This window comes from Nicotiana tomentosiformis, chromosome 1 (assembly GCF_000390325.3).
Source record: "Nicotiana tomentosiformis chromosome 1, ASM39032v3, whole genome shotgun sequence".
Taxonomy (NCBI): Eukaryota; Viridiplantae; Streptophyta; class Magnoliopsida; order Solanales; family Solanaceae; genus Nicotiana; species Nicotiana tomentosiformis.
The window spans coordinates 2607969-2680057 of NC_090812.1; the positions used below are offsets into that span (position 1 = coordinate 2607969).

The following is a 72089-nucleotide window of genomic DNA, read 5'->3' on the forward strand; positions in this document are numbered from 1 at the left end:
TCTAATAGTTAGATTATGAACTTTTGAATATGTATTGATTAATTTATATAATATTTAACTTTGGCACCGAGTTGAGAATTTTAAGCATATTGGTGGATCGGAAGCGAGCTTTGAGACAAGGTAAATCTCTTGTCTAACCTCGTAAGAGGGAATTTACCACATAAGTGATTTAAATTGCTATTTGCTTTTAATTGTGGGGGCTACGTACGCACGAGGTGACGAGAGTCCGTGCGTAGCTACTAATTATGCTTATGTCCGGTTAGTTTAGGACCCAAATCATGAAATAGTTGTAATGTTTTGCACCCTATTTGTTAATTAAAAATGCCTAAATTATATTAAAACTTGATATAGGAATTGTAAAAGACCGACTTCCACTTACTTGAGTTTTGGCGAGATACTTGACCGTTAATAGAAATTGTGCTTCTTTGTGTATTAGCCTTGTAATAGCTTTTAAACTGAATGTTTATAAAGTATCCTCTCTTCTTGTGGAGCGGGACGAACGTCTCGACAGTAGAAAAGATGCATCTATGGTTCGTGCCGCTTGACCTTCGGCAGTGTACACATTATTCTGGATCTGGCCGTACGACCTCGGCATAATCGTGCGTGATAATACTCGGAGCTTGATTATATTTGATATTATTTTATGGCTTGAGAGGTTAAAATTATATATGACAAAAACTGACTTGAAATTTACCATTAGTGAAAGAATTAATTATTTCCTGCTTGTTATTGAGTTATTATTATTTTTTACATAACCCATGCTTATTTAGAATTTTCGTATTTTTATTGTTAGCCCATAGTAAGTGTCGATGTCGACCCCTCGCCACTACTTCTTCGAGGTTAGACTAGATACTTACTGGGTACATGTTGTTTATGTACTCACGCTACACTTCTGAACTAACTGTGCATGATCTGAGGCAGGTGCATCTGGAAGTCATACCGACGTGCACCCCTATTATCTTGAGGCCTAGTGGTGAGCTGCTTCCTGAGTCATTCTGCAGCATCTAGAGTCTCTCTTTTGCACTTATTTTCTGTCTACTTTTATTTCAAACAGTAGTTAGAGTTTTGTATATTTTACTAGTTTTTCATACACTTGTAACACTAGATCTTGGCACACATACTAGTAGACTTTATGGTTTTGGAGTATTTATATCACTGTAATTGCCACTCAGTTGTCTTCGTTTTATTTATTAAATTTTTTACTCCTTAATTTCTTAATAAATGATATTTAATTACTTGGAAGCTTATTAAAAAGAGCAATCACATGGTTAGTTCACCGTTGGCTTGCCTAGCGGCGACGTTGGGTGCCATCACGACCTATGGGAGAAATTGGGTCGTGAAAACGTGGTATCAGAGCACTAGGTTCACGTAGATCTCACAAGTTATGAGCAGGCCTAAAATAGTATTGTGCATCGGTGCGAAAACGTTCGTACTTATCTTCGAGAGGCTATGTATAGGGTGTTAGGAAACTACTATTTCTTCATCTTCTATCGTGCAATTGATGTTGTGCTAAGTATCTTTCTCTTATTTTCTCACGGATGGTGAGAACGCGAGCGACAGATGTACCCGATCATGGAGGAGCTACTCCCCTTGTTGCTAAAGGCCGATGCAGAGGCCGAGGAAGGGCTCCAGCTCGTGGTAGAGGACGGGGGCGTCCTAGAGTTATTCCAGTCATGCCACCCGTGGATCCAGTAGAGGATCCAATCATCGAGGAGCAGGGTGAGGTGCCCGCATGAGAGCCGACCCTAGTGGATTTCATGTCTGCACCGGGATTCCAGGAGGTCATGGGTCGTATGCTGCGGTTCATGGATTCTATGACTCAGGCTAGTTTATTTCCAGCAGACCCAGCCACATCTCAAGCGGGAGGGGGAGCGCAGACCCCTACCACTCAGGCTCCTGGGTATACAGCTACCGTATATCAGACCCCGGGCGCACTACCCGTGGGCGGAGCCCAGACAGTTTTAGTAGCTATACCTGAGCCCAAACCAGCTGCGACCGTCGAGCCACAGAAGCTATTGGATAGATGGACCAGACTATACCCTCATGTCTTTGGGGGTGAGCGACATGAGGCCCCCCATGACTTTATTGATCGGTGCAGGTACAGACTGCACAACATAAGGATATTGGAGTCCCACGGGGTGGACTTTACCACCTTTCAGCTAGAGGACATGGCCCGTAGATGGTGGCAGTCCTATCTTCTCGGCAGACCAATAGGTTCTCCTTCCATGACTTGGGATCAGTTCACACACCTCTTCTTGGACAGATATATTCCACCCTCTCAGAGGGAAGAGTTGCGGTTTCAGTTCGAGCAGCTCCAGTAGGGTCAGATGTCAGTGACCGACTGCGAGGCGAGATTCTCTGAGTTGTCTCGCCATGCACTTATGATACTTCCTACCGATGCATAGAGAGTGTAGAGGTTTGTTGCAGGCTTGCACTCTGGTATTCAGATCACTATGGCCCGAGAGGTTGAGATGAGGACTTCTTACGAGCTAGTTGTGGAGATAGCTCGGAGGATCGAGGGTGTACGTCAGTGTAGCCGAGAGCAGGCGATGAAGGATAAGCGGTTTCGATATTCTGGAGAGTTCAGAAGTGCCTCGGCTGGGGGCAGAGGTCAGTTTGTGAGGGGTCAGTCTAGCAAGCCCACATATCCAGCACTGCCGCCTCCTCGGGGGTGCTCCAGTGCGACCTTATTTCAGCTTCATGCTAGAGAGTTCCTACAACCCACCAGCTATTCAGGGTTCCTCCAGTAGGTATTCAGGCCATCAGGGTCAGACTTCAGGTCAGCATTCTACCGTACCGAGAGGTTATTTCGAGTGCGGGGATCTTAGTTATGTGTAGACATTCTACCCCAGGCTTTGGGGCAAGGCAATGAAACATGGTCAACAACCTATGATTACAGCACCAGTTGCCATACCAGCCGTCCGGCCGCCTAGAGGCGGAGGACAGGTGGGTAGGGGACGTCCTAGAGGTGGAGGCCACTAAGATGGAGTCCAGTCAGGTGGCGCTCCAACTAGGTTCTATGCTTTTCCGGCTAGACCAGATGCAGTGGCCTCAGATGCCGTGATGCCGTGATCACAGGTATTATTTCTGTCTGCGGTAGGGATGCTTCAGTACTATTTGATCCAGGTTCTACATATTCATATGTTTCATCTCTGTTTTCTCATTTCTTCGGTGTTCCCCGTGAGTCCCTGGGTACTCCTTTTTATGTGTCCACACCAATGAGTGATTTTGTTGTTGTGTATCGGGTCTACCGGTCCTGTATCGTAACATTTTGTGGTTATGAGACTAGAGCGGATCTTCTGTTGCTTGATATGACCGACTTTGAGGTCATCCTGGGCATAGACCGGTTGTCTCCATATCACGTCATCCTTGATTTCCATGCCAAGACTATTACCTTGGCGATGCCAGAGTTGCCTAGATTGGAGTGAAAGGGTTCGTCTGTCAGTGCATCTAGTCGGGTTATCTCTTTTCTAAAGGCTCGACACATGGTCTAGAAGGTTTTTTTAGCTTATATAGCTTATGTTCGAGATACTACTATAGAGACTCCGGCGATTAATTCAGTGCTCGTAGTCCGGAAGTTCTCCGATGTGTTTCCCTCTGATCTTCCAAGCATGCCACCAGATCATGATATCGATTTCTACATTGATTTGGCTCCAGGTACCCAGCCTATCTCTATTCCACCATACCGCATGGATCCGAAAGAGTTGAAGGAATTAAAGGAACAACTTGAGGAGTTGCTAGCAAAAGGGTTCGTCAAACCGAGTGTGTCGCCTTGGGGTGCACCGGTGTTATTTATAAAGAAGAAAGATGGGAATATGCGGATGTGTATTGATTACCGCCAGTTGAACAAAGTTACCATAAAGAACAAGTACCCGTTGCCGCGTATTGATGATTTGTTTGACCAGTTGTAGGGTGCCAGGGTTTTCTCTAAGATCGACTTGAGATCGGGGTACCACCAGTTGAAGATTCGGGATTCAGATGTTCCGAAGACGGCTTTTCGGGCTCGATATGGCCATTATGAGTTTTTAGTGATGTCTTTCGGTTTGACTAATGCCCCGACGACGTTTATGGATTTGATGAACCATGTGTTCAGGCCATATATTGATTTGTTTTTCATTGTCTTCATTAATGACATTTTGATCTACTCGCGTAGTAGGGAGGAGCACGAGCAGTATTTGAGAGTGGTGCTTCAGACCTTGCGGGAACAAAAGCTATATGCTAAGTTCTCCGAGTGTGAGTTCTGGTTAGATTAGATTCTGTGGCATTCTTGGGGCATGTTGTATCAGGCGGGGGTATTAAGGTAGATCCCAAGAAGATCGAGGCAGTTCAGAGTTGGCCTCGTCCTACCACGACGACTGAGATCAGGAGCTTCTTGGGGTTATCATGTTATTATTGTCAGTTTGTGGAGGGCTTCTCATCTATTGCAGCACCTTTGACTAGATTGACCTAGAAAGGTGCTCCATTCCGATGGTCTGATGATTGTGAGGTGAGCTTTCAGAAGCTCAAGACCGCATTGACTTCAGCACCGGTGTTAGTGTTTCCTTCCGATTCAAGGATGTATACTGTGTATTGCGACGCTTCACGCATTAGTTTGGGTTGTGTATTGATGTAGGAGGGGCGAGTTATTGCATATGCTTCACAACAGCTGAAGCCCCACGAGAAGAATTACCCTGTCCACGATTTGGAGTTGGCCACGATTGTTCATGCTCTTAAGATTCGGAGACATTATCTTTATGGGGTGTCATGTGAGATTTACACCAATCATCGCAGCTTGCAGCATTTTTTCAACTGAGGGATCTCAATTTGAGGCAGTGCAGGTGGCTTGAGTTACTAAAGGATTATGATATTACCATCCTTTATCATCCGGGCAAGGTGAATGTAATTGCGGATACCTTGAGCAGAAAGGCAGAGAGTATGGGTAGTTTGGCATTCATTTCAGCAGAGGAGAGGCCACTAGCTTTGGACATTCAGTCCTTGGCTAACAGACTTGTGAGGTTGGATATTTCAGAGCCCATCCGAGTTCTTACATGCGTCGTCGCTCAATCTTCATTATTCGAGCAGATCAAGGCTCGTCAGTTTGATGATCCGCACTTGTTGTCTCTTAGGGAGACAATACTACAGGGTGGTGCCAAAGAGGTCACTATCGGTAAGGATGGTGTTCTACGACTCCAGGGTCGCCTATGTGTTCCTAATGTTGATGGCTTAAGGGAGAAGATCCTAGAGGAGGCACACAGTTCTCAGTATTCTATTCATTCAGGTACTACAAAGATGTATCGCGACCTGAGGCAGTATTATTTGTGGCGGCGGATGAAGAAGGACATAGTCGAGTATGTGGCGAGATGTGTAAATTGCCAGCAGGTTAAGTATGAGCACCAGAGACCAGGTGGCCTACTCTAGCAGATGACTACACCTGAGTGGAAATGGGAGCGCATTGCTATGGACTTCGTAGTTGGGTTGCTGCGGACCTTGTGGAAGTTTGATGCAGTTTGGGTCATTGTCGGCAGGTTGACCAAGTCGGCACACTTCATTCCGATTGTTACCACGTATTCTTCAGATAGATTGGCTTAGATTTACATTCAGGAGATTGTTCGGTTGCATGGTGTGCCTGTTTTCATCATATCAGATAGAGGCCTCCAATTTGCTTCGTATTTCTTGAGGGTCGTACAGAGTGAGTTGGGTACCTGGGTAGAGCTCAGGCCAGCCTTTCATCCGCAGACCAACGGGCAGTCGGAGCGGACAGTTCAGATCTTGGAGGATATGCTCAGAGCATGTGTGATTGATTTTGGAGGGCAGTGGGATCGATTCTTGCCTTTGGCCAAGTTTGCTTACAACAACAATTATCAGTCCATCATCGATATGGCTTTATTTGAGGCTTTATATGGTCGGCGATGTCGTTCGCCCATCGGATGTTTTGTGCTCGACGAGACTAAGTTATATGGTATTGATTTAGTGAAGGATGCCTTGGGAAAGGTAAGGTTGATTCAGGAGCGACATTGCACAACATAGTCCAGACAAAAGAGTTACGCGGATCAGAAGGCGCGTGATTTATCATTTATGGTGGGCGAGAAGGTTATCTTGAAAGTCTCGCCGATGAAGGGAATCATGAGGTTCGGAAAGAAGGGCAAGTTGAGCCCAAGGTTCATAGGTCCATTTGAGGTGTTGAGACGAGTTAGGGAGGTTGCTTATGAGCTTGCTTTGCCTCCCAATCTATCTAGAGTTCATCCGGTTTTTCACGTGTCTATGCTCCGGAGGTATCATGCCGACATGTCGCATGTGTTAGACTTCAGCACAGTCCAGCTAGATGAGAGGCTGGGTTATGAGGAGGAGCCAGTTGCCATTGTTGACAGGCATGTTTGCAAGCTGAGGTCCAAGAATATTTCTACTGTAAAAGTTTAGTGGAGGGGACAACCAGTCGAGGAGGCGACTTGGGAGGCCGAAGAGGACATGTGGAGCAGATATCCACACTTATTCGGCACTCCAGGTATGATCATAGACCCGTTCGAGGACAAGTATTTGTTTAAGAAGTGGAGAATGTAATGACCCGACCGGTTGTTTTACTTTCTAGATCCTTGTTCCCCTAAATAAGACTCCTAGTATGTGATTTTACTATTTTATGACTTGCGGAGATGGTTAGTTCGGGTTTGGAGGAGTCCGGGTTGAAATCGGAACATTTAGTTCCTTGTTATTGGCTTTAAAGAGTTTAGTTTGACTTAGGTCAACAATTCTAGTAATCAATCTCGGAACCGGGATTTGACAGTCCCAATAGGTTTGTATGATAATTTTGGACTTGGGCGTATATTCTGATCGGGTTTTGGATGACCCCGGGAGCATTTCGATGCCTAAAGTTGAAAGTTGGCTTATTGAAGGTTTAAAAGTTCTTTAAATTTGGTTTGGAGTAGGTTCTGGTGTTATCGAGGTTCGTTTCTGATTTCGAGCCTCGGAATAGCTCCGTAAGGTGATTTAAGACTTGCATGTAAAATTTGGTGTCATTCTCAGTAGTTTAAGTATAGTTCAGCGCGTTCGGAGCAAATTGGAAGAACTTGAAGTTCATAAGCTGATTTGATTTGGCTTGGAGTGTGATTCTTAGTTTTGGTGTTTTTTCATGTTTCGTGAGGTCGAGCAGGTCTGTTTTATGATTTCAAACTTGTTGGTATGTTTAGGCGGGTTCACGGGCCCCCCGGATGCCATTCGGACGAGGAACGAAACTCATTTGGACTAGGAAAGAATAGCTGAAGCATCAGAGTTTCTGGTGCAATCGCACCTGTGGAGGACCAGCCGTAGGTGCGAGCTCGCAGAAGCGAGCCAACGGCCGCAGAAGCGGCTTAGCGTGGGCTGCCCAGTGATCGCAGAAGCGAGGAGAGGAGCCGCATCTGTGAAGGCGCAGATGTGAGGAAGAGATCGCAGAAGCGGGCTGGTGCGCAGGTGCGACGCTCGTGCCGCAGAAGCGAGCTCACAGATACGAGACTTTGCCCGCATAAGCGAGAAGGGCAGGCCTGGGCATGGACCGCATCTGCGAGGCTATGTCCGCAGATGCGGCCATTGCTCCGCAAAATCGGAAGTCGCTGGGCAGTGAGGTCCATTTATTGCGGGACTTAGGCCATTTTTGGTTCATTTATTTCACCTCTTTGGGCGATTTTGGAGCTTCTTAGAGAGATATTTCCACCTAACTATTGAAGGTAAGTAATTCCTACCCAATATAAGTTACATACATAGATTATGGATAGATTTTAGCATGTAAAATTGTAAGAATTTTGGGTTTAGATGAAAAACCTAGGTTTTTATAAAAATAGAATTTAACTACGAAAATGATTATGGAACGGGATAAAAATTATATATTTGAGTTCGTAAGGTTATGGGTCACAATTATCTTCGAAAATTTTCGAAATCCGGGCACGTGGGCCCAGGAATGAATTTTAGGAATCTTTCAATTGAGGTTGGAAAATTACTCTAATAGTTAGATTATGAACTTTTGAATATGTATTGATTAATTTATACAGTATTTGACTAGTTCCGGGTTGTTTGGCACCGAGTTAAGTATTTAAAGCATATTGTTGGATCGGAAGCGAGCTTTGAGACATGGTAAGTCTCTTGCCTAATCTTGTAAGAGGGAATTTACCCCATAAGTGATTTAAATAACTTTTTGTTTCTAATTGTGGGGGCTACGTACGCGCGAGGTGACGAGAGTCCGTACGTAGCTACTAATTATGCTTATGTCCGGGTAGTTTAGGACCCAAATCATAAAATACTTGTAATGTTTGCACCCTATTTGTTAATTAAAAGTGCCTAAATTATATTGTAACTTGATATAGGAATTGTAAAAGACCGACTTCCACTTACTTGAGTTTTGGCGAGATACTTGACCGTTAATAAAAATTGTGCTTCTTTGTGTATTAGCCATGTAATAGCTTTTAAACCGAATGTTTATAAAGTATCCTCTCTTCTTGTGGAGCGGGCCGAACGCCTCGTCAGTAGAATAGATGCATCTATGGTTCGTACCGCTTAACCCTCAGTAGTGTACACATTATTCTGGATCGGGCCGTATGACCTCGGCATAATCGTGTGTGATAATACTCGGAGCTTGATTATATTTGATATTATTTTATGGCTTGAGAGGTTAAAATTATATATGACAAAAACTGACTTGGAATTTACCATTAGTGAAAGAATTATTTATTTTCTGCTTAATATTGAGTTATTATTATTTACATAACCCATGCTTATTTAGAATTTCTGTATTTTTATTGTTAGCCCATAGTAAGTGTCGATGTCGACCCATCGTCACTACTTCTTCGAGGTTAGACTAGATACTTAAATGTTGTTTATGTACTCACGCTACACTTCTGCACTAACCGTGCATGATCTGAGGCAGGTGCATCTGGCAGTCATACCGGCGCGCACCCCCGTTACCTTGAGGCCTAGTGGTGAGTTGCTTCCTGAGCCGTTCTGTAGCACCTAGAGTCTCTCTTTTGCACTTATTTTCTATCTATTTTTATTTCATATAATAGTTAGAGTTTTGTATATTCTACTAGTTGTTCATACACTTGTGACACTAGGTCTTGGCACATATACTAGTAGACTTTATGGTTTTGGAGTATTTATATCACTGTGATTGTCACTCAGTTGTCTTCGTTTTATTTATTAAATTTTCTACTCCTTAATTTCTTAATAAATGAAATTTAATTACTTGAAAACTTATTAAAAAGAGCAATCACATGGTTAGTTCACCGTTGGCTTGCCTAGCGGCGACGTTGGGCGCCATCACGGCCTATATGAAAAATTGGGTCGTGACAACTCTCATATACTCCCTCCGGTCCACTTTAATTGATCTTTTGGTATTTTTTTATGGTCCATAATATTTGATTTTTTTCAGATATCAAGAAAGAAGTAACTTTTTTTTTTTTCAAAGTTGCCCATGGAGTAAAGAGCCTATGAGTATTTGTTATATTTCCAATGAACAAATTAAGGTTAATAGGGTCAATTTTACTATTAATTAATACTAAAAAGTGAATTGCTTAATATGTATCAAAACAACCAAAAAATTAATTAAAATGAACCGGAGAAAATAGTATACGTGTCGTAATTACCAGCCGAATGTGTTGAATGAATCAAAATAATCGGAAAGTCAACAGATAATGAGACAGAATAAGAGTTCAAAGTGGAATTTTGATTAGTAGGGAATAGGAATGGTTGGAACTTGGAACAATTAAAATGCCAAACTAGGCAGGTTGACCAATTTGATAGTTGGAGGTAAGTTGGTCGCATGGTGATAATGCTAGTTCTTAAACTCAAGTCAATGTACTAAACATCCCGGTTAATCACGGGATCATTATTATTAGCTGTAAATAACGTCTAATTCTTTTTACTGTTTTTTATCTGAGAGAATTTTCAGAAGTTAAGGCTTCCAAATAATGCAGTCAAATCCAAACCACCAATGCCAACATTGCCGCCACCCATAAATGATTGCAGAAGTTCCATTCCTCCACTGCCGCCACCAATTCCACCACCACCTGATAATGCTTGTAAGACATTTACAGCTCCTCCGTTATTGAATCCACCCATCATATTTTGGTATAAATTTGGCATAGGATTAACTCCACCAGCAGAGGCATTATTCATAAGTGCTTGCGTCAGTTGCTGGTTTATTTCTTGATTCTGTCGAGCACTAGCAGCCATGATTTGTTGGTATATGTCTTGATTCTGCGGAGAAGTAGCAGCCATGATTTGCTGGTTTATGTCTTGATTCTGCCGAGAAGTAGCAGCCATGTGCTGCTGTATTAGTTGATTCTGCCGAGCAGTGGCTGCCGTGAACATTTCTTGTATCAATTTCTGTTGATCTTCACCTTGCTTTCTAAGTATTTCTTGGAGTGACATTTCATTGTTCTGCCTAGACCCGAATAATTGAGGTACAGCAGGTCCATGGTTAATCCCTTGATTCATATGATTTATCCCTGCAAGCACACACGGAAAATTCAACCTATTTGTTAGTAAAAAAAAAAGGGCTAAGTATGGTGCATAAAATATCTTGTATTTATTCGGGGTCCGGGTAAGGCCACACCCAACCTATTTGTTAGTAATTCGTCCATGTAAGTTTAAATGGATTCGGTTATGATCGGTCAGTTTGACTTTATTCAATGGGTTGAACCCGAAATGACATACCAAACTATTGGTTTAAAATGGATTAAAGAGTGTAACTCATCGGATTAAAGTGCAACACAAACCAATACAAAATCATATTTAGATATCAAAATTAGTATATATGTAAATTTGGAATTGAAGGACTTGAGGTTTGACATTGACATCAGATGCAGACAAGTTTTTACCTATAAAATGTTGCTGCTGAGGAGCAGACCTACTTGTAGTTGGGTTCTGATGGATATAACTTTGATGTGGTGGAGCTTGTAACTTTGTACAATTCAAATGAGCATCAAAACCACAAGTTTGGCATCTATAAAGCCAGTGATTGGTTCCAACATTCTTGCAAATATCACAACAGAAAGATTTATCAGGATAAGGAGGTGAAAACTTGAGCTCAAGCTGGTGATGATGAGACCAGTGAGTGACACATAGTGGGAAAATAGCACATAGTATGTGAAGGTCAGTGCCACAAGTTTTGCAGTGGTAAGAGAAGCCATCTCCTATTTCCCCACATGCATCACAGTTGAAATTCCCTTCAGGGTAAATGGGTTTTGGGAGGAGAGTGAAATGATGTTCTTTGTCAAATGGATGAGTGGTTTGCTGAGGCATTTGGGCACATTCAGTATGGAGGAAAAAATTGCAAGATTTGCATGTGTAGATTGATCCATTGGCTTGAATCTTGCAACCTGAACATAGTTGTGAAGAAGGTGAAGCAAAGTTTTGATTAGTGATTAGTTCTAAAGGGTGAGGGTGACTGAAATGATTTTTTGTGTTCTTGGATTGTTGAGATTCCAACTTCACCTTTCCCATCTCCAGCTATCTCTCTCTCAAATTTTGGAGGTGTAGCTTTAGGTATTTGATATTTAATAGAACTGACCAATTTTGGCAAGTAAAATAATGAATATATATAACTTAAATCCTTCGTGAATCTAAAAACAAAATGATTAGTTTATTTTCAGTTTAGTGCACAACTTGTTCACTAAATAAGGAAAAGGCAAGGGGCAGAATTTGGGGTGGTGGAGGAGATTAAGAATATTAAATGAAATTGTTTGCTGGTATGGTACCCAAGTCAAGGTCCATATAACGCGTTTTAGGAGGAAAATTGTCAAAATATTCACTAGGTGAATTCATGAGGGGATGTGCTATGTAGATATTAGAAATTTAAACTAGGATTGACGGAATTACTGATAAATTAGTTCTTTTTTTCTAATTTTTTTTTCATTTTAGAATGGGTATTCAATTTCCATGAGACCTAAAGATTTCAATCAGCTATCTCAGAAATTCGCACAGCAATCTCTACCAAAGGTTAAGAGGATATATAACATGTTTCTGCAAAAATCAGCTTATTTTATTTCTCAAAAGTATTTTTTTTAAAAGTACTTTTGGTGAAAAACAGTTTGTGTTTGACTAATTATTTTGAAAGGCACTTCTGAGCAGTAATTAGTATTTGGCAAAGCTTTTAAAAACTGCTTCTAAAAGCTATTTCAAATTATTTCTGCTTCTCCTCAAAACACTTTTTTTTCTTCCAGAAGCTTGGCCAAACACTTCAACTTAAAAAAAAAAGTATTTTTTTGAAGAAGAAAAAATGTGTTTCTAGGATTAGAGAAGCTTGGCCAAACAAGCAATCTCAAATTTTCGTAAATACTAAGCACTTGGTGTATAAAAGAGAAAGGAAATTTGATCACATAAAGCACCGAGCAGAAATGGACAAAATGCAAAGAATTTCATCTTGAAGCATCGAAAGCTGCATCTACACAGGTTTTTGCATAATAAACTTGATTGCTATGCTTCAAAGTCCTCAAATTCGGCCTGTGATATAGACCTTTCATTTTCAAGACTTGCAAAAAAGGCTAGTCCTTTTTAAGGTGCCCGTTATTTAAAAGATAATGGGTTAATACTGTCAAATAAGTATATATATGGCTCTCTCTGTTAGATCTAATTGAGATGCTTAACTGATAATAGTAGAAAATCATGCATTTGTCTAAAAGATCCATTTTTATTTGTTAACTTATTATGGAAATGTTAAACCAGCCTTAACGACATCATCCATGGGTTATAAAAATTAAGGAGAGTCTAGTTTTTTTTTTTGGTTCCTCATTTAATATTCGATACTTGCATTGGGGTCCGAATAAATTCGAATTCGTGCCGAAAAGTCTCGCATTTGAGGTAAAATATTCCCTAACAAAGGCGATTCCATATCAAAGACTCGAACTTGAGATCTCTGATTAAAGATGAATGAGTATTTATCACTCCAACACAACCCTTGTTGGTTAAATACTCAGGTGTTACTCTAGACGCAAGATACATTTGTAGCAATTTACCTCCGTGGGAAACTCTAACTTCTAAAAAATCAGTATGTCAAACTCTTTGGAAGTAACCAAATGTATGCCAATCGTGCTGTTAAGTCTTCACGACGATACATTGACAATTTGGAAGCTACCTATTGTGCATAAATGGTCCGCAATTTCTGCTCCCACTATATCCTTTTGAACGTTGACATTGTTGCTTATTGAAACTTAAGCTAAAGTTTGGACAGAGCTAAGAAGTCGTTTGGTTGGAGGAATGACTGAAAAATTCTTGCAGTGCAAAATTTAGTGTTTAGGTATTCGGCTTGGTTGTTATTTTCATTTTCGATATAACTAATTGGTATATTAATTTATACTTCAATTTAGATACTTCATGCAAAATGGGACAGCTATACCAATATTAGTTAAACAGGAGTTTTTAATTTCTGTATGACATTTCTTGCATTATAATTTATGTATTATATGAACAAAATATCCCTTGTGAGATTCTAAACCTCTTACTTATTATTTTATTTTATAATGTAATTTGAGAATTTCTTGGGGATATATATGTTCTCCGGAGAAGTTTGACGTCTAGCTTCTTACCGTCGAATTCGTATAGAGCTAGTCCAGAAATGTACATTCAAGGGGTTGACTTTCCATAATTGAAACAATCAATTAATCTTAACCAACTAATCTTCTATTTTATTTTTTTAGCTGGAAAAGAAAATCTTTAGGAGCTCCAATGTAGTCCTTAACAAGTAGTTGACCACATCTGCGTCTACAATCGATAATTTTCAGGATTTTATGGCGCGGCCTTGTTTTTATTTATTTCTTCATAATTTTTTATTGTGCAAATTCGTTACAAGTACCAAGCTATCGGATCTACAGAATCTTTTTCTTTTAATCGATTACTAAATATAATTCTTTTGTTTTTAGAGGCTTAAACAACACTCTTGCATCCATGACCTGTCATGTTGAATATTCAAAGTCAAGGCTAAGTGCGAATTTGCTACGGTCAACCCTCTATATAGCAACATCGTTTGTTCCAAGATCTTTTGATTTTTATAATGAATGACTGTTAAACACCAATAACAACATTTGACGTTTAAATTTTTTTGGCTGTTATAGATAAAAATTATCCAAAAATCGATTATTTTTCCCTTTTAATGTTACATATAAAAGATAAAAAGATTATTCAAATTTAAAATCTCAAAAGATATGCATATTTTACTAGTTAAATATTGAAGAAAGCTAATACAGTATTAATAAATTCATAACTAAATAAAGATTTAACTCTAAGGCAAATATTTTAAAGCTACCTAGAAAAATATATTCTTTCAAGATTGATGGAAAACTTTGTAATTGTAGCTTGTTTAGTATATTTCATCCTCTTATTAGTGATATAACGCTTGAATAGGTGAAAGTTCGTGTCCAAATTTTCAGCAAAAAGGCATCCAATAGTTTTTCCTTGAAGACAATCTAAGAGCTTAACAATTAAATTTTCTATATAAATATCTTTTGAAATTTGTCCAATGGAAAAGATATCATTTGCAAATTTTCAAATCTTATATCTTATGCAAGATAAAAACTTTATTTAATGAAAATGATTGTATGCACATTTTTAGAATTATTATTAGTAATCTTAAAGATTCTATATGGCTGTTATAAATAGGAAATTTTACAAAGAACATTCTGTTATAAATATGACTGTTGTTGTTATAGGTAAAAAGATGTTATAGAGAGGTAAACTACAACTTAAAAAATCGGTTAGGAGAAAAACTTGACTTTTATAGTGAATGAGTCAATGACGGTTATATATAGATGTTGTTATAGAGAAGTTTAACTGTATAACCAAGAAATATGTTGTTATTTAATTTATTTCTGCCTATCACAAAGAGTTTTCACCTCTCTAAACGTTTTTGAGTAGCATGTTTTGCTAACAATAATTCCAAGGACTACTTTTCTCTTGCTTTCGATCCCTATAAATACTTTGCCAGAAAAAGTAATTACTAGAACTTTTGCTATTTGCTAAAAGTAGTTTTGAGAGGATAGAAGTTGTCAATAGGTTCATTGACATATAATGAAGAATATGTTCGATTTAAATGACCTCTTTCCCGTGAGATAATATAATGAAGAACTTTACCGCTTTGAATGCAAAAATATACAGGGAAGTCGGAATCAATAAATGCTACTGCACCATTAAACTCTCATAAACATGACACATCCAGTCTAGTTGAAAAGAAAAAAGAAATAATATAATAGTTGGTCAGCTCCAACCAAACTAGTTGAATCACATTCCATTTTTGCTTCAATAGGATTACATCTAACCACTATCTTTTTTTCTTTCCTTTTTTTTTTTTATAAAAATAACTTGATTCATTATTTTATTAGGTTGTGATTGAGGTTCTCGCGGTCATATTCTGTTATTCTTCTTCCACTAACTCTTTTTCTGTAAAAACTTACTTGCTCCGAGTATTTGCATTATTTTCTCAATAAATTAGATATATAAACAACTATGTGAATGACTTACAAGTCGTTGGTCCGATAAATGACAGACAAATTTTTTTTTGAAATATTACTTAAAGATCATCTTGTAGATCTTGAGAAGCAAAACTGAATCAAAATTGGAAGAGTAATATATCAATTTTTATTTTTATTTTTTTGGAAAAAACTTAGCTTTCAATTTCCGTAGCCAAAAGAAGACAAATTGAATCGACATACAAACTTAATTTAAATATTTTTCGAGCATAAGCAATAAGGAATTTAATAAGGTTAACGTCTCAAACTTGAAGAATGTTTCGCTATGACGTAAAGGCATAAGGTTGACTTAATCAACAAAATTGTTAGTGTCACATTAGTGCACAAGGAGTTGGGTCCCATCTATGCCTGATCGTTGTGAAAAGGGAACAGATGAAAAAGAATTTAACTTAATTGGGGTTAAAAAAAAAGTATTTAACTAATGGCTAATAAAATAAAATATTATAATTTTGTTCCCTAAATTATTGGCATATTCTAGTTTGATCCTTGTACTATCTCACTAAATATATTTAATCTTCAATTAATAGAGTAAATGAAACTATATAGCATTACTTCCTTTTAACATTAAAGACGAACATTCACATGATTTTACATTTAAAAAATAAATTAAATTTACATACATTTGTTACTGAAAAGACCAAAAGCGCAGTCCAACAGTTGGGTGGCAAGTTGGCCGATCCGGGTCCTAAACGGGTCTCGTGGGCCGCAGTCTCGGGTCTTAAATAAAAAGGCTTAGCGGTCTCGAGTTAAACGGTCTTTTTGTAGGAATCGATCCGTGATCGGGCTCACGAACTCATAGTCACGAGCTAAACAGGCCGACCCCGCTGGCTGAGTGGACTAAGTGGCTAAGTTGTGATTTTTTTTTAAAAATTAAATATAAATTAGAGACAAAAAGATATTAAAAAAATATCTAAGGCAATGCCTTGTAAATTTATTATAGAATCGTGATCTAATTTTTAATTCAAATTTAAAGACAAAAATATTGTAAAAAAATATTTAAAGCAATTACTTGTAATTTTATTATAGAAATAAAACACATGACAATATCTTTCTCAGTCTTCCTCCTCCTCCAACTATAATACTATATTAATCTAAGGTTATACGTAGTATTTACTCCAATCACAAGGACCAAACTTGGAACTCTTTAACAATCAAGGGACAAAAAGTGTAATTCTCCCTTAATATAAATACACAACACGGTTTGACTTTGCAAATCAGATCACACAACAAGAAAGCTAAGATAGGTTACAACTTACAACAATGGAGATGACACCAATGGAACAATACTATAGCCATTTCAGCCATCGCCACCCATTAAAGATCTCCGATGTAGAAGAAGAAGATCAAGTCATCTGCTCCGGCTGCGAGCACGATCTCTCCGGCGGCTCCGCCTACGCGTGCACCAAAATGAACTGCAACTTCATCCTCCACGATTCTTGTTTCGAGTTGCCTAGGCAAATTAAGCACAAATCTCACCCAAAACACACTTTAACCCTCCTCTTCTTTCCTCCTTATGACGACGGAGAATTCACGTGCGATGCTTGTGGGAATTCGGGCCATGCTTTTACGTTTCATTGTGAGAAATGTAAGTTTGATCTTCATGTTGAATGTGCTTCGTTGCCGGAGATTGAAGAGAGGAAAGATCATCAACATCCTCTTACGTTGTGTTATAGTAATGTTTTTTTTGGGAAGGATAAGGACGTGGATTTGATGTGTTATGTTTGTCAAAGAGGTGTTGGGAAGCGTTGTTGGTTTTATTATTGTTTGGCTTGTAAATTTGCTACCCATATGGATTGTGTGTCTACTCAAGAAATTCAAGTTTCAGAAATTTGAGAAACTTTTTGAAGTTTCTTTTCCCGAAGTGCAAATTTAAGAGAAAATGTATGCCTTTGAAGAAATCCAATATTAATCGAGAGCTGCCTTTTGATGTCATTTGTTTGATTGACACATTTGTGATTAATTTTGTCTTTAATTCATTGAACCTTGTTGAGTGTTTTTTCATTTTTCTCGTGGTTGGTGTTAAAGCAGATTAGAGCTCGGAAATGGATAAATATGTACTGGTAAGTTAGCTGGATTAAGATATTTATTGCTAATAAGATGGATTTGAGATGATGTATATATTAATATTCTCATTTTAATATATCGCACGAACAGCAATTCTCCTACCAAAGTAATTATGCTTAATCAGTCTTATTGTTTACCCAAAAAAATGGATAACAATTAAATTTGTAAGTAGTTTTAATCATACGTGAATTAATTCAATACAAACGAAAAATTACGTTAGATTAAACATATAAAGGGCATAATAGATTGTCAAACCACTTAAGGGGGTGATTTAGGATTCAATAACACCCTTAATGAGATGTTTGCCATTGATCCCGGACTCACAATAACGAAGCACTGATGAACAAGAGTAAGAACTTTGAATAACATAGAAAATAATAGTATATTGCCTTGATATGTGTGTTACAGTATCCTTAATGAATAACCAGCCCCCCTTTATATAGTAGAGGAGTTTTTCCCTAAGTACAATTCAATAAAAGGTAAAAATCTTTCATTTAACAAATCACCGGTTCTCTGCCGAGATCTACGCCGTGATATCCGGTCGGTCGCGGATATCATGGCCTTTTGTTAGTTGTGCTCGATTGTCTGGTAATGCTCTCCGAGGCTTTTGGGATTTGAACTGGACCTGGGGGTCATGGCCCCAATACTTCCAAGGGCAGGTGTTCTGCCCTGACCTCGGACCAAGGGGCTTCTTGCCTCGATTTCGGTCCCTTGCCTTTACGTTCCTTGCTCCATTCACTTCATTGGAAACCGAAGCGTCCCACGGACTCGGTTTCACCCGTATACAGATAGTCCTTTCATTTCTCGGAGAGTGGGTTTACGGAAACGATGAGAAATGACATGAGAACCTCGATTCCTACTTCAATACGCCGTGACAGAAATGACAGAACCCGAAATGTCCCGTCAGTCGCGTCATAATGACCTCAAACGTGTGTCGACCCTCGACAGACCGTCCCTGAACACGAAACGACGCAAAGCCTCTATAAATACTCCCCTCCTTTGTTCATTTTTTACTTTTTACCAAGCTTCTACCTTTGTACCTTCAAGATATTATTGCCTTTCTTCATACCCCAACTTTTTTTACCTTCGTTCTTCAAGAGTTTTCAGCAAATCACTGGTTTTCATTAATCTTTTACCCAAACCAACGCATTTGATTTTCTCGGAAAGCTTTTACCCTTCATCTCCTAATCTTCCTTCTCACTTCTCCTAACTCTTTTTTAGATAACAATGGCAAAGACTTCTAAGACTGTTCCCCAAAAATTTGCTACTTCAAGGCCGACCACCGAAGTCGAGGAGACCGCTCCCGATATGATTGACCTTGAGAGGTCCACTCCGGGCATGGCTACCGATGAACCGGAAGCCGAGCCTCCCTTTAAAATATTCATCCCCGGTGGAGTGTTCGGTCGCGGACGACTTTAAGGTCGAAAAACCCTCATCGGTGCAAGGCCGATACGAGGTGGTGTCTAGGTACATTTTCTCCATCATCGAGGCCGTTCTTCCTGCGGTTCGTAAGGACTGTGGCTGGGCGGATAAGGACATAGTAATCCACGGGCCCGATGATGACATTACTACCCATGTGGAGAGGTATATGATTGTTTACACTTACCCTTTCATACTGGGCCCGGTGGGCTCGGTTATTCTGGACTTCTGTAGGAGGTATGAAGTGTGCCTCGGTCAGATCCACCCATCGCTGTGAAGGATCGTAATCCGCCTCCGATCCTTTGTGAATAAAATCGACTCTTGCTTGTTCACCATCGATCATCTACTCCGCATGTACAATCCCCGAATCTTCTAAGTGGGACTGATAAAGCTCGTACACCGGGCCAGCAAATCCCCATTTTCAAGTATGGACGAGGACCAGGATTGGGGCTGGCGGGGACGCTTTGTCTGGGTGAGAACCGCAGACTTGATACCTGCCGAGTTGGCCATTCCCCGAGAATTGGAATGTATCACGCAAGTATATCTTTCTTTTAAATGTCAATTTTATGTTTTATTTTTTATTTTCTCATTAGTATTTATTGCGGTGCAGCCCTTGCTCGGGTCCCAAACGCCATTCCTCGGCTCAAGGAATGGATCGAGGGCAATTGCTCGCAGATACCTTATTCTGAGCGCTCATGGTGCGAGCTCTCGAAGGGCCGTTAGGAGGCTCGTTCTCATGGTAAGATCTTTTTCCCGGATAAGTTACATTAGGCTCCCCTTTTAGCATCACATTCTCATTTTCTTTCTGTTCTTTTCGCATGCTTGCCTAAGACCATTGAGCTTAGGCCTTCAGTAGGGGATGAGGACTTATGCATTGATCTCTCTGCCTCGTGACAGCCCGGGGCTGCTGCATGAGAGAAGAAAAAAAGAAAGGCTCCGAGTTCCCCGAGCTCGAAGAAAAAGAAACCAAGATTGGCCCGCAAGCCAAATGAGAGTTCTGGCTCTCGAGCATCCGACTCGGGCTTAATTTATCGGCTCAGGGATGAGCCCGAAGTGGATGATATTCTTGTGTCCCGTAGAGCGGGTGGTTATTGAACGAGGGATTCATGAGGCCGACCTCCCTCAGATTAAGGAAGTCGATGAGGAGATCGGAGCCGAGACTTCCCAGGATGTCGGCCATGCCTCAAAGGAGACACTCGATGTGATATATATTTTAGGGTCGCTTTCTTATACCGAGTGTATGCTCAAAAAGGCTCGATCAACAAAGGAGCGGTCCAACGAAGGGGCTCATGGTGTGGACGATCCCCTCAATTCCTTTATTGAAGGTGTGGACTCAACCGTCCTAGAAGACTTCTCCGGGTCGGGTGATTTGGAGGTGCCGAGGAAAGACCCATATTCAGAGGTTGGCAGGCTAAACTCGAGCACAAAATTAATCATCCGGTTCCCCACCTCGAGCATGGATTTAGGCCAATAGCGGTCAATAATCATCACCGTCCCGGAGGATGCCCAGGTTCTTTCTCCCCCGTTGGAGTAGCTAGCTACCTCCGGTGCCTGGTGATCGAAGAAGACCAGGCAAAAATGAATGAGGTGGATACGCCGTGCTTGTTTGACGAAGCACAGCAGGTGCTGAACCGGGTAAGGTGTCATTACACTCTTTCATCTTCGGGTTTAATTTTTGATATCTCTCGTGCCTTTTCTTTTTTCCTTTATATTTTTGAAGGCTTCGGTACTTTATCACGAAAGTTTTCCTCCGGTACCGGGCTGAGGTCAACTAGCTCGAGACTGAGGTCAAGGAGATTGGTGAGAAGAGGGACATGTATAAGCTTCTCAGTGAGCAACGTGAAGAAGATGCTAAGAGACTCCTGGCTGAGTTGGATGCGACTCAGAAGGAGCATGCCAACTTAGTGGAACATGTAAAGATTTTCGAAATTAGTGATGATGAGTTAGACATGGAGACTAACGGCCAAACCCTGCAGGTTCAACAGAAGGTTGACATGATCGACCAACTCTAAGCCAAGATAGACGAGGTCAAGGCCATGGTCGAAGGGTGGAAAGGAAAAATGGACCGATTAGCTTCGGATAAGGAGACTGCCCGGGAGTAGCGGGCATCGGTGAAGGTCCAACTCCGAGTGGTGAGAGAAAATGCCGAAGCACGGGATTAACGAATCGAAAATCTCCAGTCTCAGCTGGGCTAGACCATTGCTGAACGGGATGCCCTCGGTAAGGAGCTTGAAACAACGAAGTTTGCGTCAGAAATAACCAGGGCCTATGCTGCAAAGATGGTGGCCTAGTACAGGGTTGATGCTGAGGCAGCCTAGGACTGCCTGAAAGTTACTGTCAAGTATGTGAAGTAGTTGTACCAAAAGGAGGCCCTCGAGGAGGTCTATGCTCAGGGTTTTGACCTGTCAGTCGAGATCAAAGATGCGAAAAGGCTCGAGGCCGAGGCCAAGAAGCTAGCTAACCCCGAGGTTGAGGAAGGCTCTGAGGGCTCCGATGAACCCGAGGATGGAGAAGACCCCGACGGCTCTGGTGACGAGGTGGGTTCCGGTGAAGATCAGGCCTAGTTACCTTAGGTATTTTCTTTATTTTTGTATTTTGTTCATTTTGTTGAGGCCGTTATCGTTGGCATTTGTAAAAGACTTTTATTGCAATGTATATAAGGCTTTTCTTTTCCCTTTGGCAATTTTTGAGTTCGTTTCTTTTGGCTTCCCTTTTATGTTTGTAAAGTTTTCAAATGCCTTAGCATGGAATAAAATATAAAAATAAGGTCTTGTTCGGAGGTTTGAACAAGACTCGTTCTCGATGTAAACTTTGTTTGGATCTTGTGGGGAGCTCGGTATGACCGGAAGCTTTCTCCGAAGTGCTTGTTTAGATATTTTTAGATTGTAGTTTTGCCGAGTGTAGCCTTTGAACCGGTTTGGAATTTTTGAAGGCGTTTATGCTTTGATTACCGGTTTCGGACGTCTCTAAGCCGTTTCTAGGGTGGTCGTAGCCTTTTAAGATACAGTACTGCCTAATAGGCTTTGTACCTCCGGGCTTCGATACCTGAGCCGTCCGAACTTGCCTTGGCCGATAGTCCCCGAGTGGGAGTGGCGCCAGATAGGCTTCTGTGCCTCCGGGCTTCGATAGCCCGATCCGTCCGAATTTTCCTTGGATGACAGTCCCCAAGTGTAGGTGATCTCTTGGATCCGGATAGAGGCGGCCCTTGGGCTCGATATCCTTAAGGAAAAAATGTAATAGTCTTAAGGGGCAAAATATGTGTCTGCTTTTCTCTTGTAATGGATTCCTTAGTACGCTTTAACATCGACACCTGAGGAACGTCGACCCCATCCATGATCATGTTGAAGATGTGCTGAGGTTCTTCTTGCTCGATCTTCTTGTTGGAGTCCCTATTCCTGAAGTCATTTTTGGCTCGATCACTCAAAAACTCTCGGAAGTGTCCGTTGTTGAATAAACGAGCTACTTCCTCTCTCAGTTGTCGTCAGTCCTCGATTCTGTGGTTGTGGGTGCCATGATATTTACGTATTTGGTTGGGGTCCCTTTGGGCAGTATCGAATTGTAATGGTCGAGGCCACTTAGTATCTTCGATGCGTCCGATAGCTGATACGATGGTAACAACGTCATCGTTGAAGTTGTACTCCAATAACCTAGGTGCTTCCTTAGACCCAATGGGTCTATCAAAACTTATTTTTCTCATAAGTCCCCTGTTATTCTAACCTCGGTAGCTCCCTATTTCACTCCTCACAGTGTTGCGTACGGACCCATTACCCTTCGATCTCTATTGTATGGTTGATACCGGTCTCTATTCGATCTTGGTTCACGATCAATGTCTCTCTTGGATATGTCACCAGATCCGACGGGATAAACGGACCCGAAAGGGGCCCTGAGCTGGTCGTCTTCGACCCTAATCTTTGATTAGTACCGGTTATAGACGTCGACCAAGGTTACTGTCGGGTATTCTATCAGATTTTACTTTAACTATTGTGAAGCCAATGAGCTTCGGGGATTGAGTGCTTGGGTGAAGGCCTGAATGGCCCAATCATCTACGACCAGAGGCAGGTCCATCCGTTCTATTTGAAACCTAGATACGAATTCCCTGAGCATCTCGTTATCTCTTTACTTTACCTTGAAAAGATCTGATTTCCTGGTCTCGACCTTGATGGCCCCGACGTACGCTTTTACAAAGGTACCTGCAAGCATAGCAAACGAGTCAATATAATTTGGGGGTAAGTTGTGATACTATATCATAGCTCCTTTCGCAATGTCTCTCCAAACGTTTTCAACATAAAGGATTCGATTTCATCATCTTCCAAGTCATTTCCTTTGATGGCACATGTATAAGAGGTCACATGTTCGTTGGGATCGGTTGTCCCATTATACTTCGAAATTTCGAGCATACGGAACTTCTTTGGGATTGGCTTTGGAGTTGCGCTCTGAGGGAAAGGTTTTTGGACACTTTTTTTGGAATCCAGGCCCTTCAGTATTGGTGGTGCTCTCGGGATTTGGTTGACCCTGGAGTTATAGGTCTCCGTTTTTTTGTCGTTGGCTTTGATTTTCTTTTCTCCTGATTTCAACCATTTTGTCAGTTCCTCAAGCATCTTTATTATCTCAGGGTTGGTCATGGATTCTGCTTCACTCGCCTTTCTGTGACAGGTTCATTTTTGCGGGCATTTTCCCGAGACGATCCGGCTCTGTTGGGGCTCAGCTTTGGTTCTACAACTGGGCTATAGCTGCCTGTTGAGCCTGTAACATTTCGAAGATCACACGCAAGTTGTTCCCGTCACCTTCGCCGTCGCATATTCTCCGGGATATCGACCGGGCTCCCTCGCGAATGCTATTTTTTGGGTCAGTAGGAAAGTTTGCTTCAATAGCCATGTATGATTTAGCATCGATCGGATCAACGATCGGGACTCTGTTGGGGTAAGTAAGGGGAACCTCGTTGCTGGGTACCACACTAATGTTTTCGCCATTGTGGCCGGACTCAGCATCCACATTCAAATGGGCAGATTGGGAGTTCCACAATTTTAATATGACATGAAATAAAAGCTCAAAGAACAAGTGTAAAATAGAGTGTGTTATAGAAGTTTGTATCAAATTTCCACTATTATCCTTAGCCAAAAGGTGGGCGCCAAACTGTTTATCCTGAAAACGGATAACAATTAAATATGTAAGTGGTTTTAAGGATACATGGATTAATTCAATACAAACGTTAAATTGCGTTAGATTAAACAGATAAAGGGCGTAAGAGATTGTCAAACCACTTAAGGGGGGTGATTCCGGATTCAATAACAGTCTTAATGGGATACCTGCCCTCGATCCCGGACTCACAATAATGAAGCATTGATGAAAAAAGTAAGAACTTTGAATAACAGAGAAAATAAGAATATATTGGCTTGATATGTGTATTACAATATCCTTAATGAATAATCAGACCCCCCTTTATATAGTAGGGGAGTTTTACCCTAAGTCCAATTCCATAAAAGATAAAATTCTTTCATTTAACTAATCACCGGTTCTCTGCCGATATGTGCCGAGATCCACACCGTGATATCCGACCGGTCATGAATATCACGGCCTTTTGTTGGTCGTACTCGATTGTCTGGTAATGCTCTCCGAGGCTTTTGGGGTTCTAACCAGACCCGGGGGGTCATGGTCCCTATACTTTTGAGGGCGGGTGTTCTGTCCTGACCCCGAACCAATGGGTTCTTGCCTCGATTTTTGTCCTTGCCTTTACATTCCTTGCTCCATTCACTTCATTGGAAATCGAAGCGTCCCACGGACTCAGTTTCACCCATATACAGTTATAGAGTGCATTGCGCAAATCTAATATTTTATGTGGGAGGACATAGATGCATTGTGTGTTGAATTTCTCGAACTAAAATTTTAGATACATGGATAGTTCTTAATGATACTAGAAACTCAAAATTTTAATCGGATGTTGTTGTCTCAAAGTATTTCAATAAAGCTGAGTAATCCTCCATTAAGATATACTTGTTATAAAATAAAAGCAATGTAACAAAGTAAAGTAACAAGAATAGAAATTATATAAGGAATGCGAGAACTCTTTTCTTTCTTTCTCTTCTGCGTGCAATTTTTCCATCAGAATAAATGCTATTTATAAGCTTAAAAAGTGATCTTGTACTCCATCAAAAAGTAAGGGAAATGGGTCTCCATATCAACATGGGCATCCACTATCTTAAATTATTCACAACACTCCCCCTTGGATGTCCATGTAAAATAAATATGCTTTACTAAGATTTTACTAGAAAAGAGTAGATAGTTATATGTAATATGCATTACTTGCTGCCTCGTTAAAAACCTTACTAGGAAAATCCAGTGGGATAAAACCTTGGTTAAGGAAAACAGAGTGCAGCGCGTAGTTACTTCCCCTAAAGAAAACATCACTTAATGTCTCGAAGACGACGTATTCCAATATTGTATATCAGCTTTTCAAATGTTGAGGTTGGAAATGCCTTAGTGAACAGATCAACCAATTTATCACTTGAACGAATCTGTTGCACATTGATATCACCATTCTTTTAAAAATCATGTGTGAAAATAACTTTGGTGAAATGTGCTTTGTCCTATCTCCTTTTATGAATCCTCCCTTCAATTGGACTATGCATGCTGCATTGTCTTCATATAATATTGTGGGTAGTTTATCACACTTTAAACCATATTTGTCTCTAATAAGACATATTATAGACTTCAACCATACACATTTTGGACTTGCTTCATGAGTAGCAATTATCTCAGCATGATTAGATGAAGTAGCCACGATTGATTGCTTAGTTGATCGCCAAGATATGGCAGTGCCTCCATATGTAAATTCATAGCTTGTTTGAGATCGAGCCTTGTGTGGGTCAGATAAATATCCAGCATCGGCATAACCAACAAGATCGGGACTGCAATCATTGCCATAAAATAATCCCATATCGGTAGTTCCTTTTAGATACATCAATATTTGTTTGATTCTATTCCAATGTCTCCTTATAGGAGCAAAGCTATATCTTGCTAAGACATTAACTGAAAAAGTTATGTCAGGCCTTGTAGTGTTAGCAAGGTACATTAGTGCACCAATTGCACTAAGATATGGTACTTCAGGACCAAGAATCTCTTCATTCTTTTCTTGATGTAGGAATTGGTCCTTATTCACATCGAGTGATCGAACAATCATCGGAGTACTTAATGGATGTGCTCCATCCATGTAAAATCGTTTCAATACCTTTTCTATGTAGGCAGATTGATGAACAAATGTCCCATTTGCCAAATGTTCAATTTGCAAACCAAGACATAGTTTTGTCTTTCCGAGATCTTTCATCTCGAATTCCTTCTTTAAATAATCAATTGCCTTTTGGAGTTCTATAGGAGTTCCAATAAGGTTTATGTCATCAACATATACAACAAGTACAACAATCTCTGATGTTGTTTTCTTTATAAAAACACATGGACAAATGGCATCATTTATATAACCCTCCTTTAATAAATACTCATTAAGGACATTCTTCCTGATTGCTTTAGACTATACAAAAATTTCTGCAATTTGATTGAAAACATTTCCCGGGACTTTGAATTATGTGTGTCAGGCATTTTAAATCCCTCGGGAATTTTCATGTATTTCTCATTATCAAGTGAGCCGTAAAGGTAGGATGTAACCACATCCATTAAAAGCATGTCAAGCTTTTCATGGACATCAAAACTAATGAGATAACATAACATTATAGCATCCATAACAGTAGAATATGTCTTTTCATAATCGATACCAGGCCTTTGTGAAAATACTTGTGCAATAAGGCGTGCCTTATATATTTGTACCTCATTTTTCTCATTTCTTTTATGTGTAAAGACCCATTTATAGCCAACAGGCTTAACACCATTAGGTGTTTGGACTACAGACCCAAAAACTTCACGTTTCGCAAGTGAAGTTAATTCTGCCTGGATAGCGTCTTTCCATTTTGGCCAATCATTTTTCTGTCAATATTCATCGACAGATTTTGGTTCAAGATCCTCATCTTGTTGCATTATTTCAACATCAACATTATAAGAAAAAACGTTATCGATAACAATATTATTTCGGTTCCATCTTTTTTCCGTTGAGACATAACTTATTGAGATCTCCATTCTCATCATTTTCAGGTACCCGAACCTCCCTTGAGGTCTTATCATTTGTTATGTCTTTGTGATTTTCTTGAGTCACTACCTATGTATTATGATCACTTTGATCATTTGCTCCTTTTCTTTTTCGGGGATTTTTATCCTTAGAACCGATTGGTCTACCACGTTTCAAGAGTGGTTTAAACTCATCTGCTTTAATTGATTGTCCTACCGGGATATCAAATCGAATTTGAGCATTAGCAGCTGGAATATGTGATTTAGTCACCCTTGGTAGGTCAGTGAATACATCTGGCAGTTAATTTGTAATATTTTACAAATGAATTATTTTTTGAACCTCTTGTTCACATTGATTTGTTCGAGGATCTAAATGAGATAGTGATAATACATTCCAATCTATCTCCTTTCTTAGCTGCTTATTTTCTCCTCCTAATGTAGGTTATACTGATTCATCAAAATGACAATCAGAAAATCTTGCCGTAAATAAATCTCCAGTCATAGGCTTCAGATATTTTATAATAGAAGGAGATTCATACCCAACATATATCTCCAACCTTCTTTGGGGAATCATCTTTTTGCGTTATGGTAGAGCGCAATTGGAACATATACCACACAGTCAAAGATTCTAAGATGAGAAATATTTGGCTTCTGACCAAAAGCCAACTGCAATGGGGAGACTTTATGATAACTTGTGGGCCTTATCCTCACAAGTGCTGCTGCATGCAAAATAACATGATCTCATACTGAAATGGGGAGTTTTGTTCTCATAAGCATTGGTCTAGCAATTAATTGGAGCCGTTTGATCAACGATTCCTCTATACCATTTTGTGTATGAACATGAGCAACCAGATGCTCAATTGTTATCCCAGTTGATATACAATAATCAGTAAAGGCCTGAGATGTAAACTCACTAGTATTATCAAGACGAATTATTTTAATTGTATAATCTGGAAATTGTGCTCTTAGTTTTATTATTTGAGCCAACAATCTCGCAAATGCCATATTGCGAGTTGATAATAAGCACACGGAGGGTGAATGTGCCCACATATATCACCTTGTATACGTTCTAAAAATGTAGGAGATTCCATCCTAACTTTAATAGTTTATGGTCTAATAATTAATTTATCTTGAGAACATGCAGCACAAGAGAATTCCTTAAATTGAAGAATCTTTTGGTACTTCATTGAATGTCCATGTAAATTCTCAATTATTTTACGCATCATAGTAGAACCAGGATGACCCAACCGCTCATGCCAAATAATAAAATTATCTTGATTAGTAAACTTCTCATTTACTAGGGCATGTGTTTCAATCCTGCTAATACTTGTGTAATATAAGCCGGAGGAAAGAGCGGGTAATATTTCAAGCACAAATTTCTTACTCGACTTTATTGTAGTAATATAAAGATATTCACTCTTTTCATTATTTGTAGTCTCAATGTGATATCCATTTTGGCGAATATCTTTGAAACTTAGTAAGTTTCTTTGAGACTTACTACAATATAATGCTTCATTAATCGCCAAATTTGTTCCTCCGGGTAGTAATAAATTTGCTCTTCCTGAGCCTTCAGTTAACTTTGTACTGCCAGATATTGATTAACATTGGCTTCTTTCATCACCAAATAAGAGAAATATCTCGTATCTCTTAAAATAGTATATGTTGTAGTACTATCCAAAAGACATATATCATCTTTATTGATCTTGGATCTAACTGAAGACTGAAATTTTTTCATATTCTTCATAAATAAACAAAAAGTACATCATAAGAAATACGAAAGACTATAAATAAAAGAAACATTAGAAATTACACAAGGAATATAGAAACTAGCATATATGATGCTTTAGGAAAGTACACTAAGAAGAACAAACTACATAAAGACATAATATGAAAATAATAACTTTTCTTAAAGCTTTATTCCCCAGTAAGATAATCACTTCTTTAGTCAATATCCTCAAAGAGGTCTCCAACTTCTAAATGAGTAATATTTGTACTTCAAAATCATCATTTTTATATGAAAGATTTGCCTCAGCATCATCATATTTGTTTGAGGGAACTGATTTATCATCATTATTTTGAAAAGTCAAGTGTGCCTCCGCATTGTTAGCTTTTCTTTTATTGGATGCTTGATAAAGTTTGACAAAATGGTCAGGTGTATGACAAACACGTGCCCAATGACCTTTTATACCACACATGTGCCAAATATTAACTCTGCCTTTTAAAGGATTATTTTGAGGATCCTTATTGTTCTCTTATTTATTTTCACTATGATGACGATAATTATTTCGTCCCTTTCCATGTCCACGTCCACGAATATGGCCACGACCACGACCGCGATAATAATTTTGTCTTCTTTCAGACTTTTGAGTAGCTGCTACCATATTCACTTCGAAAAATGGTGCAGATCCAGTTGGACGTGCTTCATGATTTTTCATTAAAAGAATGTTATGTTGCTCAACCACCAGGAGGCATGAGATTAATCAGAATATTTATTTAAACCCTTTTTACGGTATTGTTGCTGCAATACCATATTTGAGGCATAAAAAGTAGAACGAGTCTTTTTAGTAAATCCTCATCATTCACAATTTTCCCACATAATTTAAGTTGGGAAGTTATCCTGAATACATTAGAATTATATTCACTTACAATTTTAAAATCTTGTAACCGTAAGTGAATCCATTCGTATCGAGCTCTTGGCAATACCGTTGCCTTAAGTTAGTCATATCGTTCCTTCAAACTATTCCATAATTCAAATGGATCTCTTAGAGTTAAGTATTCAGTCTTTAACCCTTCATCGAGATGATGACGAAGGAAAATCATAGCCTTTGCTTTATCCTGACATGATGTTTCATTTCCTTATATAATAGTATTTTCAAAAGCTTTTGCAGCAACGTGAATTTCAGCATCAAGGACCCATGATAAATTATTCTTTTCGGAGATGTCAAGTACCACAAATTCAAGCTTTGGTAAATTTGACATAGTGAAAACTATCATAAAAGATGAATAAGTTAGAGAAATATATAATTATGTTAATAAATAATTAATGAAACAAAACAATCAAGGGAAAAAGAAACAGAAATACAGATATATCATGTAAACAAGCTACTATATAGTATGTGTTAATATATTTGAACGTTACTAATATTATTTATATATTCCAATTCAATAATTATAGAATTTCTTGCATATTGTACGGTTACAGTTCTCTTTATCTTTCCTAATTACTGTTTTTTTGATTCAAGAAGTCCATAAATATTATAAGTAGTTTCATTAGTGGGTAGCTAGTTTAATGACTTTGAGGTCATCTAATAGTTATTTTATCATTGCAGTGTACTTAAATTATTTAAGATGTCCAAGAGCATAAGTAATCATATGATATGTACTGTCATAAACAAAATGAATATAATAACACATACCTTAGTAAAATATGACTCAACTTAGCAAAGATAAAGATAAAATTAGAGTTTTGTGTTGAAACGTGTTATAAAATAAAAGTAATGTAGCAAAGTAAAGTAACAAGAATAGAAATTATATAAGAGATAATAAAATTCTTTTCTTTTTTTCACTCCTGTGTACAATTTTTCCATCAGAATACAAGGCTATTTATAAACCTAATAAGTGATCTTGCACTCCATCAAAGGAAATGGGTCTCCCTAGCAACATGGGCATCCACTATCTAAAATTATTCACAACAATAGTAGCGTTTTTTTGTGTTCTTTCTTACAATGCCTTTTTTGTTTGATCCTTTTAGATTCTTATTTAATTTTTTTTATAACTACCTCTTTACAAGATAACAAGTATTAATCACAATTATGTCAAAGGACGAAGAGAAACAAATTTTGGATCCTAAAACTATGATGAAATCTACCTGTACTTATTTATTCAAAATAGCTAAGCTTTTATAACATTATTACACTAGAATAAATTTAAATGAAGCGACATTTGAATAGTGCAACTCGAAACATAAATAAGGAAAGCTTAAAAGAAAGCATAAATCTGAAAGCTTACTTGGTCCGTCTTGTGTGCACGTGCGCACCCCATAGCCGCTATATTGCTGGAGCGTGCACATTAGACCTTGTTTTCCCTCCTTTTCCCACTTTTACAGGATGTCTCCGATAGTATTCAAGCTTAAACATAATCAAAGTAATCAGTTGGTATAACCGAGCCATACACGATCATTTAAGCTACAAAATTGAACTCTAGGTAGTATGAGGTTGGTCACTCTTTTTAAAGTTATGAGATTTTTTCAAAATAATTATTATATATTTAAAAATTATTTAATTTTAAATTTCTCGTTTGAACCTTGACACAATGTGTTAGTAATTTCAGAAAATCATTTATAAGTTCTAAGTGTTCTTTTTAAGCTACATACTCAATTATACTACGCCATGCAAATTGAAATAAAAGAATACTTTTAGGGCGAGCATTTTATTTCGTCAAACTTAATCAATGGCAGCTTAAAAACGGTTGCCACATCTAAAACTTAAAACTTAAAAGTTCCCCCTTCCCGCGAAGAGTCAAAAAGAAAATTGAGCGAAAAACTTTTACGAACGACCTTTTAATCGCCACGTAACCTATTTAAGGTGACTAGGTCGCCACCAATTGCTATGCTTTTTCGTTTTCTTACAGAAGAAGAAATGAAATAAACCAAAAAAAAGCCCCCAATTCCCATAAACAGCTCGTCGTCACCACAGACTCCAACGAAGGCTTCTCAAAGCCAAAACCCCCAAATTAGACTTCGAAGATTGCTTTCTTTCAATTCTCTGGGCATAAAAGGTGAGTCTTAACTCTTAAGCATCAAATACAGCCAAGTATTGAAGAAGTTAGCTTTTTCATTTATCTAATTTCCTCTTATTATAGGTTATATTCTTCCCTACTTTATGTAAATTTTTTAAACAGTTTCTTCCGATACTTATTTCGAATTGGGCTTCTCGAGCTATAAATCCAGCTTAGCTCTGTTATTTTAGTGCCAAACCCGCTGAGGGTTGGTTGCTTCGGAAATCCTAACCCTCATTTGGAGGGCTATTATTTGATCTCAAATTCTCAATAGTGAACTTTTAATTAAACAATGAGAATATTTTTAAACTGATGAAATACAAAAAACAATAAAACAAGGAAGTTTTGGGACTTATAATATGAGTGAAGGCTTATAGAGATGACTTGCAAAAGAAGAAGGATGGGACCAAGGAAGAGCTCAGTGATCAGATGACTACAACGGGACCTCGAATTTGTGTTCATTTGATCTCCAAAAGATCATTTGAAGATTGTTATTAATTGAACAAAAATTAATCTTGTTGCAGTTTGAAGAGTGATAATATAAGTTAGTTAAAGTAGGATAATAACAGAGAACCAGCAAACAATTTCAGTAAGAAGCATTAACCTATTAACACCAAGTCCATACTCTGAAGAAGATTTTCAGAAATAGATATTATGTCTCAATTTTGTTTACTCTTTTGTCTAACGTGTCTCATTCAACTGTCTCCTTTACAAAGGCTTTAGAGATTCTCAAAGAAGTTCAGCCAAATAACGGAGAAACTTGAGCCTGAGTGAACAATTTGCTGGAATCTCTTGGAAGGACTTTTGCCTCAGTGCAAATACTTTTCCGCTTTCAATTTCCAAAAAATACTTTTCCGCTTTCAATTTCTTGTAGTTAACTTTTTCTGCTATGAATATTTTGATGTACTTCACTTTTGCTTTCCAATTTTTTTGGCCTTATTGTGTTCGCTGTCTGATTATTGGGTTCTTAGTGTACACTTCAAGCATTCTAGGGCTCCACATCTCATTAATTTGTATTTTTATGGTTTCTATAGTATATCCACAATTTGAATGTTTATTTTTTCCTTTTATGCGGTGTTGTAGGAAATGACAGGATATGCCCGAGGTATAAGGGCCCTGGATGTGGTAATGTTGAAGGAATAAGTGATAATTTTGCAGTGGTGTCATCCGTAGATATTAATCCATCACAGAGACCTACGCTTGATCAAGCATCTCAGCCACAAGCACAACCAATAGGGATTCCTGAAGCAAGTATTTTAGTGCTATGAAAATTCTGATGGACTTAACCTTTGCTTTTCATTGTTTTTTGGCCTTACTGTTTTTGATGTCTGATTATTGGGTTCTTAGTATAAGGCACATCAAGTGTCCTTGGGCTCCACATCTCATTATTTTATATTTCCCAAAATTTGAATCTTTATTTATACATTTATGCGATGTTGCAGGAAATGATAGGATTTGCACGAGGTAGCGGTCGGCGAGGTAGAAAGAGCCGTGGACGTGGTAATGTTGAAGGAATACGTGATAATTTTGTGGTGGTGTCATCCGTGAATATTAATCTACCACAGGGACCTACGATTGATCAAGCATCTCAACCACAGGCACAACCAATAGGGATTCCTGAAGCAAGTCAGCGAACTTCTCTAGAATTGAGGAGCCCTGAAACAAGTCAAGGACCGTCTTCAGGGTCAGAATTCTCAAGGAATCTGGAAGGGAGTGTACATCCTTCTTCAGAAAATTTAAATAGCGGTGCAGGTTAGTTTTTGCATTTCAATACTTACAAGTGGTCTCTTTCCCTCTTACCTTATTTGCTTTATAAAATTACTTTTACAATTTTTAATCTATTTTGTTCATTTTGTTTTTTAGAAACTGATTTCTGTAGCTGGATTCTAGTATTCTATTGTTGGCTCGACGCCACTGTCCTATTTTCTAGGGTGTATTATGTATTTCTACTGTTGTTCAGTTTCTAATAATCTGTTTTAATGAGATGATGATGTCTTCTTTCTTTTCTTTTCAATGAAAATCTTCAAGGCTGTATAATGTAATAAATATTAATGTACAGAGATTATTACACTCTTAATCCTATTTACTTAAACTGTACCTATGTAAGTGTTCCATGGACTTCAGATCTAGCTTCTTATGTATAAGTTTTCTTCATCATCATCTTGCATGGCCTCTATAATTGGCATGGCTGTTCTGGCATGAAACAACCATTGAATATCTGTTATGGCAATGCACTAAACACATCGGGATTCTGCCAAACTACCGCATCCAAAATTTATGTAGAGAAATTGACTATTGCTGCTGGGCAAAACCAAGGAGCTAACTACCAAAATTTGAGTGCAATAATATTGGTAGTTACAAAAAGATAGACATGTTAGCTATATCAGACTATCAGTTGGGTGGTAACAGAAGCCTGGCTAATTGAACTACTGAAATACCTATTTGAAATTATTGCAAAAAATTAAGGTATCTTAATCTTTGCCAAATAGCCATCAAATAAAATTTGTTCCTTCTCAGGTTGTCCATCTATATATTAGCTTTAAACTTAGCAGTCACATAATGACTAAGAAGTTAGCAGTATCTTCTCTCAAATTGTGCTTCTTGATGCTGTAATCTACTCATGTGGTGTGCTGGCATAAAACTTATTTTTCTGTAATAAGCAAGTTTTTTCTTGGTATTTGTTGTCAACAGAATGAGCTACATATCAGTTCAATAGCAGGGACAACCATGATAGGAGGAACTGTATTTTTGAGTCATTTTGCTGAAACTGTTGATACTTTATCTATTAAATTATATCACCACAGCTTACACGAACCACCATCTCTGGAAAGTACCCTCAAGATCTCCTATAATTCTTGCCAGCCATATCCCTGTTGGATTGCTTTGGAATTGTTCTGAAAGGTGTTCATATATGTTTTCCCTTTCTCAGCTGGTAAAGCTATTGGCTTATAACCAGTTCTAGATGCAGGCTGCTGCGGTGGGGAAAACAGTATCATTTAGTTTAGCTTAGACAGAAAAAACTTCAATTTTTTAAATCAGTATCAGCTGGTTTCTGTTTTTCTTTTGTAATCTGTATAATATATCTCTTGCTGTAAAGTTTTCTAATTGTCCTATATTTCTTGCTTCGCAGTTTCTTTCAGCAATACTAAGAAAGGCAGGGGAAAATATAGATCCATACACGTGGATATGAAAACTCAGTGTGGTAGCAAAATCACAGTTTACATTCCGGATGACATCGATAGAGCTGTGGGTCCCGGGGCTAGGGATATCGTTAATTATTGTGGCTTGATCATGAGGAGCACTATCTCATTCAGAGATGGTGAGTGGGCAAAAGTTTTTGCAAGGCATGGACAAGCGATGTGGCTGAAGGTTCAGGTAATATGTTACTATCAATATTTGATTCTATAAATCATGCATTATTTATGTTGTTAGGATAACAATTGTAACTTTCTTTATGCTAGTTTATTTATAAAATTACCTTACCTCTCAAAAAGAGAGTTATAACTTCACATACATGTTTCAGGAGAAATTTGAAGTTGGTGGCGGTAGGGGAGAGCATGTGTTGCAAGGTTTTGTAGCCAGCACTATGCAAAGGCTTTTTAGAACGTGGAAGACTCGGTTGCATGCTGAATACTCACGTTATAATACTGATGAGGAGAGACTGTCCCATCCGCCAAAAGATGTTATGCCTGAGGATTGGGAATTTCTGGTACAATATTTTGGAAGTCCGACATTCAAGGTAGCTTGATAAAAGAATGTTTGGTATATTATCATTTGGATATTGGTCTCTTAATCTATTGACTTAATTGCAGGCTGTAAGCGAGAGAAACAAAACAAACAGGAAAAAGCAAACAACTAAGCATTCATGTGGCTCAAAGTCTTTTGCAGAAGTAGAGGAATCTACGGTGAAAATGCATTTATTTTAACAATCATACACTTCTTTGTTATTTATTTATGCCGTATTATGTGCTCACATGTGTTTTCCTCTACTGAAATATATTGTAGAGGGATCCTCTTACTGGAGAAAAGGCACCACCAGATCGTGTCTGGGAGCTCCAACATACACGTAAGAATGATAAAGGAGAACTGCTGTGGTCAGATCCACGATCTCAACAAATTTATGTAATTTCCGACAATCATTGGCTTATTATTTTTATATATTTATTATTATATGTTAATTATAAATGCTCATGCATAATTGCAGGACCAGATCCAGGAACTTGTGGGTCAGCAAGAATATGAAGAAAACAAGAGTCCAATGAATGGAGATGAGATTTTAGCCATTGTACTTGGCGAGAGAACAGGCTATGTTCGTGGAAAAGGTTATGGAAAGAAGCCTCTCACAAAGAGCCGCATGCAACTGGCAGACTTAGGGTCCCTGTCTTCTGCAATAGAAAGTGTGCGTCATGAGATGCAAGCTGACATGGAGCGAAAGTTGCAAGAAGAACGTGAACAAATGCGAGCTGAAATGGACAAAAGGTTTCAAGAGCAGATGGAAGAGGTGCGTAGACAAATGCGAATAGAAATGGACAAAAGGATCCAAGATAAGATGGAGATGGCTGCTCTAATTGTCAGAATGCAACAGGTATTCTTCTTTTTCTGCCTTGCTGCCTGATCATTATTTTAATGGGATTGAGTCTCTTAATGTGATCTTTTGAGCTCCCACTCCTTTTTCTATTCACAACCTTCACTTCAATGCATTGCTGTGTGCCCTAAGTAACTGTTACATATTAATTAACCAGCTAATGGCGTGAGACATGATATTGCAGAAAAAGGAGTTTTATAGCCTCTTTGGCCAAGCTTCTAAAATCTGCTTATTTTGAGAAGTGTTTTTTTCAAAAGTGCGTTTCAAAAAAGTACTTTTGGTGAGAATCGGTTTGTGTTTGACTAATTAATTTGAAAAGCACTTTGAGCAGTAATTAGTGTTTCGCCAAGCTTTTGAAAACTGTTTCTAAGTGTATTTTTATCAAAAGTGCTTCTCAGTGCTTTTGGAGAGAAGCTACGTTTTTAAATTGTTTCTGCTTCTCCTCAAAAGCACTTTTTTTCCTTCTAAAAGCTTGGCCAAACACCTCAATTTTTGGCTAAAAGCACTTTTTGCCCAAAAATAGTTTGGCCAAACAGGCTATTAGTGTCCAATTGGCAACTTAGTCATGCTTTCCTGCCATTAAAAACCGCATAAAAGACACTTGTACTTAAGTCAATTTATGGGCTGCTATATGTCGTGAGACAAATCTGATTTCAGAAAAAATTATGGCTTGTAAGGTATGGTTAGAAACAAGAACACGCATCTGTGACTCATGGATTGGAAACACCACTGATCTTGGTGTATGCCAGGTTGCCAGTATGAAATATAAGAGCTATTGGGAACTCATGGTTTGACAATGCCATTAATCTTGGTGTATCCCAGGTTGCCAGTATTAATCTGGGCTGGAACTTCTATCGTCGGCCCAGTAGTTGCCAATCTAGTTTGCTATGTGATCATTGGAGCAATACTACTTTGCTTGTTATTTGTGTATATTTTTTCATTTGCTGATTAGCCCTTCCAATATGTTTTCTCTTTCTTTCTGTTTTCTGTTTTTCTATTTTCTTTTTCTATGTTAAACAATGAACACAAATGATCACTTCTGAAATAGGGAAGATCGTTGATTTCTTTTTAGTTTTTTGCAATCAATAAACTAAAGAGTATTAATCAGGAGCAAGCAACAACATATGGTAGTACCATACACTTGAACGAGTTGCATTTTAGTAATTCAGTTGTTAAGCTATGCTTACTGCTAAAAAAGAGGTCATAACTGGTTAGTTGTTTAGATGGATGAAGTTTGAAGTCTTGCCACATTCCAACACCAGCAGAACTTATCACATTGCCTGCATGGTTTATGTGGTTTCCGAACATTGTATAATTGACGTGCATTAAGACAAACGGCATTTGCCTGAGATGCTTTGGTTATTGAGCAGATCTCACTGTCAAATGATCTGTACAAATGGAAAAGTTTTTTTTTTGAAAAACAAGTTCATAATAACTGTTTATTTAATCAAGTAGAATGTGCAATAAGTTATTAAAAAGACGAAAAAGGAAAAAGCATAGAGGTCAACTATGATATTGAAGATAAAAGGTATTGACATTGAAAAGGGTGAGACCCCTAAATATGGCAAAGGAAGGCATACTAAACACATATTCTAGAAAATGTAATACAAGTGGGGGTGTCAATTTTTGAATAGAAAGAGAACTTTAAGAGGAAATGTTCTTGGTGGCTGCTTTTTATTTACAGAAAATAATTAAAAAAACACATGTTTCTGTAAAAGACGCTGCCTTGTGAGGTAGCCCAATCCAAGACCATACGCGTATCCTAAGGACAAGTAAGTTACGCCTATGATATAGCAAGTCAACGCGGCTTCTTATGTGGTCTCTCATACCTGACCCCTCACTTTACCTAGAACAAGAAGCATACCACCAGAGCAAAGTTCCCTCACTTTACCTAGAACAAGAAGCATACCACCAGAGCAAAGTTTGTTCCAAACATTGATGTTTTAGTTGAAGCATCACTTTTTTGTAGCTTGTTGCCTTTTGGATATTCTGTCTGTTGGAGACAGTTCTAAGCTGTGAGTCAGGTATTTATCTATTTGAACGCTCCTGTTTACTCCACTTACCCCTGGAAATATTATAGAAAAGCCTGGTCATGTCTGATTGATGTTAATGTGGTATTTTGGCTTGGCCACTTGCTGGGCACTCTGTAGGATTTTTAAACTTAATTCTCTTTTCAATATATCCTGTAATATTTGAATGCATTATTCTTTATGCTTCTGAAATTGTGCTTCGAGTAGTTGATTTGCACACCTTAGCCTCTGGAATCATATAAAAATGAACACAGAAAATTGTAAATACAATTAGATATAATGCAAGGGAAAGTCTGAAAATTGAACTTGGTTATTTGTGTTTTGTCGTATGTCTTCAGAGGATTTTCCGAAAGTTGATCTTGTTATTCTGTGGAGCTAATTAACAAGCCATATTTCCATCAAGAAGTTCATCTTGCTTCGAAGTCTCACTGCATTTTAACAACTTATATGGTTTAGCAGTAACCTGAATTTAGTAAGTTCAAGTTGTTTGTTATTGGAATGATCACAGTTATTTTTTGCTCCTCTTTAATGGCAGAGTCAAGGTTCTTCAACTGCCCGTGTTATCCAAGGGAAAAAGCAAAAAGGCACGGAAGCCAGTTGGGGCGTTAAGCGCAAGCGTTAGTAAAGCTAGATGTCTTTTGTTTCTTTTTTAGTTGGTGTAATTTTTCCCTTGTAAATTCCCCTGATCATTTTTTGGATTTTGTTGGCTCATTGTATCTGCCTTAGCAAACTTGTATAGGAGCTGAAACTATCTTTGTCATCATCTGTTGTTCTTTTTGCATGTGCTTAATGCCATTAATGAAACTACTTCATCATTTTGTTATGAACACGTGCAATTTAAGGAATATAAAAAAATATATATACGTATATGTAATTCACGAGTAATATCTATAAACTCAAACAACAATTAGATAGACAACAAATTCTTGAAAGATTACTATTAGGTGCAATATTTATTGTTTAGTGTAGAGTCTATGGACAATGAGATGCATGCCTTAGTGACTTGGTGCAAAGTGTGGTTTAAGCGAGATGTAGCGTACAACTTATTTTCCACATAGATTGAGGGGATGTCTTTGTTCCCCTCAGTGAGACGTTTAAGCGAGAGGCATTGGCCTTGCTTCGATATTAGATATCACTTATTCAGGATATTGAATGTTGTTCAGTTAGCAAAGTTTAAGCATTGCCTACACTTTGTTTCCAGAAAGTTAATTTCTAAAAGAAAAATTGAAATGGTCGCAGCCAGAAAGTTAACTTTTAATTTTCTTTACTTTAAGAAGGAAGAAATAAACTAGTTGACAATTAAAACGTCTAATAACGTTAAACATAATATTTAGGAGCAATTTTTTTTTTTGAAACCCCCCCCCCCCCCCCCCCCCCCCCCCCCACAAAAAAAAAGATTTGCTCCAAAAATGTAGAACGTAGGGTCAATAAGCAACTTGCTATAGTAGCACAAGCTGATCCAATCCAATTAAAGTCCTATTTCATCTTTGACTTTTTAATCACTCAACTTGCTTACGATATTTCAAATGTCCAAATTTGGAAGCACGAAGAGTCATTAGTCAACTCATTATACCCCGTAAAATTTTCCACAAACGTAAATTCCTTCACCCTAAATATTTGACTTTCATGTTACCAACTTGCCAAGATTTCTATATTTAACATGCTATGTATATCACTTACAGAATACTTAAAACCACACTAGTACTAAGTGTTTTACGAATAAGCAAAAAAAATTTAAAAAATATGAAGCATTTCAGCCACCCCCATTCCTTGGAACTCTCTGAAGTTCAAGAAACAAATGAGATAATCTGCTCAGGTTGTGAGAATAAACTTTCTGGCACTTCTTACAAGTTACAAATGCACCAAACCTAATTGTGAATTCACCCTTCACAAATCATGCTTCGAATTACCAAGAAAAATTCAACACAATTCCCATCCTAATCACCCTCTCACTTTATACCCTAGTCTACCCGAACGAGACTCAATTTATTTTGGTTGCAATGCATGTGGTGAAGAACCAAAAGCCATTGTTTACGAATGCCTCGATTGCAACTTTAGCCTCCATGCTAATTGTACCATCTCTTGGCCAGAAACTGTGACTCGTGAGTCGTGACGATCACCAACACTCTCTTACTCTATAATATCAATGGCCATTTCCTATTGATGATTATGTGCATCTCTTTTGCAAGGTGTGTGATGGACTTTGCAATGATAGCAAATGGCTCTATTATTGTGCCGAGTGTAAATTTAGAACTCACTTGAAATGCGCGACTGTTAAAAGAGAAGATGGTTCGAGCCTTGAGAGCGAAGATGAAGAGGAAGAGAATATGACTAAGGAGCAAAGATTGATGATGGCAACAATCAAAGCTCAAGGACAACAGACAAGGCATAATATAAAAGAACCACTATTTCAGTTACTACTACAATCCTAAATGGGATATTATCACTTTTAGCCCGTACCAGAAACTATTTACATTTAGTAGCCGAAAAAATGTATAAAATTTATATAATTTTTGTATATAACATACAAAATGTATATATATACAAAAATATACAAAATTTATATATTATTTCGACTATTATTTTTACAGCGGCTATACTGGAGTGTCAATATCAAGAAGAAATCGGGTTATTGATAACCATGATTTACTTCACTTTCCCAATAATTTGAAGAATAAATCAAGGAATGGAAATAACTAACAAAGAAAATATGAAATAGATTGATAATCACTCCCAAAATTACGGTTTAGAACTTTGAGAATAAAGTAAAGAATGATTGCATAAATTTCAATAATTATCCGATGAACTTACAAATGAGGACTCAATCCTTATATAAGAGTATACAATTTATAACGGTTTTTATACTTAATTCGGGCTGATTAATAGCATTAATTTTCTTGATTACCCATTTTTGTATATAACCGTAATGGAAGCGTTTAAGACTGAGGATTTCCCGTAATCACAATTATGTATCGATTTCCCTTCCTTATTTAAGACAGATTTGTGCACCTTCCTTCTTTAATGGTCTTTAATACATCCCGCCCCAATTTTTCTTCTTTCCAGCTATCAAAGCCGGTCGCTTTCCTAGAGAAATCCCGAGGGTATTTCTCCCCGTGCCTTCTTGAATTCTTTAACTCAATGCCACCTGTCACCTTTTTGATGGTCCACGTGTCATGCCTTTTTCTACTAATACAGATAGTCCCCCCACTTTCTGAATATTCTCAACAAAATATTCGGAAAGTGATAAGTATTTATGGCGGGAATTCTTTGCCGCCGTTTCTCGAGTATCATAATGCCTTCTTCAGAATCGATGTGACATACGTCATGTCTATTTAATTCCCAACCCACGTGGCTTACCCTGATTGGTTCTGCAGTTTCTCAATATTTTTAGGGTTTTTACTACGGCTGCTCCAGTCACGAAGTGATGGTTCTATTATGACAGTTCATAATGGCCAACCCGGATGGCGGTTGCTTCTTCTTATAAATACTTCATCACGCTTGATTTCCTGAAATCTTCTTCCTTCTTCTTTGCATTCATCTCCTTAACTTTGCAACATACTCCTCTATCTTTCTACTGTATTTTCTTTGTGAAATATGTCTTCTTCCGCACCAGATCCTCATAAAGGTTGTGATCGTCGATGATCTCTCTTTTTCTACTGCCCCTACTAGGAGTATGAGAGGTAGTCGATTATGCAGTCTTGGTTCATTATCTAATCGTAGTTCTACTCCTCAAAGTAGTTCTGTCAAGCCATCTCGTTCTAGGTCTAAAGCTTCTTCAACCCCTACGTCTTCTTCTAAGAGTATCAGAACGAACCCATGCGAGAACCTACAGTTTCTGAGATTGTTCCTCAAGAGTTTTCTTTTGTGTCAGACCGTGAAGCCATGAAAAATGAAGTTTCTTCTATAGCTTCTCTTAATCCTGCTGAACATTATCCAAGTTTGATTACTCCAGCACTTCTTTCTTTAGTTCGACGTGAATGTCATTGGAAACCAGATTTCCCAGGTTTAATTCCTGGTGCCAACCAAAGAATCACTTCTTACCATACTGGTTTTTCTTTCGTTTATACCTACCCCTTCACTTTAGGGTTTAAACCTCCTATAGTGATCAACGAGTTCTGTCGTTATTTTAACGTTTGCCTTGGCCAAATCGTTCCCATTGTGTGAAGGGCAGTGGCATGCATTCGTTATTTGTCGGATTTGGTTTCTCCTTTTACCTTCCGTCACCTGCTTCATATTTATTCTCCTAAGCTGTTTTGTGAGGGTAACTTTTTACTCGCGGCTAGAAGTAAAAGGGTTTTAGTCATCCCCGAGGATGATCGTGGCCGTAACTGGTACGCCCGTTTTGTTGCTGCCCCCTACCAGTAGATTAGTGAGTGAAGAAAACATGCCTTTTCCAGAAAAATAGAACTTTACAAGTAAGTTTTTCTTTTCTTTTTTGAATGTTTTGATTTCTTTTACATAGTCATATGTTTACTTTTTCAGAAACCATGGAAGTCTTCGAAGAAATTTCTGACTTCCGTGCTTGGGTAGAAAAAATATTGACTGTTGCTCATATGGACAAAATATTTGGGAAATTTCTTTCACAGAAATTTGGTTGGAAAGTGAAAACTCGCGGTATTTTTTATTCTCGTGTTTTCTTTTCTTCTTTACTTGTTCATGTGTAACTTTTTCACCATCCCTTTCTTATTAGGGTTTGCCATTCGTGGCATCAGTCCCGCATCCGTTCCCTCAATCAGAAGTTTTATGAGTTCTGCACAAGAAACGATTTTGAGTGTTTCTTCCTCAAAGAGAAAAGCTACGGTAACCCGTGGGTCTGATGATGAAGAGGGTGCCGAAGAGGGTTCCTTGGTGAGAAAATCGTGTGTCAAAAGACGCGTGGTTTCAGATGATGAAGCCGCTGTTTTTCTTGATCCCCCCATCAAGTTCAATTCCATTCAGACTCGTTGATGAGCCAGAGAGTGTTATTTTAGAAATTTCTGATGAAAATGCTGGTAACTTAGCCAATCCCCCCTCTAGTCCCATTAAAAATCGCCCATGGTTTTGAGGTTGAAGAAGGACTCGAGCCTGTTTTCGAAGAGTTGCCACTTTCTTCCCTTCCAGTTTTGCCCACTGTTAACCCCCTGTGTCTTTACCTAGTATTGTTCCAATGGTTGCTCCCACTGCTCCTCCTCATGTACAAGCTGAGCCTTCTAGCAGCAGGCAGGATGTGAGAAAAGTCGTAATTGAAGTCCCCGAGGGTGGAAATATGTTGAGAAAATCGGGACAAACTGATGTGTGGCTGAAGCCGTTGTTAGGACCTGTGGAGAAGAAGAAGTTGGAGGGTCACAGTTCTTTGACTTTAATGAATGACATTGTTCATTCCTCTCTCAAGGTATAACTTTATTTATATTTCTTTCCTTTCTTTTTCTCATTTGTGACTCTTCTTCTTTCGCCTTTTTGGCAGATTAATTTGATAGGCACTGAGCTCATGAAAAGGATCTCTCGGACTGATCATCAATTAATTGAGTTGCACACCAAGGCTAACAACTAGAGAGAACAGTTTGAAGGTCTTCAATTGGAGAAGGACGTTCTTGTAGAGGAGAAAGGAGCTCTAGAACAACAACTGGGGATGGTCTCTGCTGAGTTAGCGATTTTAAAAGCTTTTTCTAGCCAAGTTGAGAAAGACAAAGATTGGTTGGAATCTTCCTTTGCTGAACAACATTCCAAGGATACTGAAGAGATACGGAGTTTGAAAGAACTCCTTAATCAAAAAAACGTTTACGCGGGTGATGTGGTTCAGATGCTTACCCAAGTTCAAGAAGACCTTCGTGCCTCTACAAATAAAGTTCAGTTCCTTGAAAGTTCTCTTGCTCCTTTGAAGACAACTTATGAAGCCTCAGAGGTAGAAAAAGAAGAATTGGAAGCTGAGATCGAGCAATGAGAGAAGGATTATGAAGCTCTTGAGGATAAGTCATCACTGGATGTTAGCCGGACTATTTTGAATACTTGTTTCGAGATTTTAACTGAAGTCAGCCATGAAGGTTTTGACCTTAATACTGAGATTGCTAAGGCCAGGGAAACAATTGAACAGACTCAGCAGCATCAAAGCTTTTCCACACCTGAAGACGAAGGTTCTAAGGGTGATGGAGATGGACTTACTCCCGGTGAAGCCGAAGGTTCTAAGGGTGATGGAGATGGACTTACTCCCGGTGAAGCTGATGTTCAACCCTCTTCTCCCGTTGATGATGCTCCTTAACTTTTCCCTTTTCTAGACATTTTTTTGAAAGTGTTTGTTTGTTGGTTTTTGTTTGGAACTCTCTTGTGTTTTTTGGGCAACTTTTGGAAGGTTTTACTGCCCTTGTCTTTTTTGGGGTTATGATATAAATACCGCCCATGTTCGTTGGGGTTATAAATATCTTTGTTTATTTTGTCACATATTATGCTTTTTGCATTTGAGCTCACTCTTGCACTTAAAATGCTTTAATAGACCGTGACTTCGATATACATGATTTTTTTTATAAAAGAGGGCCCTTTTATATTAATGACACTGATGAAGATGGCGTCTCATCTTCATATTGGTGCAAATATATGAAACATGAAGTAGATATGAAAAGAGAAATAATTTGAGGAAGTTTTATTTTTTGAACTCTCAAGTGAATAAATTATGTACATTATTTTCATAACTGTTCATAAAACACTTTCATAACTGCTTTCATTGTAGCAAATTTATAAATTCGGGTCTATTTTCCCGCGACTAAATTTACGGCCTCAACCTAGAAGCTCGTGGGAATATCTTGCATCCTTTTTGCGAGTTTGAACTCCTTTGAAAACATTTTAAGGGTTTCTTCAAGGTTTTAATTTAGGCTGAACTATGCCCTTGGTATACATCTTTCTTCCTTGTGTAACCTTCTATATGCATAGTCCCCCCAGTGTTAGAGCATTGAAGTATGAAATCTTGAACACTGGATCAACACCTTTCTTTTGGTCCTTTTACTGAAAAGGAAAATACAAAATAGGACTCGGAGATAACTTTTTAGATCATGACTGCACAACCCTTTTTCCATCAGAAAAGTTGTAATCTAGACCGGGAATATTTTAGTATTCTGTGTGTCTTTCAGGTCTAATATTATCATTTAGTACCATGCCAACTTTTTACCTATCATCTAAAATGGTTAGTAAAATTCAAATGAACGAAATAAAATCAAACTTTGCGTGATACCTGACCGTGGGTATTAACCTCACTTGGACCCATTTTGAGAAATAATATGGTAAAACTAACAGAAACCATACCTTTCCTTTAGCTTGAGGCAACGACCCTACTATGTCCATGCCCCATTTCATGAAGGGCCATGGAGAAATAACTGAATGAAACAGCTCCGCCGGTCGATGCATGTTATTGGCATATCGTTAACATTTATCGCACCTGACCACAAAGTTTTCTGCTTCTTCCATTTTTGGCCAATAATATCCTGCCCTTATTAATATTTTCACCAACGATCTTCCCCCGACGTGGTTTCCGCAATGCCCCTTATGTATTTCTATCATTACATACTCCGTTTATGATGGTCCAAGGCACCTTGCTAAAAGTTCACCAAACATTTTACGATATAAATTTCCACGAATTAAGCAGTACCAGGCAGCTTTCATCCGTAACAATTAGGATATCTTCTTATCATCAAGCAAGATACCATACTGCAAAAAGTTCACAAATTCGTTTCTCCAATCCCAAGTTAAATTATTGAAATTTACCTCACTCTTGGTTTGATCGAGTGCTGAATGAAACAAATGTATCACAATGGCATTTTCTACATTTGTTGCATCTGTGACAGATGCGAGATTTGCCAACGCGTCTGCTTCTGCATTTTCCTCCCTGGGTATTTGCAAGGCTTTCCATGTCTGAAATTGTCTAAGCAATTCTCGTACCTTTTCGAGGTATTGCTACATTCGCGTATCTCTTGCCATGTAAGTCCCTTGCATTTGATTAACCACCAGCTGCGACTCACTTTTGATCGCAATTTATGTGATACCAAGTTCTTGTGCCAGCTCCAAGCATGCAATCACAACATCATACCCTACCTCATTGTTAGTGATTGGATACTATTTTATTGTCTGTCTTATGACTTCACCTGAGGGTGGAATTAAAACAATACCTAAACCTTCTCCTTTAACATTTGAGGAACCATCAGTAAATATGGTCCAAGTCTCCGGATTAGCTCCGGTAAACACTTGTAGTTCTTTTTCTGCTCCAAGAACTAAGTTCGTGCTAAAATCCGCTACAAAATCTGCTAACACCTGCGATTTTATTGCAGTTCTAGGCTGATATATGATATCATACTCACTAAGTTCTATTGACCATTTAGCTAATCTACCTGATAATACGTGTTTATGTAGTATGTTTCTTAGTGGGAAAGCAATTATAAGAAATAGGATGACACTGAAAGTAAGCTCGTAATTTTCTTGATGCCATAATTAAAGCTAAATCAAGCTTTTCTAGATGTGGATATCGTGTCTCAGCATCTAGTAAAGACTTACTAATATAATAAATTGGGGATTGTTTACCTTTATCTTCACGTACCAACACAATACTTATTGCTACTTCTGACACAACTAGGTAAATGAGCAATCTTTTACTGTCTTTTGGTTTGGCTAACACATACGGATTTGACAAATATGACTTTAGGTCCTTTAGAGCGTGTCGACACTCGTCATTCCATTCAAACTGATTTTGCTTTTTCAACACTGACAAGAATTTAAAACTTTTCTATGATGACTTTGATATAAATCTTTCCGGAGCTGCTATCCTGTTTGTTAATCTCCGCACTTCTTTCTTGCTCGTGAGTATATATGGTATTTCCTCAATAGCTTTGATCTATGCGTGATTCACTTTAATACCTCTGTTAGAAAAATCAAAACCTAAAAAATTACCCGAGGCCACGCCAAAAGCGCACATTTTAGGGTTTAACTTCATATTGTACTTGCGGAGAACCTCAAAGGTGTCAGATAAGTGTTGAAAATGATCCTCCACCTGTGTTGACTTGACCAATATATCGTCTATGAAGACTTCCATGTTTTTTCCAAGTGTTCTTGAAACATTATAGTCACCAATCTTTGATATGTGGCTCCAGCATTTTTCAAGCCAAATGGCATGACTTTGTAACAATAAGTTCCTCTGTTTGTGATAAACAAAGCTTTTTCTTCATCTACAGGGTTCATTTTTATCTGGTTATATCCTGAATATGCATCTAAAAAACTTAAAAGCTCATGTCCTGTAGTAGAATCGATTAACTAATCTATATGCGGTAAAGGAAATGAATCTTTAAGACAAACCTTATTTAAATCAGTATAGTCTACGCAAACTCGCCATTTTTCATTTTTTTTGGAACCACAACGGTATTAGCTAACAAGTCAGGGTATTTTACCTCTCATATTGAACCAATTTTCAAAGCTTTTGTACCTCATCTTAGATCACTTGATTTTTGAAGGACCCTTGCTTCTTTTTCTTTTTCTTGACAGATGAGTGTAATGGATCCTCATTTATCTTATAAGTCATCACCTCCAGTGGTATACCTGTCATATCTGAGTGCGACCAAGCAAAGCAATTTACGTTAGTATGTAAAATTCAATTAACTTACTTTTCATTTCTGGGCTCAAATTTGCTATGATGTAAACTTTTCTGTCTGGCCAGTGGACAAATAATATTACAACTTCGAGCTCCTCAATGGTTGTTTAAATGTTCTCATTTCTCAGGCTCTTGAATCACATCGGGTCTCGAGTCGACATCAGTATTCCCTTGCACGTCTTCAGTTGAGGTTTTAACAGCAATGTGCTCAACTTAACTCTTTAATTTCTATTTCACATTTGTATCATTGGGTACTGTGCTTGCAATCACCACCGAGTTGATACTTCGTGAAGCTTGTTGGTCTCCGCGGATTTGACGGATTCCCCACTGTGAAGGAAATTTTATAACTTGATGCAATGTGGATGGGACAACGTCCATATCATGAATCCATGGTATTCCCAGAATTATATTATAGGCCATGTTCGCGTCTATCACCTGGAACTTTGTATCCTTGATGACCCCTTCTGCAAATGTGGTAAGTACAACTTCTCATTTCGTAACAACGCTTGAATTATCAAATCCGGACAAGGATCGTGCTTTTGGTATGACTTTATCAGTAGCTTGTATTTCATTTACCACCCTCAGTAAAATGATGTTCATTGAGCTATCTGGATCAATCAAAACTCATTTTATATTAGTATCATATACAAGTAAAGATATTACTAGTGCACCGTTGTGAGGAATCATCAAGCCATTCGCGTCTTCATCGTCGAATGTTATACTGTCGCTATCCAAGACTTGGCGGACTCGCTTTCCGTGAGTGACAATGACTTTTGATGTTTTTTTCACGGCTGTATATGTTACTCCATTGACCTTATCTCCTCCAGTTATGACATTGACTGTTCTTTTTTGGTGATGGGGTTTTTGGGGGTTCCTGTATGTTCTTCAAGTATGATTTTCTCCCTTTCTTACTAAACAGATCAGTAAGGTAGCATTGCTTCAATAAATGTTTGACCTCTCCTTGCAAAAGCCTACAATCTGATGTTCTATGGCCATGATAATTATGAAACTCACACGAGAAATCTATTTTTTTTTTCCAGATCTGATCTCATATCTTTTTGCCATCGCACCTTATCTCCCATACCTCTTAAAACAGTCACTAATTCAGAGGTGCTAATGTTAAAGCTGTAATCCCATATTCTTGCTTTCGTACCAGAATTATTGCTTCAGGAATCCCGCTCCTTTTTGAACTTGGATGAAGAACTCGCGTCTTTTTGTATTGATCTTGAATCAAATCGTGCATTCTCCTGTTTATATTGTGAATCTCACCTCGGAGGTCCCGCGTATGGCTCGTACCTATTTTTACCGGACCTCCTTTCTGATTTTGAGCGTCCCGAACTTGGTCTTTCTTCTACCCTTGGCTGTGCGACTGTATCTTCTTCTATTCGCAGCTTCGCATTGTATTTATTGTACACATTGTTCCAAGTTGTTGTAGGAAATTCTCGCGAACTTTCTTTCAAACTCCTCGTGGCTTCTGATCTTTTCTTGTTCAAGTTGCTCGCGAATGCCATAGCCGCCCAGTTATCAGTTACTCAAGGCAACATCATCCTTTCCCGTTGGAATCTATCTACTAATTCCCTGAGCAGTTCTATACTTCCTTGTTTAACCTTAAAGATGTCCTCCATCCTTTTTTCAACTTTTTGAGCTCTCGAATATGCTTTTATAAATGAATCTGCAAGCTCAGCAAAAGAATCAATAGAATTTTCAGATAAAAGAGAATACCACGTTAACGCTCCTTTTGTGAGTGTTTCCCCAAACTTTTTAACCAAAAATGATTCGATTTCATGCTTGGTTAAATCATTGCCTTTGATGCCGGTAGTGAACGCGATTACATGATCACGAGGGTCAGTTGTTCCATCATATTTGGGAATACCAGACATTTTAAACTTTTTGGGAATTGGTAAAGGTGCTGCACTTGGCTTCCATGGTTGCTGTGAATACTTGTCAATATTCACATCTTTGATCACGGGAGGCACGCCAGGTATTTGCTCTATACAATCATTTTGCTCCTTCAACTGTTTCTGCAAAGTTAGCACTAAACTTTGTAAATTAGAATTATTTGGTGTACCTGACTCTCCATCACAAGATTCATTGGGAATTTCTCCACTTCCAGAGTTATCAAGCCCTGAACGCAGGTTCTTCAAAGTTATTGTATTAATTGGTGGAGGAGTTTGCGTTGCATTGGGTAACCCTCTGACAAAAGCCTGTAGTGCACTGTTCACATGTTCTGCAATCAATTGCTTTAGAGCATCCTGCTCCTCGGTTTGATCATCACCCTGCTGATCATCAGCGCGTGCGAAGCAGACCTTTCAGGTGAACTTCCACAGGATTCCTGAGGGGATCTTGTAGGTGTGTGGTGTGGTGGAGTTCCACCTTGTTGGTTCACCTGGTTGTTCTCGTTAACAGTTATTGATACCCATTTTTTCCCTCATAGTTTCCAAATATATATATATATATATATATATATATATATATACCTTCAAAATAGCGCATATGCATCATCATTTGATTTACAAGCATATACAAGTATTTTTTCATAATTTTTCATAATTTTTAAAGGCTTTAAATCAATTTATTTTTGTATTTTATTATATAAATATCCAATAATTACCCTACAAATTATTTTTTATGATGATTTAATCATCTAAACTTATCATTTAAACCCATATAAGGTTTTAAATATTTTTAGTGCATTTATTATACTTACATTTGCATTTTTCAGGGCTAAATTGCATATTTTTGCAATAATAGCCCATATGTACATATAATTACATAATTTATACAAAAAATAACTTTTTATATTTTTATAATGTTAAATAATTGTTTTTAATCATTTGCATGCTCAAATGATATTTTTGATATTTATCTATCATTTTTATAAATTATTTATTTGTTAAAATTGAGTATTTAAAATCTGGCCCTAATTTCATAACTAATTTCGGACCTAACTACCCAAACCTAGCCCAATTACCCCAAGCCCAAACTTATTAGCCCAGTATCCATACCCATTTAATTAATCCGACCCAACCCCTGCTCAAATCCCAGTCATTGATAAAAAATGATCAACGGCTCACAAACGCCTCCCCTTTTTCCTTATATCACCCGTCCTCAAACCCTAACCCCATTCCTCCAAACCCGCCGCCTCTCTACTCTCTCCCCTCTGAAGAACCCTGGCCCGCCGCCTCACAAAAACTCCTCTCCTAATCCCGCTTCTAATGGGATTTTCTTCCCATTCACTTACCATTTTAATATATTTCCATTATTGGGTGATTCTATACGGTATTACCTAGTACTTACCTAAACATGGCAAGTACTCTTACTTTGATTCTGTCCTATTTAACTTTCGTCTCTTGAATCTGGACGATATTGTGTCCAAACACGTTATTTTGTACCGTGTGAGTCCGATTTGTTCGTATCTTGCTGATTCATACTTAACCCTAAGGGTGGGGTTTACATATTTTCTTTGATTCGAACCGAAATTGGTTCAAGCTTTAATTTTAAGTACTATCTCGTCTATATTCGCCTTATTATGTATGAATTTGTCTATTTCTGTCGATTATTTTTACTTGCCCTAAATCAGGGTTTCAGATCCTTTTTATTTGAACCAAATCTGGTTCGATTCTGTGTTTTGTGAATAATATTCATGTCTATGTTCATTTTATACAATATATGACTCTTTGCCTTTATTTTCTGCCGATTTTGTGGAGTTTACCTAAAAACTAGGGTTTCAAATTTTTTCTTCTTTACTGATTATTTGAATTAATTATATTTCCATATTTATGTGTTTAGTTCCTACACTATTTAAACCCCTCCCCACTCCCCTTTGGGGAAGTTCAAAAAAAAAAGAAAAACAATCATTAAACAGCTATAAAACTAAAGCTGTATACTCCTTACTCTTGAATAATCTTGTTCTGTACTCTGGTTCCCAGTCGACTGAAAGCCAAGGCCAGAAATTCTGAGTTCTTGCTCTTTGGGTGATATTCACAATACTAAGGGATTCCTTTCTTTCTTGTTTCATTTTAACTGGTGAGTTACCAAGCCTTTACCATTTCATTCTGATTTATCTGTCATTTCTTTTAATGTGTTACTTCAATTAGACTCAGCTAACCTAAATGCCATTACGTTCGTAGTTTGAGACATGTTTAGACCTACTTTGAGTTGATTAATTTGATTCTGCCTAACCTATATGTCACTGATAGCCACCTCTTGAAGTTTAAGTTTGTTATTATCCCGGTCTTTGAACATGCTCTCATATCTCCTTCTATGGATTAGTTAACTAGGTATGGATGTATTCATTAATAGGATAACAAGTCTGTTTCTGAATTCACTATAATGTGGCCCACTTGATCCTATTTTCATCATATCTTGACATCTCTAGTGATTGCCCTAATTAGTTTTCAGCATGTTATGGTCTATTGCCAATTGATATGATTTCTTCTTATGACACTAGTTTCTGCACTTAGCCTAATCAGAATTCTCTTTTACCACTATAAATCTATCTTGTAACTTGCCTTGTTAGCATGTGATTGAATTCATTTCCTGAAACTTGATTAAGTTTGCCTTAAGTTTAAGCATGTCTGTTATTTGTTTTTATATGCTCAATTGATTCTGTCCTTCAGCAGAATCCCTTGACTTCATTCTATTCCTTTACTATCTGGTCCTTATGAATTCTTATCCTTAGCCGGCTGAAAGCCAAGTCTACTTAGATTCTATCCTTTGACCTCCCTAGTGTGAGCACTGCTCAGGGTTCATTTGAGACCCTTGTGAACTCTGACACACTAGGACCTGATCTCTAGTCTTTCCTCTGAATTATTTCTGATCAACCTCCCTAGTGTGAGCACTGCCCTGGGTTCTTGAAGCCCTTGGAAACTCTAACACACTAGGGTCTTGGGTTCTGTATGCTCAGCCTTGATATATGCTCATTGGGTGAATCACCTAACAATTAGCTCTTTTGTATCTATGAATATGAAATTTTGGAGTTATTGTGAATTGTGAGAATGAATGCCTGGCCTGTCCAGGTGTATTTGGGCCTGCTGTAGGATCCCTATAGCTATATCTATTATGTAATTTACTATATTCATTCTGGGTCTGTAATAATTATTGAATAATATTTTGGGGTATTAGTAAAATTTGGAAAGGGATTTTTATCTTACTTGCAACAAGTTGGGTAGAGATCATGCCTATAGGTTCGATAATGTGTTATTATATGTCGTGTGTTAGAAATCATGCCTATAGGTACTTTGTTATGTTCAGTCATCATATGCTAGCAGCCCTGCCTATAGGTTCAATACTTGGTTCAATTGTGTTCTATTTCTGCTTGTTAGAGACCATGCTTATAGGAAATGGTGTGATTCAATGTATGTGCAAAAATTCGGTTTACATGCTGCCTTATTCTAGAAACCATGCCTATAGGATCTAAAACTGGACCGAATTGTAGAAAGCATGCTTATAGGTTTGAATCAGTTTATTTATCATTTTGCCCGTTGGTTCAGGAGTTTTTCAAACACTGTGCTACTATCCTCATTAGAAAACATGCCTATAGGATCAAAACAAGTGATTCTGGATATGCTTCTGTGATTGCCACTATATTCTATCGCACAAAACATCTAGACATCATGCTAGTAGGTTTAATCTCATTATGTTAAAGATCAGTAGGCAAATTTATGTAGGTCTTGGTAATCGTATTAAGAAACTAGCTTTTGAGTATAACTGTCTGCTCATTCGTTCAGTATCACGTAGAGATCCTGCCTATAGGATTCTACAATTTTCCAATTAATAAAACCTGTTAGTGCTAATCAGTTTGGCGTGCATTTGATGTCTAAATGCGGATGGTAACTTGAGCCCATACTTGTTTCTATTTGAAAGTTCTAACTGTTTTTGTATGTCGCCTAGTTTTCTCATTTTGAGCAACCTAAGTTAAGGTCTAGAACTACCCTGAAATAGAGGTCCAAATGCCTCCTGGACAATAGGCATAGGACGGGTAGTGCACACATAGTGTACGACTTAGAATCAAATAGAGCGCTTTAGGTAGACAACTTAAAGATAGTAATCGGGTAGTAGGAGATGATAGTCTGTGCCCACTGAATAATATGAGTAACACCCCGTCTTGAGGGAGTTACGAAGTATTATTTATGTTGCACGGGGTGATCCTTTAGGCTAAAAAACTTATGACCCCCCCATTCCTGTTAAAATAGTTCTTTCTTTGTCCAAATTGTTTCTTTTCTCTTAGACTAATTCACATGATTTGAGTTCGGCCGGGACCCACCGTTGTGGACCTCGAGGAGTGCCTAACACCTTCTCCTTGAGGTAATTTGAGCCCTTACCCAATCTTTGGTAATGCAAACTAGTAAACCTGAGTCATTTGCAAATAGGTTCCCTAACGCACCTTAATCCGTTAGGTGACGACTCTCTCTTTTAAAAACCCTTCCTTTTAAAAGTGTTATCAACGTCAACTCCCGATTTCGCGAGAAAGAGGGGCGTGATAGCATGGCGACTCTGCTGGGGAAATCCTTAGGCTCTTACCATAATGAACTTGGTCTATGTGAATTAGTCTCCCTCGATAAGCGTGTCTTTATTATTTTATGCTCAAATTCACCATTTATTTGCTTCATGCACACTCCCTTCCCTATTTTTCCTTTTACATGAATTTACATGCAAATTTTCGTTTAACCTTGTTCGCTGGCTTCAATCTTTATGTCTTTCCCAATCCTTACCCCTTTTAACGCTTTATTATAATTTTTCCTTTATGCGAACTAACTCCTTTTTTTTCCTTTCTTTCCTGTCTTTACATTTATTAAATACCGCATTTATCGCTTTTATCATGCAAAATACTTGACAAGGTGTTGTTTTATTTTTTGCATAATTACATGCTCTGCATCATATTCTACTCGTGCACAATTAATACTATAGCGGCACTTGATGAGTGTCTGCGCTCTTCCTATATTACCCTTTTTAAATTTGGAAAGGCTTATTTGCGGTAAAACTAGTCGATCAGTGGTGCAGTCGACAGTTCCGTGCCTTTGCCTCTCAAGTTGTCCGCTTGAGGGTACCAGTCTAAACTTCTATAGAAAACCCTACTCTGATGTTAACTGTGCATGCATCATGTCCAAATCTAGCATGAGTTAGAATGTTATCCGCATAATAAATCTCTAAGGAAAGCCTTGTCCAAAGTCCATAAGGATTTCCATAGTCCCAACGGGCACGATCTTGATATGTGCATTATTTGGAGAAAACATGCCGATATGCTAATCATTAATGTGTAAGTAGTCAAACCCGGAGGGGGAAATGAAATGAGGCAGTTATCGGCATCAAGTTTCTCCAAATCGATGTGTCGCTAGGCCTACCTTAGGTACAATGAGGTCCCCAAAATTAGGACAGAATTTATAATTCCGCAATACATGTTTAAATACTGCAAATATCCTTCCATAATCCCTTACTGACTTGTTTACCTTTTTGTTTTTCTTTTTTTCTTTGTTTATTCCCATCCCCTAAGGTTGGTTCTTGCATACTGGCATCATCAGCGTATCATACTAGATCCAGAGGCCCTCCACCACCTCCTCCTCTGAGTGATCCTAAAAGTAAGGGAAAGGCTAAGATGGATAACATGAGTGGTATCAGGAAAGATAACGCTACGCATGCGGAAAATGTTGAAACTTCAGATGGTCGGAGTACTCCGGCACAGAATGATTTGGTTCTACGGTTGGAGCAGAAAATACTGGAATTGCAAGGGGAACTTGAGCAGGTCCGCAACTTGGAAAACCTCTCCCTCACCTTAAACATCCCGAATATTAACCAACCGAACGCCCAAAACCCAAAACCTTCTCAAAACACACCAAACCAACATCCACAAAACCCTCTCGCACCTCATCAATACGCCACACCTCCTCAAAATCCTAACCCTCCACCAGTGCCAACTCCTCCTCAACACCAACATCTTCCGACTCAGTATCCACAAACTACTACCTACCATATTCCTCAAAATACACCGCAACCTACCCCCGATCCGCAGAACTCAACCAATGATCATCACTACACCCAAATCCATGGTATCCACCAAAGTAACCCTATATACGTAGAAACTCTTCCTCACCCCACTCAACAAAACCCATACATACCAGAATCCGCCGAGAAGGACCTGTGCATCGAGAATATGGAAGAGGAACTTAAGAAGATCACAAGCCGAGTCCAGGGTGTCGAATGAGGTAAAGGCATTGAGGGTTTGAACTATGAAGATATTGGTATTCATCCAGATGTAGAACTGCCAGAGGGTTACTAACCTCCCAAGTTTGAGATGTTTGATGTAACAGGTGACCCAACGGTGCATCTAAAGACATACTGTGACAAACTCGTAGGAGTTGGAAAAGATGAAAGGATTCTCATGAAACTGTTCATGAGAAGCCTCACTGGATACGCCCTATCATGGTACATCAGCCAAAATCCAAAGAAATGGGTTAATTGGGTAGGCATGGCATCAGATTTCATGGATCGGTTCAGGTTTAACACAGAAAATGCACCAGATGTTTTCTATATTCAAAATCTCAAGAAGAAGCCAACGGAAACTTTTCACGAGTATACTACTCGGTGGAGGTCTAAAGCTTCAAAAGTAAGGCAAGCACTGGAAGAAGAACAGATGAATAAGTTCTTCGTCAGAGCTCATGATCTGCAATACTACGAAAGATTGATGGTTATTGAAAACCATAAATTTTCTGATATCATCAAGTTGGGAGAGAGAATAGAAGAAGGGATCAAAAGCGGAATGGTGACAAATTTTGAAGCACTCCAAGACACAAATAAGGCCCTGCAGTTAGGAGGTATCTCCAAGAAGAAAGAAGTAGGTGCAGTAATGGTAGCCCAAGGTCTGAAGTGTCCTCTCACATACCAAACACCTCCACCCACATATCAGCCTTCACCTCCCAGATACCAACAACCCGCCACCAGTTACCATACCTATAACACCCAACCCGCATACTACCACTCACCACCAGCCCGCCAAAACTACTAAAAACCTAGACCGAATTTCGACCGCAGACCACCCAGACAATACACCCCAATTGCTGAACCTGTAGATCAATTGTACGAGAGACTGAAGGTTGCCGGTTGTATCACTCCCATTCTCGTTGTCGCCATGGAAAATTCCTCTCAATGGGTCAATCTAAATAAGACATGTGCCTATCACTCAGGCATGAAAGGTCATACTATTGATGAGTGTCGTACTTTGAAGGATAAGATTTAGACATTAATTGACACCAAAGTCATACATGTAAAAGAGGCTGCACCCAATGTCCGTAATAATCCTCTCCCTGATCAGAGGGGCAGAGGGGTAAACATGATAGAGAACGATGAAGAATGGGACTCAGAGGGGTCAATTGGACTCATTCGATAAGGGGATAATCCTGAAATATCTCTAGTCACTCTCACACCTATCATGGTACAAACTCAGGCACCAATTGAAGTTGAGGTAGCTACACCAACTCTGTTTGACGTTGAAGTAACAACACCCTTCACCGTGATGGTAGCACCTACACCGTCTTATAAGTCTAAAGCTATACCATGGATTATGTTGAAGAATCAAGAAGGAAAGGAAAGGGGAAAATGGAAGAAACTGGTGCAGCACAAGGTATGACCAGAACTGGTAGGGTTTACACGCCCGAGCATTTGGGGGGAACAAGTAAAGAAGCCGCTTCCAAGCAGCCCATCATTAAAACTGACCCGGATGATCTTTGGAGAAGGTGTAAGCAAAGGAGTATTCTGTGGTTGATCATTTGAACAAAACCCCTGCTCATATATCCATTCTATAACTACTACAGAATTCTGAGGCACACAGGAACGCGTTGATGAAAGTGTTGAATGAGGCTTGTGTACCCAATAACAGAGATGGCCAATATGGTAGGACAAGTGTTGGAAAGCCACACGATTACTTTTCATGAAGACGAGCTACCAATGACTTAGTCACAACAGGGCACTGCATATCACAGTGCAATTTGAGGATAAGTTCATTGCCAGAGTCCTGATAGATGGGGGTTCGAGTCTTAACATATGTCCACTAACTACTCTGAAAAGATTGGGTAAAGGCCTGCACGAGATACTAGCAGGAAGTATGAATGTGAAAGCATTTGATGGGTCTCAAAGGGCCACAATTGGGGAAACCAACCTCAGCCTACAGATAGGCCCAACTTGGTTTGATGTTAAGTTTCAAGTATTGGACATATCTGATACCTAAAACCTATTGTTGGGACGACCTTGGATATATGCCGTTGGGGCCGTAACTTCTACTCTACGTCAGGTCGTGAAGTTTGAATGAAACTATCAGGAAGTGATCATCCATGGGGACGAAAGTAATCCCATTTACACCAGTCAATCTATTCCGATCATCGAGAATAGAAAGAAGTTGGGTGGAGAAACATACCATCGCATCGAGCACGTCAACGCAATTGAAAAGGACAAATGAATGGAGCCGTGGAGGCCGCCAACAAAAATATTAAGAAGATACTAAGGAAAATGGTAGAGAATAACAAGAAGTGGCACGAGAAGTTACCATTTGCCTTATTGGGATACCGCACCACAGTCCGCATGTCAACCGGGGAAACTCCTTACCTATTGGTCTACTGTACTGAAGCTGTCATTCCCACCGAGGTAGAAATTCCCTCCCTAAGAATTATACAAGAAGTTGAACTCAGTGACGCATAATGGATAAGGAGCCGCTATGAGCAATTAGCTCTCATTGACGGGAAAAGAATGAATGCAGTGTGTCATGGTCAATTTTATCAGAACAGAATGTCTAGAGCTTTCAACAAAAGGGTCAAACCTAGACAGTTCGCACCGGGGCAGCTAGTGTTAAGACGAATCTTTCCACATCAGGATGAAGCCAAAGAAAAATTCTCACCCAACTGGCAATAACCCTATATGGTTCATAGAGTACTAACAGGAGGAGCGCTCATACTCGCAGAAATGGATGGAGAGGGCCAAAGCCTATCAACCCGAAATCACTTAAAATATACTATGTTTAAAGCTGTTTACATTTATGCAATTGATGTAACTGAACTATGCTTGACCTGATTCCCATTTAAGAGGGGATACGTAGGCAGCCCTATGGGTTCGGTCAGAATTCAATAAAATTTTCATTTTCCCCACAATCAGAAACTGGGGCAGAATTTTGAGGAGGACCCTCAAAATTCTGGGGCAAGCTCAGCCAACGGCACCGTATGCGGAATAGCCAGAAATTTGTCTAGATAACTGGGGCAGAATTTTGAGGAGGACCCTCAAAATTCTATGGCAAGAAGGCAAAGGCACGAACCAACCTCCCCCGCAAAACTCATAATTTTTCTTTGAATGCAGGAACAAGAGATAGTCGCCAGTACGTGCGCGCCTTAGAATCACTGTCTTCACAACAACAAGGCTACCGAACTCATCCACAGCTAAGAAATGCTCCGCTATCACTTATTATTTATTCACTGCATGAGACTAAGTATTGTCTCAAATCTTGCATGAGGCTAAGCCCTGCCTCCTCAAATGCATAAGGCTAAGCATTGCCTTCCATTTGCATGAGACTAAGCATTGTCTCAAATCTTTCATGAGGCTAAGCCCTGCCTCCTCAACTGCATAGGGCTAAGCATTGCTTTCCATTTGCATGAGACTAAGCATTGTCTCAAATCTTGTATGAGGCTAAGCCTTGCCTCCTCAACTGCATAAGTCTAAGCATTGCCTTCCATTTGTATGAGACTAAGCATTGTCTCCATCCTGCATGAGGCTAAGCCCTGCCTCCTCAACTACATAAAGCTAAGCATTGCCTTCCATTTGCATGAGACTAAGCATTGTCTCCATCTTGCATGAGGCTAAGCCCTGCCTCCTCAACTACATAAGGCTAAACATTGCCTTCCATTTGCATGAGACTAAGCACTGTCTCCATCCTGCATGAGGATAAGCCCTGCCTCCTCAACTGCATAAGGCTAAGAATTGCCTTCCATTTGCATGAGACTAAGCATTGACTCCATCTTGCATGCGGCTAAGCCCTGCCTCCTCAACCGCATAAGGCTAAGCATTGCCTTCCATTTGCATGAGACTAAGCATTGTCTCAAATATTGCATGAGGCTAAGCCCTGCCTTCTCAACTTCATAAGGCTAAGCATTGCCTTCCCCTTGCATGAGACCAAGCACTGTCTCCATCTTGCATGAGGCTAATCCGTACCTCCTCAACTGCACAAGGCTAAGCATTGCCTTCTCATTGCATGAGACTAATCATTGTCTCTCCTTGCATAACCACAAATGTTGCTCTACTCCAAACCTTGCATTATTCTCTTTTCTTGGGACTAAGCTCTGCTCCCGACTCTACACAGGACTAAGCTCTGTTTTGTTTTATCTCAGGCATCATATCTCTGCATCTCATGGGCTAATAGATAGCCAATTTGTCCGAAGGCGTCATAGTCCGAAGGCATCATCCTCATAGCCGAGAGACACCATGCCATGGCCTGAGGATCTCTTAATCTTGCACATCATTATTCAAAGGCATCGTGGTTCAGAGGCACCATCTTCATAGCCTGAGAACATCATTTCATAGCCTGCGAATCCTTTACCGCACAATTCATGGCCCGATACATCATGGTCTAAGGATGTCATCCTCACCTTCCAAGGACGATCTCCATGGTCCAAAGGTAATTTTCATCATGTTTAAATTTATGCAATAATCTGCATGCATGCATTGTATTATGAGTTTGCAGCTAATCGGGGAAGTAACCGTTCTCATAACGGGAGCAATCTTCGCTCCAATTTCCATTCAAAGTTCATATCCTTCAATTATTTCAAACGCAACAGACCATCGTCTGTTACTTATTCTCACATTATGCCCACTCAAATATCCGTAACCATTCTCAACCTGTCATATCCAGAATATTCAGTCCATTCTTACAACAATTCCATCGGTTTATTCCACCGTCGGATCCAGAACTACACATGGCCTGAAACCTGTAAAACCAGGGATATGTAGGCAGCTGAGAGACCAGGGTGTGGCCTATATTTTTCAAAACACCCAATTCGGTCAAAATTGGTCATCATTTCTTTACCCAACAACTCTTTCATCCTTCCCGGGTAAAGAGGGGTAACTGTTGATACCCAATTTTCCCTCATATTTTTCAAATATATATTTATACTTTCAAAATAGCGCATATGCATCATCATTTGATTTATAAGCATACACAAGTATTTTTTCATAATTTTCCATAATTTTAAAAGACTTTAAATCAATTTATTTATGTATTTTATTATATAAATATCCAATAATTACCTTACAATTATTTTTTATGATTATTTAATCATATAAACTTATCATTTATACCCATATAAGGTTTTAAATATTTTTAGTACATTTCTTATAATTACATTTGTATTTTTAAGGCTAAATTGCACATTTTGCAATAATACAATATATGCATGTATAATTACATTATTTATGCAAACAAATAATTTTTTATATTTTTATAATGTTAAATAATTGTTTCTAATCATTTGCATTACCAAATGATATTTTTTTTGTTTATCTATTATTTTTATAAATTATTTATTTGTTAAAATTTGGTATTTAAAATCTGGCCCTAATTTCATAACTAATTTCGGACCTAACTACCCAAACATAGCCCAATTACCCCAAGCCCAAACTTATTAGCCCAGTACCCATACCCATTTAATTAACCCGACCCAACCCCTACTCAAATCCCAGCCGTTGATAAAAAATGATCAAGGGCTCACAAACGCCTCCCCTTTTTCCTTATATCACCCGTCCTCAAACCCTAACCCCATTCCTCCAAACTCGCCGCCTCTCTACTATTTCCCCTCTGAAGAACCCTAGCCCGCCGCCTCACAAAAACTCCTCTCCTAATCCCGCTTCTAATGGGAATTTCTTCCCATTCACTTACCATTTCAATATATTTCCATTATTGGGTGATTCTCTACGGTATTACCTAGTACTTTCCTAAACATGGCAAGTACTCTTACTTTGATTCTTTCCTATTTAACTTTCGTCTCTTGAATCTGGACGATATTGAGTCCAAACATATTATTTTGCACCGTGTGAGTCCGATTTGTTCGTATCTTGCTGATTCATACTTAACCCTAAGGGTGGGGTTTACATATTCTCTTTGATTCGAACCGAAATTGGTTCAAGCTTTAATTTTAAGTACTATCTCGTCTATATTCGCCTTATTATGTATGAATCTGTCTATTTTTGCCGAATTATTTTTACTTGCCCTAAATCAGGGTTTCAGATCCTTTTTATTTGAACCAAATCTGGTTCGATTCTGTGTTTTGTGAATAATATTCATGTCTATGTTCATTTTATACAATATGTGACTCTTTGCCTTTATTTTCTGCCGATTTTGTGGAGTTTACCTAAAAACTAGGGTTTCAAAATTTTTCTTGTTTACTGATTGTTTGAATTAATTATATTTTCATATTTATGTGCTTAGTTCCTACACTATTTAAACCCCTCCCCACTCCCCTTTGGGGAAATTCAAAAAAAAAAAAATCATTAAAAAGCTATAAAACTAAAGCTGTATACTCCTTACTCTTGAATAATCTTGTTCTGTACTCTGGTTCCCGACCGGCTGAAAGCCAAGGCCAGAAATTCTGAGTTCTTGCTCTTTGAGTGATTTTCACAATACTGTGGGATTCCTTTCTTTCTTGTTTTATTTTAACTGGTGAGTTACCAAGCCTTTGCCATTTCATTCTGATTTATCTGTCATTTCGTTTAATGTGTTACTTCAATTAGATTCTGCTAACGTAAATTCCATTATGTCCGTAGTTTGAGACATGAATAGTCCCACTTTAAGTTGATTAATTTGATTCTGCCTAACCTATTGTAACGACCCGGCCAATCATTTTGAAAGTAATAGCCTCGATCTCCTATTAACTGCTTCCCCATATCTATTTCTGCTATTGTGACTTGCCGGGATGATTGGTTTTGAGTTTCGGAGTATTTTGGGACACTTAGTCCCTAAATGAGAGCTTAAGTCTTAGAATTTGGACCGTAGTCGAAACTGTGTGAAGACGGTTTCGTAATGGAATTTCGTCGATTTCGTTAGCTCCGTTGGGTGATTTTGGGCTTAGGGCCGTGTCCGAAATGTGTTTTGGGGGCCCGTAGCTCATTTAGGCTTGAAATGGCAAAAGTTGAAATTTTGGAGTTTTGGACCGGTTGTGGAAATTTTGATATCGAGGTCAGAATCCAATTCTGGAAGTTGGAGTAGGTCCGTAGTGTTGAATATAACTTGTGTGCAAAATTCGGGGTCAATCGGACGTGGTTTGGTTGGTTTCCGCATCAGTTGTCGAATTTGGAAGTTTTAAGTTCTTTAAGTTTGAATCGGAGGATAATTTGTGATTTTAGCATTGTTTGATGTGGTTTGAGGATTCGATTAAGTTCGTATGGTATTTTAGGATTAGTTGGTATGTTTGATCGAGGTCCCGTGGGCCTCAGGCAAGTTTCGAGTGCTTAACAGACTAGTTTTTGGACTTGAAAGATAGTAGATTTCTTGTATTTTTGTTGCAGACAATCCTTCATCGCATTCGCAAGAGAGGTCTCACGTTCGCGAGAGAGGTCTCATGTTCGCATAGAGCATCTGGGAAAGGCAGCTGAGTTGTTCTTCGCATTCACGACTTCGTTCCCGCGGTCGCGAAGATATGTAACACTAAGGCTACGCGTTCGCGATAAGGACCTAGCGTTCGCGTAGAGTCAACAGTCAGATGGGTTCTAGGCATGATAGCCTACACGTTCATGATGGATGTCCTGCGTTCGCTTAGGGTCAGACTAGTTGAACTTCGCGTTCGCGACCAATGCATCGCTTTCGCGATGAGTATATTTTGGTCTGAAGCAGCTTGTGTTTCGCGAACGCGAGGCTTTGACCGCGTTTGCGAAGAAGGGCATATCTGGGTAGTGCTTAAACATTCCAAAAATGGGGGTTTTGCCTCTTTATCAAAAATTTGATTGAGAGCTCGGTAGAAGGCGAAATTTGGAGAGATTTTCGGAGGAAGTTTTTGGGTAATGATTCCTAACTCCTTTATAGTTATATTTCACTAATCTAAGGTCGGATTTGAGTAATTTTTATATGGTTAGACTCGTGAGTGAATGGGTGTTCGTATTTTTTGACTTTTACCTAATTTCGAGACGTGGGCCCTACAGACAATTTTTGAGTTAATTTCAAAATATTTGTTAAAGTGTTGATTTCATTAATTAGATGAATCTATTATGGTTGTATTTATCATATGTAATTGCTTTTGGCTAGATTTGGGCCATTCAAAGCCGGATATTCGTGGGAAAAGCATTTTGACCGATTTATTGAGCTTAGTTCGAGGTAAGTGGCTTGCCTAACTTTGTGTGGGGGAAATCCCCTTAAGACTTGGAACTATTGTGATATGTGAACGTCGTGTACGTGAGGTGACGAGTACGTATACGGGCTAGTTGTGGTAAAACCCGATTTTCTTACTGAGCAGCAACATGTTTTCCTGTTATTTTGAGTTATACCATTTTAATGAGTACTAATCTATTTTCATTCTTAATTGAGTTGTTCCAATATGTGTAGCTATCATGTTTAGTCTAATACAATATGTCTACGTGTCTTAATTGTTTATATGAACTCTGTGCAGCATGCTTAGTGAATTTGCTGCTTCTTCCATGACTAGTACTTAGTCTAAATTGTAAGAATTTTGTGATGTAGTTGTATTTCTATCATTCGCACTGCATATTTACTTTGGGACTACAGAACGGTATTCCAGGAGATCCCCTTGTACTGCATATTTACTTTGGGACTACAGAACGATATTTCGGGAGATCCCCCTGTACTGAATATTTACTTTGCAACTACGGAACGGTATTCCGGGAGATCCTCCTGTACTGCATATTTACTTTGGGACTACGGAACGGTATTCTGGAAGAACCCCCTGTCTTGCATATTTACTTTGGGACTACGAAACGGTATTCCGGGAGATTCCCCTGTACTGCATATTTACTTTGGGACTATGGAACGGTATTCCGGGATATCCCCCTGTCTTGCATATTTACTTTGGGACTACGGAACGGTAATCCGGGAGATTCCCCTACACATTTATGTTTGGGACTACGAGACGACATCTCGGGAGATCCCCTGTTGTAATTTCTATGTACTGAGCTGTTACCTTCTATGATTTCATTGTTGTTAAATTTTAGTCTTTATTTTATTGAGGTATTTCACTCTATATTGTTTTTATTATATATCTGCCAGTAGGGCCCTGACCTGACCTCGTCACTACTCGATCGAGGTTAGGCTTGGCACTTACTGGGTATCGATTGTGGTGTACTCATGCTACTCTATGCACATGTTTTTTGTGTGGAGATCCAGGTGCACCTTATCAGCCGCACTATCAGTGAGCCGGGACAACTTTGGAGACTTTCAGGTATATCTGCCGCGTGCGCAGACCTTAGAGTCCCCTTCTACTCTTTCTCATGTCCATTATCTTCTGTATTTTCCTTGTTAAATTCTGATGTATAGAGACACTAGATTTTTTCTTCTGTAGTTTGTGATTCACGATGTTTCGGGTTTTAGAATTTGTTGCGTATTTTTGAATAGTTGATTAAATTTATATTTTTATTTCACTATTCCGCAAAAATATTAGGCTTACCTAGTTGTAGAGACTAGGTACCGCCACGACGTCACACAGAGGGGAAAATTGGGTCGTGACAAGTTGGTATTAGAGCTCTAGGTTCATAGGTGTCATAATATTCACAAGCCGGTCTAGTAGAGTCTCGCGGATCAGTACGGAGACGTCTGTACTTATCTTCGGGAGGCTATGAAAATGTTAGGAAAATTTCACTACTTTGATTCCTTGCAGTGCGAAAATTTTGTTGACTTCAAAGATTATAAACTTCTGTATTCTATTCTCTCACATATGGTGAGGACAAGTACAAGCAGATCTGATGACCAGGCACCCGCGCCCCCTGCTAGGGCCGCGAGAGGTCGGGGCCGGGGTAGAGGACGAGGACATCCACGTGGTGCAGCCAGAGCACCCGCACGAGCTGCTACAGAGGAGCCCCTAGTAGCTCAAGCTGGAGGGCACACCTGAGATACCTGTTCCTGCACTAGCCTTCCAGGAGACTCTAGCCCACTTTCTGAGCATGTTCATCACCTTAGCTTAGGCTGGATTGATTCCACTTGCTCCTACCACATCTCAGGATGGGGGAGGAGCACAGACTCCCGTCGCCGGTACTCCAGAGCAGCGGGTTCAGGTCGACCAGGTTCCAGAGGTTGGACCAATGCAGCCGGTAGCTCCAGCTCAGCCCGAGGTTAGGGCAACAACTTCTGAGGTGGAGTAGCTCAGACTTGAGAGGTACAAGAAGTACCACCCACCTACCTTCAGCGGATTGGCTACAGATGATGCTCAGGGTTTTCTGGAGGAGTGTCATTATATTCTCCGTACTATGGGTGTAGCCGAGATGAGCGGGGTTTCTTTTATAACATTCCAGCTTAGAGGAGCAGCCTATCAGTGGTGGCGTGCTTATGAGTTGAGTAGTCTGGCTTAGGCAGCTTCACTTACATGGACTCAGTTCTCGGACATATTTTTGAGAGAGTATGTCCCTCAGAGCCTTAAGGACTCATGGCACACGGAGTTTGAGCAGCTGCGCCAGGGTGCTATGACTGTGTCAGAGTATGCAGTCTGCTTGAGTGATTTGTCCCGACATGCATTGTCCTTGGTTGCCACAGTTCGAGAGAGGGTTCGAGGATTTATTAAGGGACTTCACCCCAGTATCAGGATTAGTATGGCCGGCGAGTTGGAGATGGATATTTCTTATCAGCAGGTTGTGAGTATCGCCAGGAGATTGGAGGGCATGCTTTCTCGGGATAGAGAGGAGAGGGAGGCCAAGAGGTCTTGAGAGACTGGTTCTTATTCTGGTGCTCGTGTCCCAGCAGGTCGCCATGGTAGGGGTAATGTGAGCCACCCCGTTCATTCAGCTCTTCTAGCCGCCAGTGGTGTTCCAGCTCCTTCTAGACCCCAGGAGCCTTATTATGCACTGCTAGTATCTAGTGTGCCTCGTACACGGGGTGTTGCTAGCGGCCAGTCCAGCAGACCTGGCCTGAGCCAGCCACGCCCTGCCAGAGCTTGTTTTGAGTGTGGCGCCACTCTCCATATGGTGAGGGATTTCCCTAGGATTAGGAGGGGTGCGCCTCCACATACTTTTCATCCACAGCGTGCTCGACCGGGTCCTTAGGCTATGATTACAGCACCAGCTGCCACCCCACCTGCTCAGCCAGCTCGAGGTGGAGGTCGGGGAGGTAGAGGTCGCCCTAAAGAGGGAGGCCAGGCCAGATATTATGCCCTTCCTGCTCGTATATAGGCAGTTTCTTCTGATTCTGTCATTTCAGGTATTGGTCCAGTCTGTCATAGAGATGCGTCGGTATTATTTGACCAGGCTCTAAATATTCCTATGTGTCCTCTTATTTTGCCTCATATTTGGGCGTATCGCGGGATTCTTTGAGTTCCCCTGTTTATGTGTCTACACTCTTGTGGGAGATTCTCTTGTTGTGGACCACGTGTATCGGTCGTGTTTGATTGCTCTTTGTGGTTTTGAGACCAGAGCTGACTTATTATTGCTCATCATGGTAGATTTTGATGTTATCTTTGGCATGGACTGGTTGTCGCCCCATTTTGCTATTCTTGATTGTCACGCTAAGACTGTGATGCTAGCTATGCCAGGTTTACCGTGGTTAGAGTGGAGAGGTACCTTAGAGTATACTCCCACCAGAGTTATTTCATTTCTTAAAGCTCAACGAATGGTTGAGAAGGGGTGTGACGCGTATCTAGCTTATGTGAGAGATGTCAGTATTGATACCCCTACTCTGGAGTCAGTTCCAGTAGTGAGGGACTTTTCAGATGTGTTTCCAGCTGATCTTCTGGGCATGCCGCCCGATAGAGATATTGATTTTGGCATTGATTTGTTGCCGGGCACTCAGCCCATCTATATTCCTCTATATCGTATAGCTCCTCCTGAGTTGATGGAGTTAAAGGAGCAATTACAGGAGTTGCTTGATAAGGGTTTCATTCGGCCCAGTGTGTCACCTTGGGGTGCTCCTGTCTTATTTGTGAAGAAGAAGGATGGTTCTATGCGGATGTGTATTGATTACCGCCAGTTGAACAAAGTCACAGTGAAGAACAGGTATCCATTGCCTCGTATTGATGACTTATTTGATCAGTTACAGGGTGCCAGAGTATTTTCCAAGTTTGAATTACGTTCACGATATCATCAGTTGAAGATTCGGGAACCAGATATCTCGAAGACTGCTTTCAGGACCAGATATGGTCACTATGAGTTTCTTGTGATGTCTTTTGGGCTGACCAATGCCCCAACAACTTTTACGCACTTGATGCACAGTGTGTTCCGGCCCTATCTTGATTCATTCGTTATTGTTTTTATTGATGACATTCTGGTATACTCCCGGAGTCGGGAGGATCATGAGCAGCACCTGAGGACTACACTTCAGACCTTGAGAGAAAAGAAGTTATATGCAAAATTTGCAAAGTGTGAGTTTTGGCTAGACTCAGTGGCATTCTTAGGTCATATAGTATCGAGTGAGGGGATCCAGGTGGATCCGAAGAAGATTGAAGCAGTGCAGAGTTGGCCCAGACCGTCCTCAGTTACAGAGATTCAGAGTTTTCTTGGTTTGGCGGGGTATTACCGCCGATTTGTAGAGGATTTCTCGTCTATTGTAACACCTATGACCAGGATGACCCAGAAGGGTGCTCCGTTCAGGTGGACAGAGGAATGTAAGGAGAGCTTTCAGAAGCTCAAGACAGCTTTGACTACAACCCTAGTATTGGTATTACCTACAGGTTCGGAGTCTTATACTGTATATTGTGATGCATAGTGGATTGGTCTCGGCGCGGTGTTGATGCAGGACGGTAGGGTGATTGCCTACACGTCCAGACAACTGAAGGTGCACGAAAAGAACTATCCTGTTCACAACCTTGAGTTAGCAGCTATTGTTCATGCGTTGAATATATGGCGGCATTATTTGTACGGTGTGCCTTGTGAGATCTACATTGATCATCGGAGTTTGCAGCATCTGTTGAAGTAGAAAGATCATAACTTACGCCAGCGGAGGTGGTTGGAGCTACTTAAGGATTATGATATCACTATTTTATACCACCCTGAGAAGGCCAATGTGGTGGCCGATGCTTTGAGTTACCGGGCAGAGAGTTTGGGGAGTTTAGCATATCTACCAGCAACAAAGAGGCCATTGGCGTTGGATGTTCAGGCCTTAGCTAACCATTTTGTGAGATTGGATATTTCTGAGCCGAGTCGAGTAATGGCTTGTGTGGTCTCCCGGTCTTCTCTTTATGATCGTATCAGGGAGCGTCAGTATGATGACCCCCATCTGCTTGTCCTTAAGGACACGGTCTAGCACGGTGATGCTAAGGAGGTCACTATTGGAGATGATGGTGCATTGAGGATGCATGGCAGGCTATGTGTGCCCAATGTAGATGGGTTGCATGAGTTGATTCTCCAGGAGGCTCACAGTTCGCGGTACTCTATTCATCCGGGTGCCGCAAATATGTATCAGGACTTGAAACAACATTACTGGTGGAGGAGAATGAAAAAGAACATAGTAGAGTATGTAACTCGATGTCTGAATTGCCAGCAGGTAAAATATGAGCATCAGCAACCAGGTGGATTGCTTTAGAAGTTAGAGATTCCGGAGTGGAAATGGGAGCGGATCACTATGGATTTCGTTGTTGGGCTCCCACGGACTCAGTGGAGGTTTCATGCTATTTGGGTGATTGTGGTTAGGCTGACCAAGTTGGCTCATTTCATTCCTGTGATAACTACCTATTCTTCCGAGCAACTAGCTCGAATCTACATCCGTGAGATAGTCAGGCTACATGGCGTACCGGTATCTATTATCTCTGACCGGGGTACGCAGTTTATATCATGGTTCTGGAGAGCTGTACAGCATGAGTTGGGTACTCGGGTTGAGTTGAGCACAACATTTCACCCTCAGATGGACGGGCAGTCTGAGCGCACTATTCAGATATTAGAGGATATGCTCCGTTCGTGTGTGATAGATTTTGGGGGTGCTTGGGACCAGTTCTTTCCACTTGTAGAGTTTTCTTACAACAACAGTTATCAGTCCAACATTTAGATGGCACCGTATAAGGCTCTGTACGGTAGGCGGTGTCGGTCCCCAGTGAGTTGGTTCGAACCAGGCGAGGCCAGATTATTGGGTACGGGCTTGGTTCAGGATGCCTTGGAAAAAGTGAAGGTGATTCAGGATAGACTTCGCACAGCCCCGTCCAGATAGAAGAGTTATGCAGACCGGAAGGTTCGCGATGTGGCATACATGGTTGGAGAGCGAGTCTTGCTCCAGGTTTCGCCTATATAGGGCGTTATGAGGTTTGTAAAGAAGGGCAAGCTGTGCCCAAGGTTCATTGGTCCATTTGAGGTGTTGCGTTGAGTTGGGGAGGTTGCTTATGAGCTTGCCTTGCCTCCCAGTCTAGCAGGAGTTCATTCGGTATTCTATGTTTCTATGCTCAGGAAGTATCACGGCGATCCGTCCCATGTGTTAGATTTCAGCTTAGTTTAATTGGACAAGGATCTACCTTATGTTGAAGAGCCAGTGGCTATTTTAGACAGGCAGGTCAGAAAGCTAAGATCAAAGGACATTGCTTCCGTGAAGGTTCATTGGAGGGGACATACGGTCGAGGAGGCGACTTGGGAGACCGAACAGGATATGCACAACCGTTATCCTCATCCTTTCACCACTTCAGGTATGTCTTTATGCTCGTTCGAGGACGAACGATTATTTTTAGAGGGGAAGGATGTAACGATCCGACTGGTAATTTTGAAAGTAATAGCCTCGATTCCCTATTAACTGCTTTTCCCATATCTATTTCTACTATTGTGACTTATCGGGATGATTGGTTTTGCGTTTTAGAGTGTTTAGGACACTTAGTCCCTAAATGAGAGGTTAAGTCTTAGAATTTGGACCGTAGTCAAAACTGTGTGAAGACAATTCCGGGATGGAATTCCGTCGATTCCATTAGCTCCGTTGGATGATTTTGGGCTTAGGGGCGTGTCCGAAATGTGTTTTGGGGGCCCGTAGCTCATCTAGACTTGAAATGGCGAAAGTCAAAATTTTGGAGTTTTGGACCGGTAGTGAAAATTTTGATATCGGGGTCAGGATCCGATTCTGAAAGTTGGAGTAGGTCCGTAGTGTTGAATATGACTTGTGTGCGAAATTCGGGGTCAATCAGACGTGGTTTGGTTGGTTTCCGCATCCGTTGTCGAATTTGGAAGTTTTAAGTTCTTTAAGTTTGAATCGAAGGATGATTTGTGATTTTAGCATTGTTTGATGTGGTTTGAGGATTCGACTAAGTTCGTATGGTGTTTTAGGATTGGTTGGTATGGTTGATCGAGGTCCCGAAGCCTCGGGTAAGTTTCGGGTGCTTAACGGACTAGTTTTTGGTTTGAGAGAGGTCTCGCATTTGCGAGAGAGGTCTCGTGTTCGCGAGAGAGGTCTCGCATTTGCGTAGAGAATCTGGGAAAGGTAGTTAAGTTGTTCTTCGCGTTCGCGACTTCGTTCCCGCGTTCGCGAAGATATGTAACACTAAGGCTACGCGTTCGCGATAAGGACCTCGCATTCGCGTAGAGTCAACAGCCAGATGGGTTCTAGGCATGATAGCCTACGCGTTCACGATGGATGTCCTGCGTTCGCATAGGGTCAGACTAGTTGAGCTTCCCCTTCGCGATGAGTATATTTTCGTCTGAAATAGCTTGTGCTTCGCGAACGCGAGGCTTTGACCGCGTTCGTGAAGAAGGGCATACCTGGGCAGTGCTTAAAACATTCCAAAAATGAGGGTTTTGCCTTTTTTTCAAAAAATTGATTGATAGCTCGGTAGAAGGCGAAATTTGGAGAGATTTTTAGAGAAAGTTTTTGGGTAATGATTCCTAACTCCTTTATAGTTATATTCTACTAATCTATGGTTGATTTCATCATTTAATTTCGGATTTTGGGGTTGAAATTGGAAAACATTTGGAAGAAC

At 39.5% G+C, this 72089-nt stretch overlaps 3 protein-coding genes and 1 pseudogene across 3 annotated transcripts; 3 read left to right on the top strand and 1 right to left on the bottom strand.

Moving 5' to 3' along the window:
* Nucleotides 1-9645: 9645 nt before the first annotated feature.
* LOC104088733 (uncharacterized) lies at nucleotides 9646-11571 on the bottom strand. Its single transcript, XM_033654124.2, has 2 exons — nucleotides 10821-11571; nucleotides 9646-10448 (listed from the first exon to the last, which is right to left on the bottom strand). The coding sequence occupies exons 1-2, from the start codon at nucleotides 11443-11445 to the stop codon at nucleotides 9886-9888; spliced, it is 1188 nt and encodes a 395-aa protein (XP_033510015.1). The 5' UTR covers nucleotides 11446-11571; the 3' UTR covers nucleotides 9646-9885.
* Nucleotides 11572-16721: 5150 nt separating this feature from the next.
* LOC104088734 (protein VACUOLELESS GAMETOPHYTES-like) lies at nucleotides 16722-17294 on the top strand. The gene has a single exon (XM_009593466.4). The coding sequence runs from the start codon at nucleotides 16722-16724 to the stop codon at nucleotides 17292-17294; it is 573 nt and encodes a 190-aa protein (XP_009591761.1).
* Nucleotides 17295-31703: 14409 nt separating this feature from the next.
* On the top strand, nucleotides 31704-37323 carry LOC104088736 (uncharacterized). Its single transcript, XM_033654125.2, has 9 exons — nucleotides 31704-31829; nucleotides 32913-33076; nucleotides 33272-33581; nucleotides 34960-35204; nucleotides 35353-35568; nucleotides 35642-35734; nucleotides 35835-35951; nucleotides 36034-36414; nucleotides 37092-37323. The coding sequence occupies exons 3-9, from the start codon at nucleotides 33275-33277 to the stop codon at nucleotides 37206-37208; spliced, it is 1476 nt and encodes a 491-aa protein (XP_033510016.1). The 5' UTR covers nucleotides 31704-31829; nucleotides 32913-33076; nucleotides 33272-33274; the 3' UTR covers nucleotides 37209-37323.
* A 2844-nt stretch (nucleotides 37324-40167) lies between these two features.
* On the top strand, nucleotides 40168-40912 carry LOC104084867 (protein VACUOLELESS GAMETOPHYTES-like; annotated as a pseudogene).
* The last annotated feature ends 31177 nt before the right edge of the window (nucleotides 40913-72089 follow it).

Bases quoted from the DNA above. Each gene is read 5' to 3' on its own strand.
- LOC104088736 (XM_033654125.2), top strand. From the start codon at position 33,275: ATGATAGGATTTGCACGAGGTAGCGGTCGGCGAGGTAGAAAGAGCCGT. The intron at 33,582-34,959 runs GTTAGTTTTTGC...CTTGCTTCGCAG, and splicing joins AAATTTAAATAGCGGTGCAG to TTTCTTTCAGCAATACTAAG. The intron at 35,735-35,834 runs GTGAAAATGCAT...AATATATTGTAG, and splicing joins CAGAAGTAGAGGAATCTACG to AGGGATCCTCTTACTGGAGA.
- LOC104088734 (XM_009593466.4), top strand. From the start codon at position 16,722: ATGGAGATGACACCAATGGAACAATACTATAGCCATTTCAGCCATCGC.
- LOC104088733 (XM_033654124.2), bottom strand. From the start codon at position 11,445: ATGGGAAAGGTGAAGTTGGAATCTCAACAATCCAAGAACACAAAAAAT. The intron at 10,449-10,820 runs GTAAAAACTTGT...GTGTGCTTGCAG, and splicing joins TCAGCAGCAACATTTTATAG to GGATAAATCATATGAATCAA.